General features: G+C 37.1%; 1 protein-coding gene across 1 annotated transcript; it reads right to left on the reverse strand.

The window, feature by feature from the left end:
• Nucleotides 1-3,206: 3,206 nt before the first annotated feature.
• LOC146005517 (histone-lysine N-methyltransferase PRDM9-like) lies at nucleotides 3,207-39,195 on the reverse strand. Its single transcript, XM_083144762.1, has 12 exons — nucleotides 39,173-39,195; nucleotides 34,257-34,393; nucleotides 32,601-32,839; nucleotides 29,304-29,401; nucleotides 26,987-27,072; nucleotides 25,908-25,997; nucleotides 24,177-24,253; nucleotides 18,305-18,496; nucleotides 14,999-15,269; nucleotides 14,140-14,355; nucleotides 9,550-10,314; nucleotides 3,207-3,274 (listed from the first exon to the last, which is right to left on the reverse strand). The coding sequence occupies exons 2-12, from the start codon at nucleotides 34,384-34,386 to the stop codon at nucleotides 3,207-3,209; spliced, it is 2,232 nt and encodes a 743-aa protein (XP_083000888.1). The 5' UTR covers nucleotides 34,387-34,393; nucleotides 39,173-39,195.
• Nucleotides 39,196-72,089: the final 32,894 nt, after the last annotated feature.

Consider the following 72,089-nt stretch of genomic DNA (forward strand, 5'->3'; position numbering starts at 1 on the left):
TCAAAGTTTTGAGTGATGATTTAGTTTTGCCAGAACTAAATTTCGTATATGCAGTCCGAAAACTTTTCTTTAAGCCTACTGGGTTCGAAACACATTCAAACACTGAACTACCATATAGAGACAGCCGAAAATTTTATGAATGTCGAGAAGAGAAAGGAAGAAGATGTTGCATATGTAGACATTTTCGGCGGAAATTGCAGGCTCTACCAGGACCCAAATCAGGGCTCTACCAACTGAGCCACCTAGCCATCCTTGACATCAACCGATTTTTCGTTAAAATGTCTACGTAATACATGTACTGTGTATATCAAATTGTAAGGTGTTGCCTGTATAGTGAACAAGCACAGAAAATATAGGAGAGAGAAGAAAACTGAGGAGCATTCCCACCGGTTGAGGAGAATTGTGGTCAACAAGAGCTACTACTTCGATTCAAGGTGACAATGACAGTGGCCTAATAAGGGAGATTTCACACCGTGTCACCTGAAGATTAGGTTTGTGCGGCCTTTTGTGTTACTACGGTGTGAAACGTTGCTGTTGATTGGCCCATTCCAATCGACATGTATTGCGTGTCCCTTCAGTCTGAAACCTTCCTAAGTCTTGAAAATCCAAGTCATAAGGATGGAAAATTAGGGCCTTGTTAAGGTTAGGCGTGAAGGCAGGCAGACGACAGCACCCTAAAGGATCATATCCAAACCCGCAGGAAGAACGCATCTTACTTCAATCTCCAATATGGAATGAAAAAAAACTTCTGGTGAGTTGATTTTATAAAATGTGTCCGAGATAAAGAGAGGCGTGCCCAGGATTTTCGGAAGGGAGAGGGGTTACGCATACTATTTTTGGTGGTCAGTCCTGATTTTGCCATTTTATCTCTGTCTTTTACGTACCTCTTTTTTTTTTAAAAAAAAGGAATACTGGGTCAAATGGGGTTATGACCTCACCAACCCTCCCTTGGCCACGTCACTGGAGATAAATGAGTAAGCATTTGATCATACTGGGAGACGAAACATTAGATGTGTTGGGAACGGAAGGGTTTTCACTGTGCATTAATTGTTTCGTTATCCACCTGTATTCGAGTAGACTTCCTTTGTTTTGTGCCGATATATGACAAGACAGCGGAAGCAGTGACAGGCACTTTTGAACACTTGTGAGTGCTAAGGCCTGAATCTGAACAATTTAGTGGGTTTTTGGGTTTTATACTAGCTGCAAACATAGATAAGACAAGATAAGTTAGTGGTGTTCAGGCTCGAATCAGAGAGAAATACTCGAGAACTGTCTGCGTCCAGTTCAAAACCCACAGTTTGAATATCGCGTTGTCGAGTGGATTGTCCATCCCGTGCATGTGTAACAGCTTCGTAAAAACACTCAAAGACACCATAGATGTTTTTATGCCAGATGAGAAGAAATGGACAAATACACATACTGAGATGGCACACATTGTTAATGCATGGAAACAGAGGAGTCGAGTGGTAAAAAATGTTCCGATTTCACGTTCTGATTAAAATGACAGCCTTACAGTGGCGAAGATTTAAGGGATAGTTGCTCCCCATTTTTTTATTTTCTTGCCTCAACATTGCGACCTCTTGTCTACCAAGAGAAAGTAAACTTTCCTTGCAACGTCCTCCCACCCCCTTCCATCTTGGAACCCAATTGCCACGACTGGTCTTGAACATACAATTGTGAGGTTCTTACTATACTCCTTAAAAAAATGGTGTTGAGCCCCCCCGAAAGGAATTCCTGGATACGTGCCTGGTAACAACCATTAATATCAGGGGCGGCTGCTCCTTAGGTGGCAACGTTGCGCAACCACCACATATTTTTGGACTTAGGAAGATAATTAATAAACTTATTTGATAGTGAATAACAGTTATACAATTTAATCTTAAAGCAAATTTCTTCCCGAGCATTCAAGAGGGCATTGGAGGCCTGACGCAACCGAACACGCATAGCACACGGAACGTATTTTTGTCTTCTGGTCCGTACATTTGCAATTAACTATTCGGTACGTATATGCATGGACGTCCGGAAGGACGTCCACGGCCCCTCCCTGGAAAACGAATGTCCACCTAAAATTATATATTTCACACATTATTTCATTCCAGTAGCTGTAATTTTTGTTATAATAAGTGCGTCAAAGGAACAGCAGTGTTTTTTGAGGGGGCATCACTATTTAAATAATAAATGTATCACTAGATGGCGTAAAGCGCTGCGAAACTGGAGATCCTAAGTTCGAACGCTGGTGGAAGCATTCATTTCGTCTGTTCATCGTTCAACTTCATCGTCGCAGTATTATCGAGCTTGAGCCCCAAAATATATACGTACATTCACAGTGTGATGTACGTACACTATTAATCTTTCAACTGATGCCAGAAAAATAAATTTAATATCGTGGAGTATGTTTCGTTATTTTCTGAACGCTTTGGTTTCTATGCTGAATGTTGCAGTTGATATTTCGTGTTTGTGTGCAAACCAACATTACTCTTAGCAATATTTCTATCATTATTAAACTTTTTCTTTAAGGAACTTCATTATTCGTTCGTAGACCCTCTGATTAGTGGGGGGAGGGGCAAACCCTTGATGAGACACTGTTTTATTGTTATATTCATGTGTATGAATCAGGGGTGTATATATAGTGTATACGGAAAATCCCATTAGCGTAATTTTATATTTATATATGTATTGTATATGCATAAAAGGGATTACATGAGGAAATTAGGAACACTCATACAATTAATCAAGCTAGTGGTCTTGTAAAAATGCTAACCAGCAACAGCTTTATATTTTGGCTCAGCATATTTGGTCAGATCATGCACCAAGTAGAAATGAGCCAAAATAAGGGCTGACTACTATAAAAGAATAAGTAAGCCCTCCCCACCCCCAACTTTCCAAATTCCTGGGCACGCTACTGACTGCAACCACCAGCATTTCGAACAGACGGTGGATGTCCCCCTGTCCATCGGTGCGCCTCCATACCAACTCCAGCAATCTAGAAAGACTTGAAAAGTAAATGTTCCACTATCTCAAGCAGTGTCGGCGATTAGGAGGACGTGTGGGACAATTGCCCCTCCCCCACTTTTTCCCCTTATCTACCAAGGGACAGTAACACCTCCCAGTTTTAGAATCCAATCGTCGCCACTAATCGCAAGTGTGCATTTTTTATGATTTGGTGTAACCGCTTCCCAGAAAATATTCCCAACCCCTTTCCATCTTTACTTATTCTCTTCAGGCGCTGCTACTGCTTCTTCACCGCTATTATTCAGAGCAGCAGACAAGATTTCTGAGCATCACACCAAATGGGATATAGACATTCTCCAGTAAGATATTCTAATTCAGTAATAACATTGATTTTTATAAACTGCATATTTGAATATTTAATTTGTTTGTTTCGTTTTTGTTATTTAGCGTCACTTTTCTGCAACTTCTGCATAGTCGCCACGATGAGTGATGATATGATGAAATTGATGAGGGGACACTCATAAAGAACATCCGTGCCCAAGTCTGGATTCGAACCCAGGACCTCTGGCGTCGTAGCGTGCTGTGCAAACCACTCCACCACAGAGATAGGCTAATTTATATACATATACACCAAGCATGTATCTAGAAATATGTTTTGGTGGGTCCGAACCAAGTGTGTCAGGAATAATAATAATAATAATAATGTTTAAATTAAAATAATTATATTAAATCAAATTTAAACTAATTACAATACATAAATCAATATTATATTGTTAATACACGATTAGGTAAAAGGACTGTAACTATAAAAATAGAGATATAACAGCGCATATTCATTACGTAGCTTACTTTTAGTTAAGATTGGAATAATTTACAAAAGAAACAAGTGCCCTGGCAATGAAGTTAATGTCAAATAGATGAATAACTGAATATTTATCGAATAACAGAAATGATGTCACATTTAGTTGGAGAAAAGTAAGTTTCTAATTATTTATTTATTTATTTATTTACTCAGAGTTTCATTTTACACAAAAAAAATTTTAGTAGAAACAAAGGTAACAAAATATAAAAACATTAACAAGATGGGATAGATTTACATGTTCTTGGTCAGTAATGTACAAAAAATACTTTCTGGAAGGAAAATATCTACCTACGTACATCCAGGGGAAGTTTGTTGTAGATTTCTGGCAGCCTGTAAAACAAGGAGCGTTGTAGAAGGGATAGCCTAGTGGTTGGGTTGTGGAAGAGTTGCAGGTTGCGCGTTTGATTTTGGGGTACCCTAAGTGTAAGTTCAGAGGAAATTAATAACCATCGATTATGCAACAAATGCTAATATTTTCATCACTTAATTTTAAAACTTGGTAAGTCTTTCGTGGGGTCCGGCCCCTGGATCCCTCCTAAATACGTCCTTCGTGTCCCTCAAAGCCGTATGATCCCAATATAATCCTTGTCTTCCAATAAGTTCAGAGGAAATTATACAACAACGGCAAAACGAATATATTTTTCATTATTTAATTTTAGTACTTGATAAGTCTTTCGGGGGGCGGATCCCCTGGACCCCCCTAAATACGTCCTTGATACAAAATGCATAGAGTGTATATGTAAACACCGGCTCTCGGTGTGTTACAGCAGATGCTTCTCCCAATGGAAGGTTTAATTTATAAATAGTAATAGATAAGAATTACAGTTAAAAACAAAAGAGTTGGTGTACTTACTGATGAAACAATTCCTCTTATTGTTACTGCAAGCCAAACGATAGACTGCTACGTCGCTTTCGACTCGACACTTAGTTCATATGCTTCTTAACTCCTTGGTTTGTATAAAGCGTAAGAGCAACGTGGATATTCGGTGAAGCGCCAGAGTTAAAACCTCACTCACATCTCCTCCCTAAATCCAAACAGCGGAAGGATTTGGAGTGTAATCTGCAAAAGGTTGAAAGCGCTGCTGTGTTTGTAATTGTGTGCAAGCAGCTCAGACAACAGAGTTACTGAATTAAATAGATCAACATAGAGAATTCGAGACTAAATGCTACAAATAGTTAATGATATACGAAGGTGGTTCAATAATAAAGGTGATCTGAGTTCTGATTGTGCGTTGACTTATACAAGTTATAGCCGGGTTTAGTTGAGGAAAGGAACGACTTCTAACCAAACCACTTGAATTTGTTTACATTGATTTTGTTCGTCAAACAGACACAGAATAGTTTGATCTAGGTATGTACTACTTGACATTGGGCGTGTTTGAAATAACAATTGTGGTACTATTCGGGTCATTTCATATAAAATTTAACAAGGTAAGTTGTATGAAGCATCTACAGATTTTTTTCACTTATGTCAACTTACTATTTTTAACGTTATTACTGTTAAGATAATGCTTCGATTTTATTTCATACTAGGTGATTACCCGGCGTTGCCCGAGTATTTATTTATCCCCATCTTCCATTATACAGGAAAATAATGAATTCTAACTGTGGTGTAAAATGTAACTATACAGGTATTGAGAAAAGTATAAGTATAGTATACAAATTGTAATCAAAGTCTCGAACGCCTGGAGCAATTTCAACTTAACTTGGTACACATATGAAAATTGCAATCGTGAATCTCACCAATTATCTTAGCGACTCCAAAAACTATTCAGCACTAATGTAGGCCATTTTTGACATTTTTTTATTTTTCACCCCCTCTCACCCCGCATGCCGATGGGTGATGAACTTGGAGTCGAACGGCATTGGGAGTGTCACTTTTCATCTTAGAGACCCCGAAAACTATGGATACCACACAAATATCGGTCGTTTTCGATTATTTTTACATTCCACTCCCTTCCCACCCCAACTCCTGGGGGTGCCAGAGGTGTCTTACCCCAAAAGTATTTCTTCCCAGATTTTAAGTCATATGTGTACCATGTTTGTTTGAAATTGCTCCAGGCGTTCGAGAGTTATGCCGGAACAAACATACATAGTACATATATACACACATACATCCATTTATATATATATAGAAGATTGACAATTTAATATTGCATTTGTATTGTTAGTACATAAAATGGTTTAGTTTGAAATAAAACTTTAGTTATATGAAACTGTTTTTTAAAAATCCCGTTTGTTTGCGCTTTTTAACTTGGTATATCTCATTCCTCCACTGAGTCCACAATTCAAAATTCCTACTACTTAATTATAATTATGTACTGTTACATGCCTGGCACCCCCAAACTTTACCTCCGCACTCGAGGTTCGGTGCACTTCGTACTCGGCTCTGATTTGTCTAGGGGTATCTTTGTTTGTAAAACAATGCACATGGGTTGCAAGGGTAACAGTACGAACCAAATACACGTAACTTTATCTGATGTTCCGGCATCCATATGAGGCCTCAAGCTCTTCAGAAAATTTAAGACATTGTACACACCCATTATAGACTCATTTATGTCTCTCCAAGGTCAAAGCACCATAACTTTTACACTCCATTCAATTATCTTGAAAATCGAAATTCCAAATGATGTTGAAATTTCAGATTAGTGATACATAAATGAAATTCTAGATTGTACTTCACCCAAGAGAATCTTTTTTTTTCTTTATGTCTATTTGAAATAATCCAAAGCTCTAAAATAGCATAATTGGCACAACAGCTAGTCGTGTGAAAAATGTAATACAAATCAAAATACGTCTATTCTGAACTACCAGCTTATCAGTGTAATAACTAATAATACACTGATTACGACAGTTTATTTTAAAATAGTGAAGAAACCAGTGCTAGACCACTTCTCGACTTATTTATTTCCTCTTACTTCGTTGCGAAGCACAGGGTCTCAACGAAACACCACCAACAGATTCTGTTTCCAGTAGTCTTCCATATTTCCAGTTCTTTCCAGCTTCCCATATTTCTTGCTCAATTTAATATTTTAACATTCCAAAATACAATTGAACTGTTGCTCTGGAAACATATCTTACATACTCTCGAGGATACATATATTTTTATGCATTCCACCATTTCTTTTTTGCAATGCATTGGGGGATAGGGAGAGATGAAGCCCCTTTTGGTGTATTTGTAATAACTTTTCATATTTGGTTTTATTATTGTCTTTGTAAAAGTTTTCTTTTTCCACTCGTAGAAATTACAGATGGGAATCTGAATCAAGATACACTGCATGGTTTATATATCTCGAGACATAAAATATCATGTGTATGTGTGTACATACACTTGTATTCTTATCTTACGTCTCTATTTTGCTACATGTGTCTGATGGTGACAATGAAACATGTATTCATGCGCTTGGGTCATTTCACGTCAGATCGACCAGGGCCTCCAGGTCATGGTTTCTTGATTTGGATGAAATTTGACATGAAGGTTCAAATATTAGGTTCCTCCGAGAATTAGGTCTAGAGTTATAGCCTATGGAAGAAGGTGGTGCGCAACAGAAAATGTGACCCAAATTTGAGAAATGAGCCTCAGAGCTAACTTCAGGACTCAATAACTTTGGAACTATTGATCACAGCTTAGTGATATTTACACAACGGATCTGGCCCCTCCCTCAAAAAAAATCCTGGGTACAGGCCTGGAATGGGTGATATATATGGAGACGACATAATGTGTACATCCTTCTTACATCAGGCTTAGCAGGCACACAAAATATGAATATTTTGACACGTAAGGCTTTTTAATGCATATTTTGGGGTATTTTATTTGCTAACGTAAACAAGCTGAGGTATTTTGATGCAATACACGTGTTCCTTGGTGAGAGGTTTGTTTGGTGTGTAAATCACTAGGCAGTGAGTGATAAATAGTTCCAAAGTTATTGACGCTCATTTCTCAGATTTGGGTCACATTTTCTGTTGCGCACCACCTTCTTCCACAGGCTATAATTCTAGACCTATTTCTCAGAGGAACCTAATTTGGAATACATGCCTTCCAGACATGATTGAACCTTTATGCCAAATTTCATCCAAATAAAATAATAATAATAATAATAATAATAATAACAACAACCTGGAAACGTTTCTGAAATTGGTCGATTTGACATGGAATGACCCATTTTCAAATTAAGATATAATGTATTTAAGTATAGTTAACAAGAGGTGAATCGCACTTGTAAGTATAATACAATCAATTGTTTGAATCACTTTTAAACTAAAATAAGAAAATATCCCAATTATGGTCAAGGTACAAGTATGATTAGGGTATTTATTTCTTAATTAATCCAAAAACATAAAGTTACAATCTTTACATAAAGAACAAAATGAGCATATTGTATCATAATTTAACATAAATTATAATTCGCTTGTTAACAATTCCTTAATTTTTATAAACAAATGTTTCATATACAACTTTACGAATCCATTATATTTTTATGAAATTGATTAATAAACTTCTTGTACATGATTCTACATGCATTTTTGTTGAGTTCTTTAGTGAAATAATATTACATTTAATGTTATAAGGGAACATATGGAAATAAGTGGTTAATTTTGTACAGTCACTCGCAATAAAAACACCACTGAAATACTAATTTCATTGCATGGCGTTAAATATGTTGCCCAACTATGCGATGATGAGTGAACGTAAGTAGCAGAACTACAAAATAAAGTTAGCCAATTTCACATTTTTAATGCAGTGTACATTGAAAGCACCATGGGAATATTGCATCACTAGAAATAAGAAATATTAAGAGAAAAAAGATGAAAATTGCACACCATGTAGAAAATATGATACATGATTCTTATTTCATACTGTAAAGTAGATTTTTCTTTCATTGTTAGAGTTATTATCTTCCCCCTACAAGAGTAACGGAAGAATATTGAATTTTCAATCAACGTTTTGACTATTCATATATTTCCATTAATATGTTGTATTCCTTCGTGGTATTATGCAATTTTTGTGACATAATTTGTTATTAACGAATTTATAATCAGAAAATGTCAGCGGTTTACAAAAATGTTCAAGAACTATTTAATGTAAACTTGTGTTAAATTGGAATAAGATTTATAAGATTATCAATTTTAATTTAAGTGTATTTGCGCTTGTACAGAGCTTAAATTCGAAGCTTCGGAAAGGCATACAGAGAGGACTACATGCAATGAAATTATATTCAGTGTTTTATGTTAAACAGTGTTGTCTATAGTGTGAATTAATATCTTTCTTAATCGCGGCTTTGAGTGAACCTATTCTCACACTTTTGACACTTCACCAGTGTGAATTAAGATATGTTTCCTTAGATTACTGTTTTGATTGAATTTTTTTCCACAATGTTGACACTTGTATGGTTTCTCACCAGTGTGAATTAAAAGATGTGTTCTTAGAGTACTGTTTACACTGAAGTTTTTCCCACAATGTTGACACTTGTATGGTTTCTCACCAGTGTGAATTAAAAGATGTGTTCTTAGAGTACTGTTTACACTGAAGTTTTTCCCACAATGTTGACACTTGTATGGTTTCTCACCAGTGTGAATTAAAAGATGTGTTCTTAGATGACTGTTTACACTGAAGTTTTTCCCACAATGTTGACACTTGTATGGTTTCTCACCAGTGTGAATTAACAGATGTCTTCTTAGACAACTGTCTCGACTGAAATTTTTCCCACAATGTTGACACTTGTATGGTTTCTCACCAGTGTGAATTAAAAGATGTGTTCTTAGAGTACTGTTTACACTGAAGTTTTTCCCACAATGTTGACACTTGTATGGTTTCTCACCAGTGTGAATTAACAGATGTCTTCTTAGATGACTGTTGTTACTGAATTTTTTCCCACAATGTTGACAATTATAAGTTTTCACTACGGAGTGGATACAGATACTATTTTGAGTGAAAAATTTTCCACAACCTTCACAATTAAACGATTTCCCTCCATTCTCAATTCGGCGATTACTTGAATAATAACTGTTTTTAACAGAAACCTGTTCCAGATATTCACATCCATGCGTCTTTTCCCCGCTGTGAATACTTAACTTAGATTCGAGACAAGTATTAACGCTTAAATCTTTGCCCTCCATGTTCTCTTTGTCATCCTTTTCACTGGTTCTAGTCATGACCTTGCTTTCCGATGGACAACTGACGTCTTCAATCAATTGATTCACTTGAGCAATGAAACAAACGTGATCACTAAAACTTAATTCATCTGCATATATAAGATTACACAGCCCACATTCAATGGAATTACCCTTAAGTTGTTCTACATATACCCAGTCTTCCTTCTTTTCACTCAGTTTTATGTATTCTTCGTAAACATTTCTTCTCTTCATCTCAGTACAGTAGTTTCCCTTCATTTCATCCGAAGATTTCTGCACATGTGCATGTCTGCAATACTTCAAATGCCGCTCCAAATATTCATATGCGCTGAACGTCATATAACAATGTAGACATGGATAAATGTCACCTGAAATATAATAAAAATACATTTACTTCAAGAATCAATACAACACACCACAAAATGTGGCCTTTTATAAATTGTGGCACCTGTTAGGCACTTAACTTGTTTCAAACGTTTGTTAGTCAGAACGATAATTATTTTATATCCAGTGAAGAAATATGTAGCTACTTTCAGTGTTTTAAAAATGAAGCGTCATTATTTACAGAGGCCTAATGCAAGAGTGACTTTATTTGCTTCTCATATTATCAGTCACCTAACTACAGAAGCTAAGGCAACCACAGTCACTGCAATTTTCTAAGTGTTGAAGACAAACTAATTCTGTGTAATTTCGTAATTCATATCAACCAAGCTCCATTGTATATTTTAAAATGTAAGATTATATTAGTACATTGTTTCGAAGCTTGATTCAAACCGGATGTAAAAACACGTAGTTATTCATCTCAATGAAAATTACTTATAATATTTACAAGTTGAAAAGGAACCGTCATTTCATCAAACTTTTAGCCATATCTACGTAAAACTGGCTATTTCTGACCCAAGACTTCTGAGTTGAGTTTTCAAGCCCGCTTTATGCACATATAGGTAATCGGGACACCGCCTACAGTATAAAGTAAGATTCGAATCACTATGTGCCTCCACCGGCTATCGAACCCGGGTTTCCTGGATTACGCTGATGACGTTACTTCTACATCATCAGGGAAGTTTATAAAGGACTTTTGTTGAAACAATTTACATAATCTACACTTTGCCACAATCTAATTGCTGCTAGTTAAAAATTCAGCACGATAGAAAACTGAAAACTTTTATCTGGAACCAGCGTACAATAGAACTATAATAAAGTTCATATGCTCCAGTTGTAGGATAGAAAACAGTAAAAACTACATTGCCCAATAATATCTTTAAATTCAATGAGCGAAAAGTTTACAGAGAAATTGTGGCTACCATTAATTGGAGAATAATATCTCATGTGTTGTATAATGAAATGCCACAATATTATATCAGGACAATCGACCCATATGCACGACTTTATTCTGTTTTGCATGGTGTTACTATGGCTCTTACAAGTTGCATATCACTTTGTTGGGTCAGACAGTATTTACTCGTATTACATAATTGGCCCGCGGTAGCTCAGTCATTAGGGCGTGTGACTGCCATGCGGTCTAGATCCCCGGCGGGAGAAAACCGCGATTTTTTCCCACCTGTTCAAGTGGGTACCTGGAGGAAACTGCGGAACGTAAAGGCAGACGGCCAGGGGCATGGTGCTGATCACATCAGCCCTCCTTCGGCCGAGATCAAGAAAGTGTGGGGTGCTAACTCCACACCCCTTTTACGCCTTCATGGCGTGGTTCAAAGCACAGGGGAACACTCTACTTTTAGTTTTAATTGGCTCGCGTCATTTTACTACGAAATAATGGCTCAAAACTTGAAAACTGGTATGGTTATCTTAAACCTGATTACGGACTTTAAATATAATTTACATGTGTTTATCCGCAATATTTATAGATCTCTCTTTGTTAGTTTGGTAACGGCAAGCGGGTAAGGATGTATAAGTGATAATTGTTTGTATTTTTGTTAGACTTATAGCAATATGTTAGCGTCGTCGCCTTATAATCAAGGGGTCTCGGGTTCGATACCCTGTAGAGACACATAGTGGTTCGGATCCAACTTCAAACTGTAGGCCAAATCCCAATTAGCCTTACTATGAATAAAGTGGACTTAAAACACCAAATCAATCAATTGTAGCAATATGTAAAACTTAATACATAGAGTAAAATAAACTACATTTAGTACAATCCCATTAACTTACACACAGTACCACCTATAGGCCCTGAGTTAATACCGTGTTAATTTATCTTCTTGAGTCAAAAAATCTTCGGAAAACTTCATTCTTAAAATCCTGTAAGCATGGAACCTCGCAGCACAGTTTGACGGTTGTGTCTGATGTTGATGCAAGGTTGATAAATAACGAATCGAACTGGTATTAAGATTGGCTGTACAGATTAATATTGAAAATGGTTTCTTAGTAGTTTCTAGATCTTTGACAGAAAATTCAATCAAAGGTAGTTTCTTTCTGATGTGACTCAAAAGAAGAGTTGGCTTCCAAAAATTATTCTTTAGAGCCATGTTTTTGCTACACATGAACGACTCGCGCAGTTTCGAGCACTCACATACGTGACTTTCGGCCACGTTGTGGGTGCTCTCATGTTATAGATCGGGTTTCTCAATGATCGCAATGACTTTGAAAATGTGTGCATTTTGTATTGCACGATGGGAAACAAGTTTGTACGTTCGCTTCTGAGGAAAATATAGAAAGAAACGTTATATGTGTACTTCGTGCTCTAATATTGTAGTGCAAAGTCTAAATATTGTCCGTTTCAAAATTGTTATTTAGATGTTTCATGTGAACGAATTCAATAGCGACACCAATCCGGAAAAGCAATACTTTCTTCTTTTGTCAACTTGCTTGTCTTGCAAACACAACATTACATCCCTAAAACATTACATTAAAACAGCAATGATGTAGCTATTTTTGTATTTTGAGTACTAAGTTGTATGTAACGGTTTATGTAATCTCTTGATTGATTGATTTTCTTATTTAGTTTATTTTACTTAGCTTTTCTGCCATTTTCGGCTTATTGCAAAGACAAGGAGGAGTAATGATATGATGAAAATGATGAAGGAACACTCACAAACATCCATGCCTAGGCTGGGATTCGAGCCAAGGACCCCTAGCGTCGTAGCGCGCTGTGATAACCATTGCGCCACGGAGGGCGGCATGCAATCTCTGGACTGGATCTTCTTATGTGGATATCATTCTTGTCTGATTCACGTTTTCTAGTTTCGAATTGAATCATCTATGTTGTTGTTGATCTCGAGAATATGAAGAAAAAAAACTATCTAAGGCATTTCAAAAAAGCACCGAGAAATACAAAACTAACACCAAAATTAATGAAAATAGTTATAATAATGTTATGTTAATGATGGCAACTTTTTTGTACTGTGTCAATATTTCTTAATTTATTTTTCTATCAGGAGGGCACCATGTGTTGTTCCAGTCGAATCTGACCGTGCACATACCTGTAATCTGGCATAGTAACATGAGCGCGCATATTAATCAGTACCATTCACAAAAATCGAATCATCTGTAAGAGATATGTGTTATTTTAGATATGAAAATTAACTTTATTGTAATTTCCTTTGGCATTTGAATACTATTTAATGAAGGTATGTTAATTACAAATTTAATTATTTTTTGTAGAAGTTGAAAAAACCATGAGGAAAAAAAATATCGGATTTCGCCGTGAAAAAGGACATTTTCACTCTTAAAAAAGAGGGTAAGTGAGTGACTTAAATTTTCATTGTGTTTACAGACAATTTAATGAGGGGCCGTAATGGAGCATTTTTTTGTCTCCGGAGTTTTCTGCATGGAGAATCTTTATGTTCACTGAGTGAGTGAGTGTTGGAATTGGGGCTTTACGGAAGCCCGAAAATCATGTAAATTTGTAGTGAAATCAAAATTTACTAATATCAAAGAATGGGGGAGATCCAGAACAGAACGTATTCACTTCTAAGAAAATATGCCAATTTCAAATTTTATTATTTTTGTAGAAATTGTAAAAGCAAATAAAGTGAGCGAATTTTGAATTTTATCTGTGTTTTCAGACAATTTCATACGGGGTAGTAACGGAGCTTTTTTTTTTGTTGCCTCCGGGGCTCCCTTCATGGAGAACATTTATGTCATTGAGTGAGTGTGTGAATGAACTAGTGAGTGGCGGGATTGGGGCTTTATGTATTGTGTTGGATTAAACAGTCCATATTCAATAGAATTACCTTTATGTTGCTCTGCATATGCACGGTCTTCCTCCTTTACACTCAGTTTTACGTATCCTTCGTGTACATTTCTTCTCTTGATTTCAGTACAATTGTTTCTCTTAGTTTCATTCGAAGATTTCTGCACTTGTGTATGTCTGCAACGCTTCAAATGCCGCTCCAAATATTCATATGAGCTGAACGCCATGCAACAATGGAGACAGGGATAAATGTCACCTGAAATGTAATAAAAATACATTTACTTCAAGAATCAAGAATAGGGTTTATAATTTTGTTAGACTTGTAGCAATCTGCAATACACAATACCTAGAATTACATAGGCTAAATTACATAGAATGCAATCTCCTTAATTAATTAGTATATCTGTGGTGCCACCTATAGGCACTGAGTTAATACCATGTCAATTTATCTCCTTCAGTCTACAACTCCTCGAGAAATTATTTTTTTTAAAATCCTGTGTGGATAGAACCAAACAACACAGCATGATGGTTGTGTCTGATGCTGATGCAATGTTGATAAACAATGAATCGAACTGGCATTAAGACTTCGTAAATATATATACAGATAAATATTGTATATGGTTTCATAGTTAACTAAGATCCTTGGGAGAAAATTCACTGTAATAATAAAATACAGTTTTTTTCTGATGTGACTCATATGAAGAGTGGTCTTCCCCAAGTTCACCTTTGGTGCCACATTTTTGCTTTATGTGGATGGTAAAGTGCAATAAATTAGGCATCAATATCTTATTGTATGCAGATGATACAAGCAAATGTTAATAAGTAAGTAATGTGGTAATTACATAAAGGAACTATGCAGATGTGGATAAATAAATACATATTGGTAGATTCTGACTCACCTATATCCTTGGAGGTTTTCTTGTACAAGGCTTTGCGGAATTCCACGGGGTCTATTCCCAGCTCTCTGCCGAACTGCTCGCCGTACCAGACCAGAAGCTCCACGTTGGGGGGAACGAAGCGAAAGGTCCTGTAGTAGATCTGTCCGTGGAACTGGAAGGCGATCACGTTCTGCTCCTCCTCGTGGCGGGCGCAGTTCACGTACCGCATCCAGTTGCTTCTGCTGGTGTCCCACGCATCCACAAAATGAAGGGGGCGTCGGTTTCTTGTGATCTGAAAGGATAAGTGGAGAACTTTAGTTACATGTACTCATATCTCCAAGTGACACTTCAAACACAGTGCACTAATATAAGTAAAGTACACAAACACAAGTACACTATCTGTTCATCGTTGATAAACTTTCACACAAACATAAATTTTCACATTGTCTGCCAACGATGGAAGCAATAAAGGAAATAGTGGAAAGATATACGGCATACGTAGTACAGCCTTGTAACTTAAGTTTTGTAGGCAAACAAGACTTTGCCGTCTGGATGCACGGCCAGTATAATCCTCTATAAGGTATGCGTTGAACGTGGGTAAGAAAATTTAGTCCTCATAGACAGATGTTCATTTTATATATACGGTAAGGGGCCTTGGGTTTACTGTACATGCAGATGATACAAGCAAATGTAATACAATTCAACATCGCAAGATTGTATTGCGGTATCTACAAACCTTGTTAGGTTCATCTTTTATGACACCCTCATAAGGGTCCAACCTCACCTTTTGGCAGGCCGACCTTCGTCCAGACTCCCTTTCCAGCTCCACAGAACATGGATATCCCGATTTCTAGCTCCGGGGACACCAGTCATACAATGTGACTGGTGCAAATAGCCTAATTTTTTATGCATCAACAATTTTAATTAACATTTAAATTTAAATGTGTGATGATCAAATTTTGGGTAAGCAAACGTTTCTGTGCTGCATTTCGTGTAATCTGAAATTTCATATGACTGGCGTTTAAAGTTTGGAAAAGGTGCATACGAGCATCACATGGACAACGAGATTAGTTTTTAGTGTACGAAGTGCTTGAGAAATCGGAATAGACTCTCTAATGTCACTCCAAATCTAGGGTAACAGAATAAAAGATACCTAAAATAGGCAGTTAATTTGATATTGAGGACCAGTCTGAAGTTGTGTTAAAAGAAAACCCTGAATCTGTTGAATTCAGGTCATCTGTGATAATTGTGTTGAATTTAAAGCAAACATGCTCAAACTATTATCGTTGCCTGATAAAGTGTGTGCTAAGGTGAAAGATTTTCTAACTCAGGGCATTCACCTTAATGCATTTAATATCGAAGAAAATGAGAAAATGAACTTTAAGAATGATTGCATTCGTTAGTGTAGTAGAAACAGAACTAGGTCTTCACAAGATTAACGTATCTGAATAGTTCTGTCTTCCCAACTGGTCAAATGAATGCAGTACACAAGGCAGATTTCACTTTGCGAATTAGGCTTTTTGGTTTGGGGAGACGTATTTGAGATTTCATTTCGGGAGCTAGCTGTATATGCAAATTTGTAAATGTTTCCAGTCAGTAAAGCAAACTATTGACATGAGGTTCTAAGCACCTTAATATTAGTTTTAACCTAGGTTATTAAATCTTATGATAACATTTAAACATTTAGAAACAGTATATTTATATGTTTTTCTAAGAAAACCCAACCCAAATTCAAACACAGAAGGAGCTATCGAAAACGTGACCAAATTTCTATTGACAAGTCCAAACGTAATGTCCATCTAACCTGCCTACAAGTTTCTTGTGAACACTTTAATACATATAAAATATAAACACTATGACATGAAAACTTATTAAGTGGAAAACAGCCTGCTGTTATCTCCGTTCGGAGGTTGGTCAGTTACAGAATGGTGTCCCTTTTTAATCCACAAAGCTGCATATTTTTCGGCAGAGAAATCTCTGATGACTGGACCATCAATGGACACGAATGATTTTTAATTGTGTTTTATTTACATACAAGGTTCGCCCATAAAAAAACCGAACTTTCTTTTTAGGAAAGGAAACAAGTAATTACCTTCAAATGATTTTATCACCTTCAAAATAATCACCAGAGGAGACAGTACACTTTGACCAGCGTTTGTACAGGTCTTGGAAACACTGTTGATAGCCATTGACAGTAGGTGTTCGCAAATTACGCGTAAGTAACATGTAAGTTAATATCCTCGACGTCGTGAAATCTTCGCCCTTTCATAGCCATCTTAACATTGGGAAAAAGGGAAAACGTCAGCAGGCGATAAGTCCGGAGAATATGGAGGGTCATTAATCACTGTCACTGAATGCTTAGCAAGGTATTATTGTACAGACGATGCGGTATGAGGGCGAGCATTATCGTATATTAGAAACCATTGGCCAGAATCACAGAGGTCCTTCCTAACCCGCTTCATCCTGTTTCTGAGTCGACGCAAGCACTTCCTTGTAATACCACTGATTGATTGTTTCGTTTTCAGGGACAAATTCATGGTGGATCAGTCCTTGGGAATCAAAAAACGAGCTTTCTTCACATTGTCGGCAATCCTTGACGTTGAAGGGCGTCCTGATCTTGGTTCATCCTCGACACTTTCACGTCCACTTTTGAAACGATTGTACCAGTCATACACCTGGGTTCTTGATAATGCTGCATCAACATACACGATGTTTACAATAAACAACATGGCCATTTTGTTTCAATAAATTACAATACAAACACAATAAGTACACGAGTAATTGTTCAAAATCCATGTTTTTTTAGTGAATCTGACTGAAAAACGAGCAACCAAACTCTCATGTGAACATGTTTGTCTTACATTTCTCTATAAAGATGATACCAACTCCTCCTGCTATAAGTTACAATCATCACACATAAAAATACAGCAAAGGGAAATTTCAAATAAATTAGGGACGTCTTTCGTCAAAATGAATGTAATCATGAATATGGTGCATAGAATCAGTTCCCTCAAGTAGTTATTCAGTTCTGGTACTTCTGAAGTATGTTGGTAGGTATATATTAAATATTAAAATGGCCCTTGAACACAGATTTAAAATTAAGTAGCAGTTACAAAGTTTACTGACAGCTTGCAAAGTATTTAAAAATAACATGTACAAATAAAAAATACCAAAAATATAACTACAAGGCTGTATAATTTAATAAATAGTTTAAAACATGTAACTTATATATATATACTATTATAGCTGATTGCCCGGCGTTTCCCGGGTATTTGAAATTTACACATAAGTAAGATTAGTGATGGTTCAAAACTTATGGATTGTTACCTGCCAACAATAGCCTTCCTTGTTAGGTTCGTCTTTTATGACGCCTTCATAAGGGCCCAACCTGATACCTTTTGGCAGGCCGACCTTCGTCCAGACTCCCTTTCCAGCTCCATAGATCATGGACATCCCGATTTCTAGCTCGGGAGGAACAGTCTTGTCCGCTCTCAGTGGGTCGCTGCCGTCGGCTGGAACCTTCAAGAAAGAAGTCGGTGATAATGCCAGTTCAATTAGACTGCAAACTTAAGAGAAAATAACACATTTTTCTAAATTCCAAACAATTCAGAACATTATTTGAGAGTTTTCGTTCCAAGTGTAGAAATATGCGGTAGTAAGGACCCAAAAGGTTTTTCAGCGTTGTTTTGAAAAGCTTCGCGTTGCTTTTCTCTATGTATAGATTCATCAACTGTATTAGGAGCGTCACCACTGATAAATAATAGACCTTGAGTTTCTCCGAGGATCATAAAAAAACAACTTTTTACTCAACAATATGTCCACTGTTTGTCATTGGTAGCAACAATCAATCGTGAATTCAGGTAATAAGGGCTTTATTCCCACCTCTTCACGTAGCATGTCGTAGTTCCACAGATTGACGTGCAGCGGAAGCACTGCGCTGACTATAGCCGTATTGTGTAGTGCGCTCTAAAAAAATATTCTCATGAAAAGAAAAAAAAACGTGTTAGAGTCATTCCATGCGAAATCAACACAGCCTTTGACCTGACCATCTCCGATTTTCATGAAATTTGGGGAATTGAAACTATGCATGGAACTTAGTAAGTATGACAATTTTTAGTTTCGTGCGTCTTGTAATTGTTAAATTATTCAAGGTCAAAGTTTGCAGAAATTGCCCTTTTTGAGCCCGCTTAGCTATACTAAATCTGCTGTAACTCCGCCCCTATTTTGCCTAGGAAGCTCAAATAAAGCTTATTGTACAGGGAATTGAACAAGCTTTCAAGCGATATATAACAAGCCTACCTTTGGATACAAATATAATTTTGTCACGTGACCTTGACATTTGACCTTGAATATCTCAAAACATGTCATCACCGAAAATCGTGAAAAAAATATATTTGGTGCCTCGTTCCATACTATAAAACATATCAAAAAATCATTCTGGGACTGCAATGGGATCAGAAGATACAAAATAATATGTGTAACTATGTGACTGATAATAGCCCTATTACATGAACTATGAAGAGTCAAATGTCCCTTAACACTCTCTACAAAATGTGAAGGAGTTATCCTGGGTATAATTGGTCATGAAAGAAATAGGTTAGGCACAGGGAGATCCCTAGCCGTGTGTGTCAATCGCAGATCCAGCATATTGTTAACCGCCATATTGAATTCAACGCAAAAATTTCAAAGGAAAGGGGGTGATGTGATATATCAAATGAGGCTAGAATTTCACGAGAAATGAAGTGACGAAGGATTTTCCAACATATATTTAACCAGCAACAATTTATTACTGCATGCTTGTACCATTTTCTCCTTTTCGAGGTGTTAAAAACAAAGCATTGGAATGCTCCTAACGTTGTAGGAACTCACCGAGATCACGCTGACATCTTGGGAGAGAAAGAAGTATACGCACCATTGCATATGATTTTAATCAGCTACATTCACCAAATAGTTGAATATTGAAGAATATTGGGAAAAGTATCTCAAACAATTACGTGACACTTCCTTTGGAATGAAAAATTCTTCAGTGACGAGGCAAATTTTTATGTTCCCGGTGAAGTTAGTAAAAATAATATGCAATACCTGTGATTTGCTCAGTCGAATGGTTGTTGCTGGTAAGCTAATTACGTGGTATAATGTATGGCGAACGGAAATGGTTGGTCCATATTCAACAACGGAACCTTAAATGGTGAGGGCTCTTGGATTTGTTAATTGAACAGGTTTTTCATCCTTGGTTACGGGATATGGCACTTTTCGAGAGTTTTGAAACAGGACAGAGTGTGACCACACTATGTAGACATTTTCGCAATTTCTTCATGGTAAGTTTCTAGGTAGATTGATGGGCACACGGGGATCTATTAAAAGGCCTGCACATTCCCCAGATCTAACATCTTAGGAGGACTTTTACCTACAGAAACATTTGAAGAGAATGGTCATGCACTAAAAATCCCTGATATTGACCATCTGAGAGAAGGCATAGTTGCTGCTTGCGATGTTGTTGCACATGCTACATTACCAAATGTTCTATGCGAGTGTGAGAGACGTCAACGAGTGTGCTCACAGGAACATTGACAACATTGTAATATGCATATATCATAAGTGAAAGATATGTGTATAACTTTTTGCTGGCTAAATATATGTTGGAAAATCCTTCGTCACTTCATTTCTCGTGAAATTCTAGCCTCATTTGATATATCACATCACCCCCTTTCCTTTGAAATTTTTGCGTTGAATTCAATATGGCGGTTAACAATATGCTGGATCTGCGATTGACACACACGGCTAGGGATCTCCCTGTGCCTAACCTATTTCTTTCATGACCAATTATACCCAGGATAACTCCTTCACATTTTGTAGAGAGTGTTAAGGGACATTTGACTCTTCATAGTTCATGTAATCGGGCTATTATCAGTCACATAGTTACACATATTATTTTGTATCTTCTGATCCCATTGCAGTCCCAGAATGATTTTTTGATATGTTTTATAGTATGGAACGAGGCACCAAATATATTTTTTTCACGATTTTCGGTGATGACATGTTTTGAGATATTCAAGGTCAAAGGTCAAGGTCACGTGACAAAATTATATTTTTATCCAAAGGTAGGCTTGTTATATATCGCTTGAAAGCTTGTTCAATTCCCTGTACAATAAGCTTTATTTGAGCTTCCTAGGCAAAATAGGGGCGGAGTTACAGCAGATTTAGTATAGCTAAGCGGGCTCAAAAAGGGCAATTTCTGCAAACTTTGACCTTGAATAATTTAACAATTACAAGACGCACGAAACTAAAAATTGTCATACTTACTAAGTTCCATGCATAGTTTCAATTCCCCAAATTTCATGAAAATCGGAGATGGTCAGGTTAAAAATTGCACATATCTGTGTTGATTTGGCATGGAATGACTCGTTAATCAAAATACAAGTTGCACGTGAAAGAAATAATTTTTAGTGCCACAGAGAACTTGTGGAAGCTTGTGGTGATGAGGCGCGTCAATATCCAACAGTGGTTAAGTTGGTTGCCATACTGATGTGCCAAGACAGCGAAACTTCCAACAAGGACCCAGCAACATTAAAGTGATGCTTTTTGTGCCTACGACCACGAAGTCGTTTTACTTTGTCGCACCGTACGGAAGGGAGTTACCGTGAATAGTAAGTATTACAGTAACTTTCTGGAGAATCACCTTCGTCCAGCTATTAGTTGGAAACGACATCCATTTGCGCTGCACTACAACGCAAGGTGCCACGTTGCAAATTCAGTGAGGCAACTGCTTCGAGCGATTGGATTGGGGAGTGCTAAACCAACTCTGCAAATTAAGCTTTTTGCTTTGGGGGGTTGCCCACTCAATGAGATATTTGTGATTTCATTTCGGTAGGTAGATATTAATATATTTACATTCTAAGAAAACCGAAACTCACTCGCAAAAAAGGATATCGAACTAGTAACACCGAAAATTTGACTAAATTTCTATTGGCAACTTCAAACTTAATGTCTACCTACAAGTTTCTTGTGAATACTTTAATACATGTATTAGCACTATGCCATGAGAAATTAAGTGCAAAACAGCCTGCTGTTCGCTCGGCACGGTGAAGTTGGTCACTTGCTGCAATGGTAATGGTATCCTTCTTTGACCCACAAGTCTGCATACATTTTGGCAGGGAAATCTTTGATGACTGGAGCATTAATGGACAAAAACAATTTTGTTTGTTTGTTCGTTACATAATTAAGAAATGGTATACTTTATGCTTTGAATCCCTATTTCTTGGAGGGGATAAAACATCCCTGGCAGGGATAAAAATAATCCTGTGTTGCCGGGGATAAAATTTTATGTGGGGGGAAAATCCCTGGCATCTCCCCCGTTATTTTGCACACAGGCTAAAGCACTCCTCCTGTAGTGTGGATATGAATTCGTACGGCTATGATTTCTCTCGGAAGCTACAAGACCTGTACGAGAACGTTGCTTCAAGACCATAGTGCAGGCAGGCCTTATAGCGGTCTTTCAGTAATACATACGGAAAAACTATTCCGATGACGGCGTGAGAAAAATTTCCAGAAATTTGGCAACATGTGCTTCACTCGGCCGGAGAGTATTATAAAGGAATACTGTAACCGCGTCTACTACGTACAATAATATTAATATATTAGAAGACAATCATGAGCAAGTAATCACTTTAAAAAATATATCCTCTTTATCCACTACACATTTGTGTGTGTGTGTGTGTGTAACATGCAGTGGTTGTTTCTGGAAAGCAAGGTTCCGGAACTCTCAAGTGGAATTATTCTTACATTCATCATAAGAACTACTTAAATTATTGTGTTATGTTCACAAATGATAAGCTACAAAAAAGTATTGGTACGCCGTGCCGTTAGGTACCGCCAGAAAAAGAGCACTATATTTTATGTGTGTATCTATGTGTAGAATATACATTGTATACACACACACACACGCACCCCCTCCCCCCACATATATATATTATTATATATATTACATCTTCTGGCGTACCCGTTGGAACAACCCTGGGGTCGTTCGAGCAATGTCACAGGAACCGAGACTGCAGAGGATTTCCTCGCAAGAATTCTCGCTGCCTGGGTACGCCAAAACTTTGTGCGACGATGTCATGCCTGCAGCGAAACCGGGGGACACCACTTTGAACAACTGTTGTGGGTCTAGCAGCTTGTGAAACGTGTGCAGGTAATAAAAGTATTACATCTTCATACACCGATTTTCGCCTATAACTTTCGACTAAGTCGTTTCCGGACCAGGGTTCCTTATCTCAAATTGATTCATGTGCCCTTCTCCATCATCCCTGAAAGTTTGTATCATCTCCCCGGAAACACCCTGTATATATATATATATATGCTATGTTTTGGTAAGTGGCAAAACGTTGCACGTCAGTATGTCACGTAACAGTTCATTGCAATAACAATGATGTTTATTATTATTATTATATTTAAACCGGAAGGAAGTTGTATTAACCATCACATGGCAGGCTGTTCTTACAGACTTTCTTAACAAATTATTGTCATTACAAAAATTGAATTTTTGGGTCCATAAAAATAAATAAACACGGACAAGTACAAGCAATTTCTGTAAAAATATAATCAAACACATAAATACAAACAAAATAAAACTTTAAAACATGAACTACTAGGAAACAGTAACGATGCCAAAGGAGGGTGACTAGCGACCCTCGGTCAATTGATCACCCCCCCCCCCCCAAAGACAAGTGAAAATACACATGTCAATGGTTCTTTGGCTCATATAAGGTATATAAAATGTAGAGATCTTGAGAAGATAGAAGGATTGGAACATAACGAAAAAAAGGGGGCTGAGGAGCAACAGAAGAAAATAAATTTTCAATAATTTTGTAATCTCTACTTCTTCCTGCTAGTCAGCCCACAAATTAAAACGTGCTACACTAGATGGCAGCTCCGAAAATAGTAACTTTGGCGCTCTAGGTAGGATTGTGGTTTGGCAACTCCACCACCGCATTCACCGAAATTTAATGTGCGTCCTTCGATGTTTTCTTCTGATGCCATGATTTGATACATTTACATCCTACCTACAAATTTTTGAATGAGGAAACAAAGAAAACCTCATATACATTGTACATTGAAATATAAAACAAGCATGTTTTTGTACTATTAAGAGATGCATTCGCGCTGTACATAAAAGCGAATGATCTAGTGATTATGTAATTACCTCAGTGTCCCGTATGATAAGCAAAGGCCCGTGGACTGGGCAGTCACCTTCCCATTCTCTATCACAATCATCACAATCTGCAAATAATAGTTGTAATGTTACTCTCAAATATAGAAATAGATACATCAAAATGTTTACATAGCAGACGTATAATACAAGAAAGTAGGACATAGCTCTGTTGCATATATTAATTGTGACTACAGTAGAAAACATGAAAGCGATGAAGGAAAAAGAGGAAAGCAAAAACTGCAGCCTTAAAACAGTTTCAAAAGTGAAATGAAATTACTAAAAATGTATTAGTGTGTTAATAATACATCACTTATTGACAAAAGAGTTCCACTCTCAATTAACTGGAAATTCTTCATCATCATTATCTTTCTTTCACTCCACAAGTTATTCTTTGCTTTTCTTTCTCTTGACATTAATTTATACCTCTTTTCTTCACTATTGGCGTTCTTGTATATTTTCAATTTGACTTTGCCATGACTGTATCTACTTAAGTGACCCATATTTTGCTATTTTATTATCTTTATTGGATACAAACATATCACAAATCAACTCCATAAAATTATAGTGAAGCATACATATTTCAGAAATATGCAGAAATATTATTTTAAACAACATTAATTAATTTTCAAAGGTTCTGGTTTTCCCTGATAAACGTAAATTTAGATATATCTCTAAAAGTAAAAAAAAGGAACCTTAATACAGAAAAACCTCGTTAAACCGTACTAATGGGGGGATAAGTTGACCGGTTTAACGAAAGCCTCGATTAACTGAAACAACCTAAAAGAACAGTACAAAGTGCATTAAAACTCCGTTGATAGCAACAAAACACGTTTATTATGGTGTACTCGTATTAAAGGGCATAGGCCTAAATACACTATGCAGTACAGTACAAAGTCTGGGGGAAACAGAATTTCATCAGTGGTTGACTGCCTTTTCTTTTTTTTCTTTGGGAAGTTCTCTTGTTAACTTCTAGCGACATTTAAAACCTTACATTCTGCTTTTTGTCTTTTGCATTTTGCCTGTCCGGATTAAGCGAAGTCCGGCTTATCGGGGTCCGGATTAACGAGGTTTTGCTGTATATTTTACAAGTAAAGAAACAAAATGTACTTTCAAATGTGTCTGTTAGTGGACACATGTCAGTACTTAGCTCACTTGCAACAAATTAACGTGTACCGGGTTCGATTCTTCAAGAAAGCATGCTAATATGGTAATAAAATGGATTATAAATAAATCGTTCAATTTTGACTTTAGATCTCAATAATAACGTTCAGTTTGTTAATGAAAAACCGTAAGTGAACAATTTTAAGATATTGGGACAAAAATAATTTGCACAAATAATTTATACTTCAGCAAGGCGTGTTAATACTTCCAATTTCGAATCAGAGCTGATAATAATTAATTTGCAATGATGAATAAGTGAACAAGTAGAAATCTCCTAATTTTTCTCCTTTGAAAATACTATAACAAGATTAAAAGTGCTACGTTAATGGGTTTTTGCTACATTAAATATTCATGATAACATTTAAATTTTTGATTGTTGAAAAATCCAGAAAGTAATTGCTTTTCTCCTTTTTAAGTGGGCTACTTTTACCGTGGACAAGACCTGAACCGTGTTTTTTTGTAGTTTGCTAAATAATTCCATTTCCCTTTAAAGGTTTTGATATCAAGATTTCTACAAAATCTGTTATTATTCTAAATAAAATGTTAAATATGTAAACTTACAAATATAATCATCGTCATCAGGAATTTTCCCTTCCTCATAATTTATTTTGGGTACGTTTCTCTTCGGATATCGCCTCTCTTGCTTACGCCCTGTAATGTATAACAGTTACTACAGTCTCCACTGCTAGAATGTGCTTATTAATGAATCTTCTAGGAAAAGTTCTTAGTAAGCGTGTTTCATGATATGTAATAGAAGTTAAGAATTTTAATTATATTAATGAATACTGAATACAGTCAATCAAATATGTATCTCATAAATTTATTATTACTGCCAATGTATTGCAAACTACATAAACCTTAAATTGTTTGAGAACTTCTACATTGCATGGTCTAGTGATTAGTTGAACTTTTTGGGATTTCGGTAGACCTGAGTTCTAATCCCACAAGTCACTCTATGTGTTCAAAAATTCATTTTTAACACTTAGTGTTTTACTCAGTAACATGAAGAGAATATTGGGTCACAATGATTTCCTGTTTTTCAGTGCTTTAAAATATAAGGAGAAGTATACATCAGTAGTTATTCCTGTTTCACTGTTTGGGCATCTACACTATTGATAAGCGATACAGGTTAAAATAATCAATCTCCTTTTCTAAAGTGACTATTAATCTAGAATAGAATAGTAAGTAATGATAACTAAAAACAAGATAAGAAGATTAGTAATTGCTATCAAGGATGATAATGGTAAGACGTATCTTAAGCTACATTAACAAGATAAAAATCAAAATCATAGATCAACATTTAAGATCATATACACTGAATCTACGATATTTCATTTCTTATTTCGCAGATTGAACCACTGAAGCAAGTTACACGCACGAAAAATAAAAATTCATTGATGGCAATTTGTCCTATAACCATAATTAATTCCGTCAAAATCCCAAATTATACTACAAAAATGATACTCTTATGTTCATTAAAGCTCTATCTGAATTAGTTTTTGTTATGTTAAAACCTCGCATACACTAGATGTTTATAATTGCAATACCAGATTCATAAACCGGTAGAGATGCTCAAGAATTGTAATTCAAATATGCAGCAATAAATTCAAGTGCATGATGTCATTTTAAAGTGTACTTACTTGGGTTTATAGTCTCTTCGATGCTCTCAATTTCTTTTTGTAGCTTATTTATCAATTCTCTCAGTCGTTCTAGTTTATCGGAAGTTCTGAAATGGCAAAGAAATATTAATATTCTACTTTCAGGGCAGTATTTCTCGCCACAGATGCAATACAAAACTAATCGCAAAATGTATTTCCTCACAAGCAGAAATCCTTCTAACTAAGGGATAATAAAGTAAATATTAATAAATACCACATCACGCAGAACAGACTATCATTCGAAACTATGGAGCACTGAATATGGCACGAGAGAGAAACGTGTTTGTGGGGTGTGGTTGATGCTTGACACAATTACTCCCATTTTACAAATATTTCCTAATAATAATAATAATAATAATAAAGTAGAAACACTAACCGAAGAGAGTAGAATATACCACGGAAATATAAGTTTAGGCTGTAAGCCATTTACTTTATTCGTGAACATCGTCGCGATTAGCCAAAAGTAACAGAAAAGTGACGTAAAATAAACAACAATCAACCAATCAATTCGTGAACATGCCATTGCAGAGATAATATTTTCTAATTCGAAACTGAAATGCAAATTTCTTTGTAGAATTACGTTTGAATATTTTCGGAAATACGTATCTCACAATGGATCTGTCCCAATCTGTTACTTCAAGACTTCCCCAATATGAAACATGTGTTCCCTTAGTCAACCGTCTGATAATTAAGGTAAGTAGCTCTGAACGAACAGTGTTAAACATACCTATATACAAGGTGATTCAGAATTTCTATTACACACTTCTAGGGGCTGAAGAGGGGACTTAGAAGATCAAGTTTTGATAAGGAACCCATGTCCGGAATCGTACCGTTTTGGTACTACACAGACGACAAGATCACATAATTTCACATATCCCGCTTTACCTGCGTCACTACAAGAGCTGCTCGATTGATTGATTGAGTTGGTGTATTAAGTCCACTTTATGCACAGTAAGGCTAATCGGGACTGGACGTACGGTTTAAAGTGTGATCCGAACCACTACGTGCCTCCAGCAAGAGCTGCTCGATGTGGCGACCCTGAAGTTCGTTGCAAACAGTGTATCTCCGAAGGATGTTTGCTGAATCGTGTCTGCTGCAGCCAGAACTCGTGCAACCAGGTCTTCCTCCGACACCACAGGAGTCTCATAAACGAGATTCTTCATGTGGTCCCATACGAAAAAGTCAAGTGGAGTTAGATCCGGCGATCGTGGTGGCCAAGGAGTTGGTCCACCGCGATATATCCACCTGTCCCCGTATGTTTAATAGAAATGTTGTCGGACGTCATGGGAAATGTGTGCTTGTGCGCCATCATGTTGGAGCCACATGTGCTGTGTAAACAGATTGTAAACGGAGGACGTTGGAAGCAGCACACATGACATCAGGTGACTGAAGACGTCGCCCTCCGTCAATATGGGATACCTACCGTGAAGCGGGAGATGTGAAACTATGTGATCTTGTCATCTGTGTAGTACCAAAACGGTACGTTTTCGGACATGGGTTCCTCATCAAAACTTGAATCTACTAAGTCCCCTTACGACCCCTAGAAGTGTGTAATAGGAATTCTGAATCACCCTGTATAAGAATATACTTTGGATACAAATTTATTCACGGCTAGATAAGGAGCTAAAAGATCTTTGAAGTTTTTCAATATTAAGGAACAAATCGACTTTGCAAAAGAGCCAGACCTGGCTCCAAAACAGCTAAATTGGCAACACGAAATCTTTAGCTTACAATAATCAATAACAAAGGAAGGGAAAATATTTGTTTCGCATTGTTTCGATCAGCATATTGCTATCTCCGTAAGTCCCGTAGCGGGAAAACAGAACAACAATGAATTCAAGCTGAAGCATACAGCTTGGCTAAAAACAGCAATCGGTGCAAGCATTGTTGTTCCAACAATTGCAAGAAATCGACATTGATAAATCCTCATAGTACGCTAAAAATGAATGACAAGAAAAATGTCCACTTACTGAAAACATATGGCCCTATGTATTAATACGGTCATGAACTTTAGTTGAGTTAGGAAATTAATGAGTAGTTATTACATGTATTCAGTGGCGGCGATTAGGGAGGGCGAGGGGGGCAGTTGCCACCCTCCACTTTTCGCCACTTTTGCCCCCGCACTATGCTAAATCTTATATACAAAGGGAAATATACTGTCTTTGCCCCCCTCACTTTTGGAACCTTACCCCCCAGTTTTGGAGCCCAATTGCCGCCACTGCATATAATAATGGTCATAGAACATTCACATTAATTGTTAGTACAACATATATATTTAATTTGTCAAAATTGAAATTACCTGCTAGGTTCGTCATCTGCGAATCCTAGAAATGGATCCAAAATTACTCTGGTCGAAGAATTCTTACTTTCCGTTTGATTCACTCCAAGGCCAGAGACCTATAACAGGAAGAAACACAATCTTAGCTGGAGCAATATTGGAAATAATTGAAACATTCCACCGAATAATGCTGTATGGCACATTTCAGTGAATGCGAGAAAAGCGGCGAGAACCTATAGTATGTTACTGGACTACAAGGAAAAAAATAAAACATTATGCAAGCACAGTGTCAATGTTTGAGCAATATCCGACCTTATGAGTGGCCAGTTTGTAGCCTGTAGCCGCATGGCAGGCTTCTAAAAATATATCCAGTGGAATAACGCTGTATGTGCAGAAGTACTATGGAAAATATACACCAGCAGGTACGATAACAGTACCGAAATCTAATTGTATTGAAAAAGAAACTGGATGTGTTACACCAAAACATGCACTGAACTTATCGTCACATGACAAGTTACTCTGATGCCAGTGGTTCAACCAAGAGAAAAAAAGAAATGGTTCGGTTACACCAAAACACACACTTCACTCATCTGCACATGGCAGGTCGATGTAAAACTGTCTGTATTCCTCGTCCATGTACTGCAGCATATTATAACCATGGAGCTAAGAAGGGGAAGGAGCAAGCATCGCGCAATGTTTCTTATGCCGTGTCACGTGACAGAACCGGAGAAGTCAGACCAGAACATTCGTAAACGCCGTAAGAAAGCATGTAATTTTGTGTACTTTTGAATAAGATTTAGGAAGCAATGGTGCCTGCTCAACACACGGCTGTACTAACAGAAGCGACAGGAAACCTGAAGGAATAATATTCCATATGCAAATAAAGCTAGTTATAGTTTGTTTTGTAGTATTTAAGAGTAAAGTAAACCTCGAGTTTGCGTTTGTAGTTGGAGCCTGCTTCCATGCTCCTTCCAGCCCGCGTGCGCTTGCAGCAGCCGATGCGATGTTCTTCTGTCTGTGAAGTCATTCGTTGAAGTAGATGCGGGCGGCAGCATGCGGCCATCTTACTCAGACCATAAGCTCCGCCCACTGGCTTCACAACGAAAGCAAGGAGTGATACGAGACTGCAGGCACCTGATTATAACCATCAGGCCTCCTTCTTCTTCTTGAGTGGTAGCGGGCCACGGTGCAAGACAGGTAGGTTCTCTGGAACAGTGTGTATTTTTTTCTGTGAAGAATGGCTACATGCTGATGGGACATAACATTATTTTTGTCTTTGCATACTACAAACCGGCATTATACTACATATAGGACATTCACATTACCCAGTATTGTATATATATGACAACAATCCAAATACTATACAAGCTGTGCTGCCAAAAAGCAAAGGTTTCATGTACCTTACCTTCCATTTGGCCATACAGGGTTGTTCCACTTATCTTCGTTGGCTCCCTCTTTACCATCACATCCTTGCCTTTCTACTTGTGTATGCTTCCCCTGCAACCATTAACTTCTTCCTTTTAACGTCCTTCCATTCAGAAACGTTTATATTGCGTTTTCTGCTTCTATTGATACGATGCACGTCGCTAGCAGATAACGTTATTTCTCTGCGGTCCGGCATCTTGCTTGCACATACAGCGTTGTGCCATTCAGAGACCAGTTTGTCAACATACTCGTGCCAACTCTTGGGCAATAGAGGAACTAGTCGTTCAGTATATGTCCGTCATGTTCGGTACAGCATGATTCCACTGGTAACTCAGAATATTCCAAAATGTGCCATACAGCGTTAATCGGTGGAATGCTTCAGTTTTCATTGATAGTAATAGTTTGAATAATTTAGGAGAAATATATGGGAAACTAATAAATCATGATCCTCGTCATTGTAGAGATTAAAGATGTTATCAAGACGAGACTATTGGCGTATCCAGAAAGGGAGGAAAATTAGTTGCCCAAGCTTTTTGTGTAATGACACAAGTTTTAATGATTTTAACCGCTCGTTTGAATACATTTTTGTTCAAACATGACAATTGTAGTTGAACATTTGTGCAGTGAGATGTAATGTTGTTTATACGGACTCGAGCCGAGACTGAGCCTTCCTTTCGAGACTGACACGAGAACAAGATGTGCTTATAAATCTGGAACGAGACACTGCAAAGTCTCGTTTCGTCAAGTCTCGATACGTTCCCTAGTAGAGGTTTTAGATATTATCTTCGGGAAGAGAAAATAAGTGGTGTTTTAAAATATGATAGTAAGGACACCACACTTACTGGTACGAGTGATATTACGTTGATGTTTAAATAAATTTGATCACAATATTGCGTGTTGCACATTCTATGTATATAGACAAATTTAACGACACAGAAGAGAAAGATGGAAAGAGTAAAGAGGAAAACATATAATTTAAGCAAAAATTGGAAGAAGGGAAGGTAGAATACATAGAAAAGAAGAGAGAGAGAGAGAGCGAGAGAAAGAAAGAGAAGCATCTCAAGAAAGATGGATAAGGGAATAGGAAAGAGAGAAAAAAGGAGAATAACGTGAAATGTAGTGAAAGAATGAATGGAACTGCAATCAAGAGGAATGAAGAAAGGGAAAAGAAGGAAATTCAAATTGAGCAAGAGACAAAGAAAGACAGGATAGAGAAGAAAGTAAGAAGAAAATATGCAATGAGGGAAACAGAGAGAAAGAAAGCATAAAGTGATAGATAGAAATAAGGATATGAGTAAAAGAGAAGATAGAGCAATAAATAAATAAAATATAAGGGCAAGGCAAGAGAAAAGAGCGAGAGAGAAAAAGTGTGGCAAAGAGAAAGAAAAACAATGAAATTATCTATATTGTGACACTCGTATAGATGACATTTAGAACTATAAAGCACATTAGGTAGTATTTATAGATGACATTTAGGACTACAAAGCACATTGAATATTTCTAAATCTTATGTGCCCTTAATGGATAATAACGTTTCTAGTAGGCTATATGGATGCCGCATCCAAAATAAAGTAAAATAATTAATTAGCAGGATATTAACTATAATATGTAAATATATATTATATATAATAAATATATATAATTAACTATACACTATTATTAATTTTCTGATGTAGTTAACTTGTATTTTTTATTATCGCACGTCGTTTTTTTCTATTTTTCTATGTAAATTTCAGTGAGTGATATTACGTTGATGTTTAAATAATGAAAGAGGCGAAAGAAGGAAAATGATGAAAATTATGATTAAAGTTAAAATTAATTATTAAATTTATAATTAATATTTAATTATGCTAAGAATTGGATGTTTGAATATTTGAGAATAATTACTCGTACCGTATATCTTGCCTGTATGGAGTTCTCTCTTTTCTTGCCCGCTTTTACTGACTGTTTCTGCGCAGATTTCACAATAGTGGATTCTGTCCTTTGGCGTTGTGCTAGAGGTGGACAAAATCTCGGTTTCTTCTGTGGCTTCTCCTTCTCAGGCGTCCATTCCTCGTCCTCAGAGTCTGAGCTGACAGAAGGTGCGAACCGTTTCTTAGGATCCATGAAGTCAGGTTTCTTTGGATTCAGGCCTGGAAATAAGGAACGAGCACCTTTTGTAGACTGGTTTTGGAGGGCAAGAGTGACAGTTTCGCCCCAGTTTTATTTTAATATCGTCGGAATGAGCACTTTTACTCAAAAAACCTCCGACTGAAGAAGAGAGTATGAATTTCTCTCCATGTTTTTAAAGTTTGATTATTAAGTTAGACACGATGTTTGAAAATTATGATGAATATATATGTATTCATAGCATTTCATGTATTCCTTATGGAGAACAAACTTCAACTTCAAGTTACAACCAATCCGTTTTCCACTTTTTCTATGACCAAGAAATGTTTGATATTCCCGAGAGAACAAATACAATTAATCTCACATAGATGTAATGCATTTATCCTTGCCTCCTAAGGCCATCCTGGTAGTGTTGGCAAACCTGATGCGCATAAAAGAAGTAAACTTCACCTTAAATAGAGCTAAAGTTGACTTTCAAGAAGCTAGATTTACGAAGGCTGCATGGATAAAGTACCTCCTAGGGTAATTTAGGTGTCAGCTGGGTGGGAGGCGCTGGTTTGAACTTTAATTTTAAAGTGATGACAATTTATGCTTGGTTTTCAATCTAGATCTGGCGTCATAACCTATCTCAAAAATCCACAGATGGTCGTATGAAATCGAAAATAAAGGACTCCCAGATGACATACGGTATTATATCATCTTCACGTCAGCTACCGCGCTATAAAAAAAGCTGGAGAGGTAAGAGTGGGTGTGGCGATGAAGCCAATATAACAATATCACTTCAAAAATGTATACTCATAGCAAAAGTTGGCCAATGTCCAGTGATGTCATCATTTACATATAAAACTAAATCATATTTCTATGTAACGTTTTTCAAATATTTAGATCATAATAATCAAGTTACACAGGTGATGAAAGTAATTCAATTATAACTGATGACATAAACAATGAAGATATAATAAAAGTTATGCTATTACAATTTTCAGAACAAGTAATTATAGGATTTATCTATCTGTAATATTTTAAAATAAAAATCAATAAATCAAACACATAGAAAAATTAGAAGAGTTTCCACTCATATGACGTTGTGGTAACACTCTCACCTTGCATTCAAACGATCCTGGGTTCGGTCACCGCATAAGCCACATTGTAATATGGTTCGGGTTCCACTTTCAACTGTAGATCCAGTCCCGATTAGCCTATCTGCACATAAAGTGAACTTGAAAACTAAGTTTGTACAACTGTTATTTAGAGCACCTCCCACCGCAAGTCCCTTCTCTGGAATCAAGGGAAGTTAAGCACGTACGACCTCCCACATCCGATAATGTTACAAAACTGGAACTCACCATTGCTTCAAGACAGGAAAAATAATTCAAAAATATTTAAGTAGTAAAAATACAGGAATACACTCTCTAACGTTCTGGGAGAACAACAACTTACCTAGCTGAATCATCATTTTGTAGTTCAGGAGAACATTGCGACAGCGCTCCTTCTCATAATCAGACATTTCTTCCCATTCTCGCTGCTCGAAATATTTCCTCAAATCAGCAAACGGTTCTGAACTAGCCATTGTCAAACTGGAAGGAAACAGCAGTGCTGTAGGAAATGAAATATGTAAGTTACTATTATATGTCATATTCTAAAAGATATATACGATAATTGGAAATATTGAAAATACTTCTGTTTTTTAGAATACGTTCAAAGTTAACATTTGTTGTTATTAGGACTAATCTGAAGTTATTATTACCTCATTTTAATTGCTTAATATATAATCAGTGCTACCAGTGAAAAAGAGCCAGATTTGAAGAGCTATGTAGTTAATTGACGTAGTCTATTTATGCTCTCAAGTTGTTCCAGGTACAACAATGCTATCAATAAATATTTGCCACTAATAATTTATTAAAACTATTTAGATTATAGAAGATGGATACAAAACTGTTCAATATTAAATTTAAATATATTTTGTTTCTTCGTTAATGCCTAGTTCTGGAGTCACGGCTAGACAGCAGCGGCGAGGGCCTCGGGCGGCTCCAGGATTAATCATCTGGGTGCTGAGCGGTACGATGTTGAAAATATGGAAAATATCAAACATGCATGGAAGGGCTCCGGCAGGAATTTTGCTCCTGGTGTGTGTGGGGGAAAAGGGGGAACAGTAAGATTTCGTATGTTTCAAGAAACTTATATTTTACCTTTATTATTGTTGCTGTTGTTATACAAATCATAAAATTGAAATTGAATTGAAAATACTTTGGCATTGGTGCCAACTTCAGATTTGAGCATACTAATTCACCTTATATATTTTTTATAAATATCTAATATTTTGTTGATAAACAGTTCTTTGTCTTTTGTACTTTTTCTCGATGCACAAATATCAGACAACTTCTGGGTGTTCAATTTGAGTGCGTTGGGTAAAAAAAATCGCTATGCAAACTGAAGTTCTTCTATTAGCAAATAAAATAACGCGCACAAAAGTACGAAATCATATAGTCACTTTCATGTAATTATTAGACTTCCCTAACATAGAAGTGTGCATAAACAACAACAACGGAAAAAACAACCATCTCGATACAACTCGCGTAAAATAATTAATTTCCGGGCACAACCCGATGATCTGCTGCAAGCACTAAAATTTTTGTTGCATTGTGATTTTGAGAATTGTGGAAGAATAAGCATTTTTTTCAATAATGCTATAAGAAAACATGAAACAACTCACACTGAGCTGTAGGCAATTATCGAAAACGCCACCAGATTAAACAAGAGTACAAACAATTCTTAACAACAATGGTGATGAAAGAAAGACAACAGACGCTGATTTTTGTATAGATCGCTGCCACTACAGGAAAGAAAATGCGATTTCTCTTTCAGGGCCAATTGATTGCATGTTTAATACAATAATAGCGGTATCACTTCAATACCTGACATTCTACGCTCAAAGTGACAACATTGTATTAATAACATAACAAATATAACATTTCATTAGGTTTAAAATTAGTTTTGAAAAGGGGTGCTGAAGGGTGTGCGGGAAGAAATTATGGAGTGTGCAAAAACCTCTTCGCACCTCCCCCCTGACGCCGCCCCTGCCGATTAGACATGGTCAATGATAACCCAATAAGCAGTTTATTCTCAGTTTCTTAATTATGATTCATGATTACACCTGCAATATGTAGGTTTTTTTTTGTAAAAATGGCTAAGTTAACCGAAAAGGGTTGGAACTTTTCTTTGTTGGTCACAGACATACAATACCATCAATTTTGTTCTTTTACATGTACACGAGTACTCTGGGGGAAAGAGGAAACATTACGTTTTGGATTAAGTTGTACATCGCCGTTTGTTTTGTCTTGGTTTAGCCTTCATAAAATGGAGCAAGTGTCGTTTTGTTGAAAAATATATGATATTCATTATTTATTTACCAACGTTAAAATGACAAATTTTACGGTCAGTTGGCAATACTGATCCTCTTATAAATTGTTATTTATCCTCCCCAAGAAGCATCACTTTAATTTAAACGCAATTTGCATGGTTGTACTACAACAGCTACACTTAGAGTTAGAAGGGACATTCACAAAGAAATACCCACGTTGGAATTCGAACCCGGGACCCCTGGAGTACTAACGCGCTCTGATAACCACTCCCCACGGAGGTTGGCATTATGCGCATTGGAACATGGCATGACGGCATGAAGAGGAGGATATGGGGGTAGTACCGTCACACGTTCTCCATCTTGGCCATTTATTCAGGTGATGTGATCAGCAGCACGCTCCGGCCACATCTACCCCATCCACCCCTGATAGCCATTCATTAGAGGTTGGGTGAACCCCAGAGATACTTCTTGCGGCGACATTGCTGAAAAAATTTCCTCTTGAAATCACTCACCACAGGAATCGATTTGTTGATTTGGTGTTTTAAGTCCACTTTATGCACAGTAAGGCTAATCGGGACTGGACCTACAGTTTAAAGTGTGATCCGAACCACTATGTGCCTCCACCAGGTATCGAACCCGGGACCCTTTGATTTCAAGGCGACGACGCTGCCACTGCGCCATCGGGGAGGCTCCACAGGAATCGAACCGGGGTCACCAGCGTGACCATTTACACGTCACACCGACTGGAATAATGATGGATATTCTCGGAGTAATGGGGCACTACAGTTTAATTTCTTTAAAACTACTAGGTCGAAGAACTTGGTTAATTTTAAGACCCTACCATAGTGTATCTGTATAATAATAAAAAATAATCGAAGTTGATTAAGATATTAAAAAGTCTTCACTTTGTTTATCATACGGTTTTCTTCAAAGATTTGGCAAAATTCGTGGCTAAATGGGTTATGAAATACATATTTTTACTTTATTATGTATCAATAATAAGAAATCGAGACTTCAGTCGAATATACGTATTTCATATGAGTCGAGTTCCATCCGTGCAACATACGATAAAAGATAAATCTATTTATACATTTGCGAAGCAAAAACGCTGAGATTACTCCTTGCACGTAATGCTTCAAATGAAACCCGAAAAAAAGCGAACTTAAGTACATGTATAAATTCAATGTTTCACGGAGCACAGATCACTAAATGGTGTTAGTTAAGTGGAGCGACATGTTATCTGAATATACAGTTAGCAGACACCAAACACAATTGCCAGATCGCATTTCTAGTGGAATATTTTACAAATTGCTTGTCAAGATATGTTGTATCCCATGGAAATACTTCGAAAAAAAACCCAACAAAAGTTGAATCTTGTATCACTAAGGTTAACATTCATCACGCTATTATAAATCCATGATCATGAAGGTTCTAAACATTGTTTTCCGAAATATGCTTTTTCGGGAGGGTCATGTAAGGTACTTTTCAAGAGGGGGCAAACTAGGCATATTGCCCGCTCAAAAACACTCCTTCAGTTTCATGTTTCTGTAACGGAAATTACTGTATTTGGGGTGTAAGGGGGTGACCTTTGCGGAGACACCCAAATGTCAACCTCCCTTCCACATAGTACACCCTGGACTGCATTTCAGACTAGCGAGGCTCTGGCGTCTGTTCCTTCATCTAAATCATCTTATCACCTTCATTCTTAACTTCGCAATTAGCAAAAAGTGGCAGAAACACGAAGTAAAATAAATCAATTCATTCATTTATTCATTCATAAATTACTGTGACTGAAATGAAATTATATATGTGCAATACTTTTAAGCTGACATTAATTTTTCTGAGGGACTATGGCCCCCCTTTCCCCCCACTACCGGAAGTCCATGCTTATAATATATTTCTGGTATCTTATTCTACCATGTAACCATTACTGTAAACGCAAACCAATATTACTACCTTAACGGTTCTTGTAACATGGGATAGTTGCTAACTTTATAGCCTCTATGTCAAAAGGTACTATATTCGACTTACGTTAAAGCACATTTCAATGGTTCAGATTCAATTCTCAAGTACAGTACCTGTCCACATCACGTTATCAATTATCAGTGCATAAGAAACAAAATTTACTAATATCGATTGCAAGGAACGGTGTGTTGCGAAAATAAATTCAATTGAAAATTACATTATTCCATAAAAGTAATGGGAAATACACATAAGGCAATATTTGAATTTCTACAACAAATCGAAATCCGTTCATGATTAAGAATAAACTCAAGTTTCCATTCAGTTATCAGTTACAGTGGAAATATTTCGAAAGTTGTCAGTATCTCAATTCTTTCTCCACGAAAGTGTTCGTATATTATTATATTACATAGTTGATTGTTTTATGTTTCAACATTAGCCTATTCCCCATTCCCGCCACCCTAATCCAATTCAATACAAGGCTAATTATTGCAGTTCATCTGATCGTACTTGTGCCCTCAATAATGTATCCTTACAAGCAACGAATTGGAATTATGAATTTAACTTGACTCACATTTTCCATCAAAAACTGGATTTTGTTTTACGAGAAGCGCATGTATTTATGTAAAACAAAAATGTATCTATTCCTTTACCTGTGTTCATCTAAGTAATTGAAATAGAAAATATTATGAAAGCTAAGGATTGGTAAATTTATAATTAAATACGAAAGATCGAGTCATGTTATTTGTTAAAATAATCCTGTCCAAATATTTCGAAAGGATGATATGACACTTTTACTGTTTAGTTGATCTGCGCAAATTTTATTCTTGTCTTTTTTATTTTAAAATCTGTAGCCATTAAGTTGAACCTTTATCAGCTCGCTTTGCTACCGTACGGTTGGAATATTGCAATACAAAGTTGCAATATTTCTATACATATCTTCACCTACGGTTACATAAACAAAAGAACACGAGTAAATGCAAAGGTTTTACAAAGAACATTCAGCTGCGATTATATAGGTCACCACATTTACAGAAACAAGGGAGAAATTTTGCTCTGTTGCTCGTTACAATAAGCTGCGAGATGTTGCTCTTCACTGGTAAAGACATGCTGTGTGCAAGATCATTCATGAAAATATCCTTCACCACATAAACACGATAGTGCGATTATATACGCAAATTGCCACATTTACAGGAAAAAGGGTGGGGGGAATGTTGCTTCGTTTTTCGTTACAATGAGCTGCTAAATGTTGCTATTCACTGGTAAAGATGTACTGTGTGCAAGGGCATTAATAGAATTATCGATGACACCAGTTAAAAATGATAATTTGTAGCATAAAAAGAATCCACTAGACTAAAATATGTATAAATGTAATGAATAAAAGTGACAGAAACAGAGACAAAACATAAAATACTGTATATAGCTGTACACACAAATTGTAATCTTGCAAAGAAAATAACACAACATATCCGTGGATATTTCTGTTCAATTTTTTTTCATTATGTCATCATGATTTTGCAAAAAAATCAGTCTATCTTAAGGATAAAATGTTTCTAGGCAGTTATTTATTTGTTTCTAATATTATTGTCATAATAGACTGAAGTAAACATTGTTCTTAAAATCTTAATTTCTAATACTGTTGTTGATCGACAATTTAAGAAATTTAACATGGCGGCGAAATCGATATTAAATATTAATCCAAATTCATCCGTAAATTGTAATGAAAAATGTTGACGATCCAATATTTATAGTTGTTTAAAATTTTCAAGTATAATCAAATTAATCAATATTTTCGTGGAAGAACATTAATTTGACGCAGAACGTCAACTTTTCTTCAGCAATGACAATTTTTATCTGTACATGAACAAATCCTGTATTCCAGTTCAGAACGAAGTTTAAGGTTGTCATCAATCAGGAAACCGTAACCGATTCAATCAGAGAATACCATATATTTTACAAGAATAGCAGAAAACAATTATATTAAACAAGTATTTATTATTATCACATATAACATTTTAAATGTACCTACCATCAAGTAAATTCCACAAAGTTATTAATTATGACAGCTGAACAGCTTCTTCGTCAAAACGGAGTGGAAAACTTCATGCAGTGTTGGCAGACTGTGACAAACAAGTGCACAGAACGTCTTCCAAAGAAAAGTACCGGTTGACATGAAAATATATCATACTTAAAACGTTCTTGCGAAATGTTGTGACATGACATATAGATAGAAAAGATATACTATGTTATTACAAATTACATAATGCATAATATAATGATAGAAATGTTGTTAAATATTGAATGAATATTGATAAAAGAAGATAAAACTCCTAACTCTTTATTATGAACAACTGAAGTAATCTTCTGTGACGCTAGTGACATCTATGAAGCTCTTTTACCGTCCAGATTTGTTCTGCGGGCATAGGCCTATCTTAAATCCAAGTTGCAAAGACAAAGGTAACTGATATAATTCTATATATTTAATTCTAGTCTTGGTTAACCATTATCTTAACCGTGGATAGTATTAACCGCGATCTTCAATTTATTATTGCTTACTTTTTGAGGTGAGATCTTGAAAAGGGATTATCTTTTCCATTTCATGTACTTTGTTGTAGAGCATGAAAATAATAGTTTTATGTTGTTATGTTGTTACGTACTTGATAAAAAAAATTGACACTTGCGTGGAAGGGAGATATGCTTTCCTACGTAAATGTGTTGGAATATTATATTTGTTAAGTGGAAGACGTGACTTTCTTTGTGCTCAGTCGACTTTGTAAAAAAAAGGGACAAGGCGAAGTTCGCAATGGGAACGAACGAGTTTTCAAAACTTACATGTATTTGCATTTACATTATTTTTGCGCGCTTATGGATGAATGGAACTTTTTGCAATGGCATAGGGGAGATTAGATAAGTATATCTGCACATTTGATTTCGTTCAATTATCTACTTTTTCACCATATTTTAGTCTCCTTAATGTCCGAGAAGGGACACAGACATAGGCGCCGATTTCGGGAAGGGGGGAGGCATATTCTTCCCCCAAAACTCACATAGAGAGACAGATAGTGTATATATTTACATACGTAAAATATTGTTTATGCACACACAAAGTTATTTTAAGTTCGCGGCTCTGGATACAGAACACCATTACACAAAGCAATATTTCTTGCTTTAACTTCTACGGGCTACTCAGAGACAGAGAAGACCTGCTGTTTCCTGCATGGAATGTGACCTTGATTTGAAAAGTATGCATGTTCCTGACTCCCTTATCAGTAGTCCATCTCAGGGAAATAAATTCCTTCCGAGCAGTTTTTTTTTCTGTTTCAATTTAAACCCTCCTTAGGTGAAGGTTATCTAAAACAAATGTTCGTATATTACAAAATTATTGTCAAAAGGTGGTATTGGTTGCAGTAACTATACCTCTTGTCCTGTGTTACCGCGGGCGCTCTATATTATGTCAAGAGAAGTGGGGAGTGGAGAAGCGACCAATCCAGTGCGATAAGAAACGCAGCAGCATGTAGAACGAGGTGCGCGTAGTACTTCCTCCCGCCACGTCGTATTTCTCAGAGCCACCGCTGTTGTCTGGTTGGTCTGCTCCGTATTCCCCATTTCCTTTGCCAGCAATGTAGGCCGCCCGCCGTAATAGTAGACAAGAGCTATAACATATGCAATTTTTATAATTACTTATACATTTTTTAAAAGGCTTTCTCACATATCAAATTGTACATAGAAATTAGCTAATTCCATGAATAAGACATAATAACATTCATCCTGTATCTGCTTTAGAAAAAAAATTGAGTAAATTATCTGACCGAAGCGACATATCGTTGATTACCACTGTGGACAAATCACAGGATGGTAAGATGTCAAAATTCTGACTATCTATAGAATCACAAAGTTTAAACGATGACATGGATTGCTTAATGGTTTTGCTTGAATTAGGTTATTTTCCGTCGCTTTCTTCCACTGTCTAATCTTGGCTAATCGCGACGATGGGATGAGTGATGCTGTGACGAATTGATGACGTCGTAGAGCGCTGTACTAACCACGGATGGAGGCGACTTACCAAGTGGAAAGAAAAAACGGCACTGCCAACCAACATTTCTTATACAATTTCATATAATATCAAGTGTTGGAGGAAGAGTGAAATCCAATACAGCGACATGTAGAAAGTTCTACAGATATACCGTGTTTCTTACAACCTGTCCGGTTTCCCGCGCAAGCCATCGCTCGGCAGTTTCTGTGCCAATGAGAAACAAGGAAAAAGTCGTCTGCTTGGCAGCGAGTAGCGAATGGAAGCCAGAAGAGGCGCTTACGTAGACGCTGTTGCCACGTTGTGGTCTAACTCCCATGTGTTTTGCTTGTATCTGCAAGAAACTTGCTTTGGAAGCGTGCTGCTGATTAATGTGGTGTTGAATTTGTGAATTCCCGCGTATCTTATGCTCAACCCGACCTCTGCTTCTCCCAACGCCGTGTTCACCCTGTCTACAGCGGCAACGCCGCGTGGGTTCTGCTAGAAAGGGCAACGACCGGCAAGCGCGGGAAACGTGACAGGATCTACCAAATCTACACCCACCCCCTCAACGTTTACAATATCTCATTAATACAATAAAGAGAAACTATACATAAACAAAATAAGTTGTTTTTAAGTTCACTTAAAACTCGGTTTATTCGGGAATGGACAGTCGCATTCCCCCCTCCACGCAATTCCGTTCCCTCTCACGTGTTCATTGGTGGATCCGCCTCACGTCACTACTTGCGCAGATATATGTTTTCGTTCGACTGCTTCAAAGATGGCTGGGACAGATATGGTCGTGTAACCTTTGCACGCCGATTGATGTCATCTGGGGAAAAAAGAAAAGAAAAAAAACACGCATTAACCCCCAAGAAAGAACTAAGGGATTTGTAGAGTTTGTTTCAAAATGTTTTGCACGGTCTTCCATTATGAAGCTATTCAGAAACACCTCATAATTGCATGTATGAATGGCGTACACATACACACAGAGTTAATGTCAAAATGAACAGGGAAATCATATACAGGGTATTTCTGTGACCGTGTTACAGACTTGAATGGATGCTGGAGGGGAACAAACGCAACAAAATGAGATAGGAAACCCTAGTCCGAAAATGCCCCAGTGAAAATTACAAGCCAAAACTTTCGAAGGGCAGGCAACCAAGCACAATGCGGAGGGGAACCATAAAATATGTCTGGGGAATGTGGAAAAGAAACACAGAAGAATCACTAATGGCTTTAATGAGTAGTAACTGCAGTCATCATTACAGCAGTTGTTCAAAGTGACGCCCCCTGCCTAGATACAGGCATGACCGCGTCGCAATAAGCTCTGTCGCATCCGCTCTAATATCCCAGGAGTCGTTCGGATCAGATCACAGGCTGTAAGAATTCTTGCCAAGACTTCCTCTATATTACTCACAGGTGTCTTGTAGACAACACTTTTGCCATGACTCCACAAAAAAAATCAAGTAGGGTCAGATCAGGTGAACGGGCATGTCCGCCTCTCCCTGTCCACCGCTGAGGGAAGGTCTGCGTCAGAATATCACGAGCACCAGCTACGAAGTGGGCTGGGGCCTCATCATGCTGAAACCACATGCGTTGACGAACGAGAGGTGAGACATGTTCTAATAACCCGGGAAGGATGTCTCTCAGAAACACAGTGTACACTGGTCTTGTTAATCGTGACGGTAAAAGATACGGACATATAAAATGTTCGCCGACAATGCATGTTTACAGCAAATCTGTCTTGATGGCTCTTCACGATTGTGGCACGGGGATTCTCATCGGCCCACACACGGGTATTGCGACTATTCAGCATCCCGTCTCTCGCGAAACATGCCTGATCAGTGAAAAGATCACAGGCATGGAACTGATGGTTTACCACACAGCGTTGCAGTAACCATTCACTAAACCCGACGCGGGACGCGAAATCAGCTGGACCCGAGGCATGGACACGCTGTGCATGGTAAGGGTGCAGCTGCTGCTCCCTCAGAACTTTCCAAACAGTACTATAGGTCACACTAATTTTACGTGCCATAGCCCGCATACTAATGGATGGTTGTCCTTCCACCCGATCCAGCACTGCTTCTTCAAAGTCTGGTGTCCCTGCAGTTCTTCGTCCTCCTTGCTCGTGGAATTGAGGTCGCACTTGCCCCGTAATCGTTGTAAAAGTCTGGGAAACATGGTGTGCGCTGGATGTCTGCGCCGTGGATACGTGATCCGATACAACCTTTCTGCTTCCCTACAGTTCCCATTTGCTCGTCCATACGCAAACACCATATCAGCCAGTTCCTCTACCGTATATTCCATTGCACTGATTGCAGCCGCGACACTCGTGCTTCTGGTCTACACACGTCGAGTTTGACGTAACGTCTTCTCGAGGGCATGCGCAGTGGATTCTTTCCCCTTTCTTTTATGGTTCCCCTCCGCGCTGTGCGTGGTTGCCTGCCCTTCGAAGGTTTTGGCTTGTAACGTTTGACTGGGGCATTTCCGGAACAGGGTTCTCAATCTAATTTTGTTGCGTTTGTTCCCTTCCATCATCCCTGCAAGTCTGTAACATGGTCACAGAAACACCCTGTATATTGCCATTCACATTTACAGGAACTTCATGCATATGTCATGCGCATGCAGATATATATGTCACATATATTTCAACTTCTGTTATAATACTAACAATGCCGGGGTGATGGGGTTCTACATTGCAGCGCAATCATCTGATTTGCCATTACACCATCACACTGGCGTATGCAGGACGTTTTTCAGAAGTGTCTGAAATCGTAAAGGTGAATATTACATAGCTGTGTTATGGGGTCAGGGCCGGTGTACACATTAAAACAGTTCTCAATTATAATTTTTCACCTTCGCTTTAAAAGCTGTTCAAAGTCCAAAATGGTCATCCGGGTTCTTTTTAAGGGGAGTTTGGATTTGCTACTTTGGTTTCTGCCAAGTTCTTTACTGCTTACATTTGAAAATTTTCAATTTCTCAAAATTTCTGGAGGGGCATCAACTCTCCTTTCCTGCGTACGCCAGTTCGCCATCATGCAGCAAAAGTAGCTCAAGCAAAACATTCTCAATTCTCAGACAAAACAGAATCACATGCTTACTCTATCTAACCCTGTCTATTTTACTTCGTGTTTCTTCCACTTTTGGCTAATTGCGAATATGAGGATGATTGGCACAAAAAACAAGACTCAAACTTGTCATGGGTTCAGACGTCAGAGCCTCGTTAGTCTGCAAAATGCAACCTAGAGTGTACAACGTGGAAGTGAGATTGACATTTGGGTATCTTGATATAGGGTCAGTCCCAACACTCCGGTCTAAGAGAAGATTATCGCATCTAAGTTAATACTCCTATGACGTCAAATAAGGTCGTTGTTCATTGGTAGACGTCGCATTTTAGGTTTTTAACCTCTTATTTCCTTTACAGCTATGTAAAAATAATAAGTTATGTCAGCGTTGAAGTTTTATAGTGCCTGAAGAAACTATTTCGCTTTTTAGAAACTATTTTAGGTTTATGCGCCTAAATCAAGCCATTTTTAGGTGTTTTATATATTTTTAAAGATTTTACAGGATTTTTATGTCACACAGAGGCATTTGCTTTGTTTGGTCACCAAAAAATTCAACGACGAACGTGTTTGAAATGTACTCTCTGTCGATTTCCCTTCCTCCAAGTCCATGGTGATTTTTCAAAGCACTAAACAAAGCACCTGTTACCTGTACAATTCAAAGTGGTCTGATCTGTGTTGTCCTGCTAATTTTCGCATCACTTCGGTGCTTTGTGGCATTCAAGCCTTGCAAACTAACATTTCAGCATTGAAGTTTGCACCACTGACTATGTCCTTGTTGAGAGATTATTTTCAGCATATACTATGATCCTCACAGACAAAATTGCGGAGTTTGACTGTGGATAACATGAAAAGAGATTGTTGCCTAACTATAAGCCGAAGAGTGGATTTTAATATAAAATTTCCAATGATAAGTTCTGCCATGGTCGTAGGGTTAGGCAACACCCAACGTTATGCAATATATTTCATTGAAGGTGACTATACTTAATCAGCATTTTTCAGGAATTTTGATTTTAAGTTTCTCTGAACTTACTTCAGGATTTTTCGAGCCTAACTTAAGATTTTTATTACCTGTTATAGCATTTTTAGAACCTATTTTAGAGTTTTTCAAACCTATTGTATGATTTTTAGAGCATATTTTAGGAATCTAAAAGTCCGAGGTCTAGTCATTAGCAACCTTTCCGTGGAATGTTCTTTGTAAAGGGTAATACGTATATTCTACGCAGAGAACGTTCAATATATTCCTGGAAATGTGGACTGAATTACCTTGGGTTGTTGCACCCATTCGTGTCCTCGACCCACACGCTCATATATGATTCAAACTTTCGCTGTTACTGGTACACAAATCATTATATCGATCCGCGAACTATATAATTCATTGTGTTGAGTCTCACTTAGGAACCTATAATTGATTGATTGATTTAGTTTATTTTACATTGCGTTTTGTGCCTCTTGGCTAATTTGCGAAGATGGGGATGAGCCTTATAACAACGCACGCACCAACGGAGGATGATAAATTGGAGAGTACTTATGATTCCTGTTCTCGATATGATATTAAAATAATTCTCGGAGATATTAATGCAAAGATAGGCCAGGAAATCTGTGCTAGACCAGTGATTCGAACGCAAAGCCTACACCACGAGAGTAATGATAACGGAATAAAATTGATTGATTTCGCAAATAGATATCAAATGATCATAGCAGGCACCTTTTATCCTCATAAAGCTATACATAAAGCATCATGGAGAACTCCGGATGGGGGATCAAGTAATCAGATAGACCATGTAACTTTAGATAGTAAACACAAATCTAACATTTTAGATGTACGTAGTTTTAGAGGAGCTAATGTGGATACAGACCACTACCTGGTTATTGCTGAGGTTAAGAATCGAGAATATCTTGTATAAAAGGGAGACAACGAAGTTAAATTACAAGATATGACATAAATAAATTAAAGGGAAAAGACGGATGGAAAAGGTATGCTCAAAAGATTGCTGACAGGTTGAGGAAATTGGAAGGTGGTATGAATAGTAGTGGTAGTGGGGGATAGACCAACATAAGAGACATAATAATAAAAGTAGCTGATGAAGAAATAGGGAAAATGAAGAAACAACACCGTAGTGAATGGTTTGATGAGGAGTGTACGGAGATAACCATGCAGAAAAATGATGCTTATCGAAATATGATAAATAGCTACTTTACAAGAACAAAGTTAGAACTATATAGGGAATTGAGGAAGAAAGTAAAGAAAATACATAAAAGGAAGAATAGGGAGCATGAAGATAATAAGATGAGGCAACTGGAGGGATTTAATGCAAAGCGAGAAAGTAGACGATTCTATAGAAATGTCAATGAAATGCGAGTAGGATTCCAAACAGGAGCATATATATGTAAGGATAAGGATGGGCGACTGCTAAGTAATGACCAGGATATTTTAACCAGATGGCAGGAACATTTTAATGAACTATTGAATGACCTGAAACAGAATGAAAGGGAGCAAGGTCAGAATCAGAATAGTGAAGAAAATCAGAATGCCATGAACCTCGAAATGAATGAACGGGAAAAAGATGGGCCTAGCCTTGAAGAAGTTAGCGGTGCCATTGCAAAGCTGAACAACAACAGAGCACCAGGATCTGACAAAATAACAGCTGAGATGATGAAACTTTATGAAAGGGATTTCTTGGGAAGCATGCAAAAGTTACTAGATAGAATATGGAAGGATAAAGAAATTCCATCACAATGGGAGGAAGGTATCATATACCCCATAAAGGAGACCGTCTACAAACAGGAAACTATAGAGGTATTAGTAAACTTAACAGTTTAAAACAGTTAATAAAATAAGGTGATTACCAATATGGCTTTAGAGAGGGAAAGTCAACCTCTTATCACATACATACAATCAAACAAATATCTGACAGAATTTTAACAATATTGAATTCTTGAAATTAATTCCAAACAGGCAAGGCCACCCGCAGGATTTTTCTTTCTCGGGGGCGGCCAGAAATACTCAGGGGGGGGGGAGTGTGATGTGATTATGCTCCCCTCCAGGTAAGAAAGTTCTCATAAATTTTCCCAACTAGGATAACTTACATATGCATCCCCTCACCTATTGCACTCTCCCAATGCTGATTTCCCCCACGTTTTTCCAAACGCATCCCCTTCAGCTAGGAATTTCCACTTCGAGCACTGGGGAGGGGGGAGGCAGAGTAAGATTTCATATCTTACTCTTCGGTCATAACAACTTACGTTTTACATTTTATTAAGAAGAAGAAAAAGACAAAAAATTGACAGATGTTTTAGGAAATGAAGCAAGTTAAATCCAGTTTGTATTTAAATAGAACAATTAAGTCTGAACTTCGCCACAACGCTATGTTATTTACAATTAAATTTCAATTGTATTATTTGTAAAACAATATTATTATTAGTATTAGTATTATTATTATTACTATTATTATATTATTTAACGAACCACAGATATCACAGACCACGAAATTTTCTCTTTTCATGTCACACTACAATTTCACCATTCGAATTATTGTTGTTTTTAGTTCACTTTATGCTCAGTTAGGCTAATCGAGTTACTTCTCTCTTCATAAACTTTTGTCTTCTCGTTTAATATCTAAGAAAATAAAAGTTAAAATATACAAAACAGTAATTTTACCTGTATTATTATATGGGTGTGAAACTTGGTCCCTTACATTGAAAGAGGAACATAAATTGAGAGTATTTGAAAATAAGACCCTTAGGAAAATATTTGGACCTAAAAGGGATGAGGAGACAGGTGAGTGGAGAAGGTTACATAATTTAGAACTACATAATTTGTATTCATGTCCAGATATTATTAGAATAATTAAATCAAGAAGACTTAGGTGGGCAGGCCATGTGGCACGAATGGGAGAGGAAAGAGGAGTTCACAGCATTCTTGTTGGGAAACCTGATGGTAAGAGACCTATAGGAAGGCCAAGACGAAGATGGAGGGACAATGTTGAGATGGACCTAAAGGAAATCGGTAGAGATGGAAAAGAGTATATAGATCTTGCTCAAGATACGGACAGATTGAAGGCCTGTGTTGCTGCAGCCATGAACCTTCGGGTTTAAGAAAACTAGAGAGTTAGTTTGTTAGTTAGGCTAATCGAGACTGAACCTACAGTTATAGTGAATCCGGACAACGGTGCAATGTGCCTCAATCGAGTACCGAATCTTGGACTCCTTTGATTAAAGGAGACGATATTACCACTACACCATAGGGGAGGCCCCAGAACGATTATGTCCCCCTAACTGGTGTCGAACTCGGGTTGAATTGTTGAATGACTGAATTGTTGATTTAAGTTCACTTTATGCACAGAAAGGCTAATTCGGGACTGAACCTACAGTTTAAAGTGGGATCCGAACAACTTTGTGCATCCACCGGGTATAGAACCGGTGACCCCTTGATTACAAGCGATGAAGCTACCACGACCAATGAAGGCGTGAGCAGGAACGGGATTGCATGGAGGGGGTGTGACTGCATCTACTAGCTGTGCACTGCTGCGATCTGCCTACTCGCTTTCTTCCCTTCCCTACCGTTGTGCGCGACCTTGCTTCAGAGATAGAGTATATGGCAGAAAAAACATTAGCATTAGATGTCTTTAACAAACATGTTCTTGCAGGATACAGAGTCGAACTTGGAAAGAAAAGATAGTTAATAGACACAGATTCCCAGGAAAAATCATTAAGGTACGCCAGTGGTTCATTAGTAGTGGTTGATTAGATCGATACGCTTTATGTATCCACGCAGGAAACTGAAAGCACTCACGAAACAGTATGAAACTTGAATAATTAATGCTGTTGTTAAATGCGATACGGTGAAGTGACATTCATTTGACTTTGCGTGTGTAGAATTCGACATGTATTATGTATTTTCGTTTCTGTGAATGTGGTGCAATGTAGGGCATAGCTTTACGTATATAACACGGTACTCCTTTATGGTATGGTGGTGATATGTTCTTCTTTAACTTATCGTGAGTATATAGAATTCTTCATCGTTTAATAAGACCTTGGCAAGAAGTAACAACTCAGTATTTTCTTAATAATATTCTTACAGAAATAATTGATTTTTTTTACTGAGGTGTAGGGCGATCCTTTCCGAAGACACTCAGTGTCAGCCTTTCTTCCACGTGGTAGAAACTACAGCCTTTGCAATAAATCTTAGTATTGTATTACCATATTAAAACACAAAACGTGAGAAAGTTTTTAAAATACCTCTTCATTGTAAGTTTAATTAATATTTTCATTTTTTTAATAGTTTGTTTGAAAAGTCGCCCAACCCTACGTTGAGCTGCTCGTAACACGAATATTATATTCACACTGGGATTTCAGCAATGAAGTTAATTTGGTTACCATTTACTTCATATGGGAAATTGTTGAAATTATTTAATAACTTAAGCCCCAAGTTGCAGTTTCAGGATGGAAAATGGTCAAGAAATTATGGTGCCATCCTAATGGGTGGTTTGCGATAAATATAAGTCATATGCAACGGTTAATGAGTTTAGGAATAGCTATATTTAAGTGGGATATAATCTGGGTCTGCAACACTAGTTGGCCAGAATTTTGTCACCACACGCAAGCAACATTTACCAAATAACATTTAACCATTAATTATTTAAACATTCTATTTCTATTTTAATTTAAGGTTAACAATAGTAAAGTATTTATATTATAAAATATATTCTACTGGCTGTAATCTTTATTTTCAATACAATACACGTCATGGTTGAACCAATTTGGTTACTGAGCACATTGAGTGATTGACTCACAATCTTGCTTAGGCCTTGTTTTGAGCAGGAGCGTTCCTTTATGAGTGTCTATTAATTTAATCATTATTCATCTCAAGTGGCAGAGAAAATGACAGAAAAGCGTACATTGCTTGGGCTTTCCAAAAATATACTGCTGGACAAAAAAAACCGGACACTTGCATTTTTTGTGATAACGCAATGGGTCGATAAAAGCTCCGGTACAAGGGCTAACTAAATGTTGCAGAAACTGAATTAAGTACGAATGCATAAACAAAGTCCGAGCCTATGAATGGTGCATATGGTACTACATGATCTGCCGAACATTCTGGAATATACGTGCGAGCTGTTATTGCAATTCAGATGTCAAATATTAAAGTGTCCGGTTTTCATTGTCCAGCAGTATATATAATTAAATATTTATCTTACGTAACCTATTACACACATGTGTACATTTATAAAAATATATTGTGCAGTTGATGTAAATAGCCATTTTATGTTATGTTTAGTGTACATTTTGCAGGTTTTATGATTTGTTCCTATCTGACTATCCTTAAGCTTACAGATTGTCTATGGATAGGTGTTGGCATTATTCAAAATAATCGGTTTTCCAATCAGATATTCTTATCAGGATCTGGCATTGGAATCGGATATTCTTATCCGGATCAGACATTCAAATTGGATATTCTCATCTGGATCAGGCATCAGAATCGGATATTCTCATCCGGATCAGACATTTGAATCGGATGTTCTACGGATCAGATATTCGAATCGGGCATCGGGAGGAACGTAGGAAATATTTTCTCCCTAGTTCAGAAGTGGACGGGAAAGTAAGGTATTTTGTGGATGTCGAAGAAATTAGAGACTGTCCCACATAAATAGGAACGTGAATCCGCCACTGGTTCACATGCATTTTATTAGTATAGGAATAACAGGGTTCGTTCGATATACTTTATCCCTTCTACCAAGAGAGCTGACTGCAATAATGTGACAAATACATGCATAATGAATATATTTAGGTAAAACTAAACATGCGAAACAATATTGATTGAGCTTATCGCGTATATAGAATGACGAATATGTTATTGCCTCTTACTAAATAGCAGTAACGCACGGTACCAATGTTTGAATATAACTTTCCAGTTATCTACTCAAATATCCACCAGGCTGACACAAGGGCAACATGTGCCTCTTCATCTTATCCTCACTATAGAGATTGTGTTACGTCAACATATTTTTTCAGCATGTAATGAAGGTAAGGTAAGGAAAAATATTTCAGTATTTTTTTATATTCTTTCAGATCTCTATAGGAAAAATATATTGTGCTGCGCACCTTTCATTCATGATTGTTATTAGTTATTGTATACTTTGTACAGTGCTTCAAAGACATTGATAAATATTAATGAAATAACTATTTATATTTGTGGCAATTCAGGACATACTAATTTTACCCCTTTTCCCACTCGAGTTCAATGCAAGGATACCTCCGCAAATATCGAACGAAAAGTTTTCAGCATGTGCAATTCTCCATTAAATGTTTTCGCCGAGTCGTACTGCCTTCGTTTTCTTTGTTACAAACAAGTATTCTTTGCACATTATATGTAGGAGGAGAGTTGCATCTACATTTCACATTGGTCAGCTCCTTCTACTTACTTTCAGGAGCAAAAGCTTGTAGGGTAGTGTTTACCGTTCATTACTGTCAATCTGATGGTCGTAGGTTCAAACCCTTCCGGTGGCAGAATATTTTCGTAAGTTTTAGACCTATCCCATTGTGTTCATTGTCCACGCCGTGTGAAACGGAATGATTCAGTTTGGAATTAACGATGGGGGGTAGGGGAAATATTAAATTACAAAATCTCCATTTCAACGAACCGAGAAGTGGACAAAAATTGGATAATTCTTATAAATATTCAAATTACATTCATGTTTTTAGTGGTATAATCGCAGGTAAAATCAAAGATCTTACATGGAAGATTTTTACCTTGCTCTGAACTAAGCCAAAAGGCATTTCGAACCGATCTAATACATTCTCCAGTACATTTCAAAATGTTATTGAATGTTTCATGTCGATAATTTGGCCAATGCATCAATTCTTGACGTTGAGACGATATTTTCTGCAACTACCTCTTCTCTTCAGTCCCTTCTGTTCTTCTCTTCTCCTTCTCCTTCTTTTCTCCCCTCCTTCTGCTCGCTCTGCTTTTATCTCATATCGCCTTCCCTACTTTTCTCGCATCTTATCTCCATCCCACTCATCTCCATTCCTCGTATCTCCTCTCCTGTCTTAGATTTCCGACCCCACTGCACTCTTCTCCTCTTCTTTTCGTTCTTCTCTTTTTCTCTCCTTTACTTTACTCTCCACTCCCCTCTTCTCGTCTCCTCTTCTCTCTTCTTTGCTTCATTTTCCTCATCTCTCCTAGAATCTTTTTCCATTCTCTTCACTACATCTTCTCTCCTCGTCTTTCCTCTCTGTCTTCTCTCTTCTACTTTTCCTCTTCTCCTTTCGCTTTCTCTTTCTCCTCTCCTTTGTCACCTTTCGTTTTCTCTCACCTCTTTTCCTTTCTGTAGACTCATCAGCGATGAAACACTAGAAAACCTATTTTTTTTTCTTTCAGAAAGAATTTTGTCACTTGCGATATAATAGTGATATTTTTTAATAATTTTATACAATATTACTTGTTTTTATTCCTTTCGCGTATTTTATAAATATCTATTGTGCATGTGGCAACCCTGAAATTGAGCCTGATTCTACACGCAACCCACCAACGCCTTGTGTAAATTAGGTTGCCTAGTTTAAACTGTCGTTGTCCTAAAACTTTTGAGAGCTACTGTACAGCCATATATCTACCACTTTCGAAATTGCCGCAGTAGGGATAAACCCTATCCTAGGTAACGAGGGGCAGGGGTCCGGTGTTCAAATCCCGACCTTGCATGGGTGTTTGTGAGTGTCCATTCATCATTTTCATCATGTCATCCCAATTTTCGCAAATTAGCCAAAAGTGGCACAAAAGCGAAGTAAAATAAAGCAAATAATAATAGAAAAAGATCCCGAGGGATACCATTTCTGTAGCAATGGAGCGTTGGACACCTCAACACCCTGGTTTTTGTGGGAGATGCATATTTTAAAAGTAATGTATGGTACGTTCTATAGTAGCTTCACAGCACACACTGACTGCTTGCGTTTTGTTTCTCTGGGGTTACCCCAAGAGCTGAGTTTTTGAACGCGTATCCTTAACTTAGGGACCCTGAAGAGAAGAATTAGGGAAGATGTCCAGCCAATTCCACCCGCAATGCTGGTGTCTGTAATGGGTAATTTTGTCCGTCGACTCCGTTAGTGTACAACACGGAATGATGACTATCTACCTGATGTGATTTAAAAATAATAATATTAATTCAAAGTAAACAAACAAACCGTATTGTGATATTGTTTTACAAATGTCATTATGTTATCTATCAATTACCACTAACTTGCTTTTACCTTAGCTACAGAAATACATGCAAACAGTGGATATATATATATATTGCCTGACCCTACATATTTTCTTCTCCCGTTAGCAAGCAAATCATTCTTTTCAAAATCGCTCGGCCGTTTCTTGAATTCTTGCGCACCAGAAGATTCCCCAACTCTTGTATACCAGCGACATATCCAATGTTATCGAACCCCCAAAACACTTTATAGGTTAAGACTAACCTAATTTGACCCTTATCATAGTATAAATCATTCATCCTTTGCATATTGAAGGTACGATAGAACGGTATCAACATTAAAGCAGGGCATCAGAATTCTAAGATAAATAAAAAATGCAAGTTTATTAATTTATTTGAAAAACTCTGAATACAAAACAAAAAGTAATGATTGTAGGAATCACCATCAGCTTGAGATGCTTATGCTCGACATTTCTTAACAGTGTCCACGGAAGAGAGAAAATATTTGTCAATCATTTTTTAATACTTGTTGTGTAATACCAATTTTAAACACCATACGATATGATGAAATGTAAAATTCAAGGTCGCGAATATAATATGCATCTTAACTCTTCACAGTTGATATTTGGATAAAGAGCACGACTTATTTTGGGGGCCCGTATAGTAGAACTACAATTTTGTATTTCACTACTGAATTTTTTTATGCTGTCTCAACTGCTAGTATGTACAGGGTGATCTAAAAGTGCGGAACGGACCGAATAAAACTGGTTATTGAAATTTTATATGTGTATATGTAGTTTGGGGATGGGGGAAACCTACCAAACCGCTTTTCATCTTGGATCGAAATCACTTTTTTTTTTCAATGGGAACCTAGGCTTCTGACATGAAATTACACTGGAAAAAGCTCACAAACACGATGGTAGCATTCTTGCAAAACTTTATTCATGTTCAAGCTACAGGGTGTTAAGGAGTGTTTTCAACGGTTTCTCTCATTGTTGTAGGATGTTAGAGGATATGCTCAATGTGTCCACCATTGTTGGCCAGTGTTATATTGAGTCGATTCACCCATTCCTGATAAACTTTAGATAAGATGTCGGGTGTGATACTTGCACAACAATCGACAATTCTGTATTTCAAATGTACCATGTCACGAATTTTTACGGAATAGACCAGTGATTTCACGTGGCCCCACAGATAAAAATCGTGGGGGTCAGATCCGGCGAGCGTGGTGGCCATTCCACAGGCCCCCTGTGACCTTTCCACCGATTGGGAAACTGGATGTTCAGATAGTCCCTAACATTGTGACCAAAATGCGGGGGAGCGCCGTCATGTTGAAAGAACCCAGGGAAAATGCCATTCTCGATCATGAGAGATAGAAACACTTGTGTATCCAGTAAGTTCAAATAATCCTTGGCATCCACCCAATGAGGATTCGATTCAGACCAGTATCTCATGTTTTGTCTGCTCACATTGAGATAAAAGTTTGTTTCATCACTGAACAACACCTTGTGAGGAAAGGTAGGGTCTTGAAACACCTTACGGGACATTTCTTCTGCAAATTCAACCCTGCGGTCAGTATCGGCGTTACTCAGGTGTTGAAGCAACTGGATCTTGTATGGATGCCATTTGTGCCTTTCAGAATCCTCATAATGGAAGCACGACTCACATCAGCAACAGCAGCATGACTACTGGTACTACGGTGCGGACTCGACGTAACTGCCGCCAACACAGCTGTTGATGTCGCTTCATCTGTGGCTACCTTAGGCCTACCTGATTTGGGCCTGTTTGCAACACATCGAGTCTCTCTGAACTTAGCGATCAGTTTGCGCACAGTGCTGTCAACAATGAGAGCTCGTTCTGGATGGCGCTGAATGAACTCATAGGCGATGACTTTCGAGATTCTTTCCCCCATACATCAGGATGATTTCCAAGCGTTCTGCTTGTGTGAGGTTCATTTTCTTAGTGCACCAGCAACAATGAGAGAAATCGTTGAAAACACTTCTTTAACATCCTGTAGCATGAACATGAAAAAAGTCTTGCAAAAATGAATGCTATCATCGTGTTTGTGAGCTTCTTTCAGTGTACTTTCATGTGTCACATGACTAGGTTCCCATTTAAAAAAAAAGTATCTCGATCCAAGATGGCGGCTTTCAAGATGGCGATCATATTCCAAAGCGGTTCGGTAGGTTTTCCACCATCCCAAACTACATGAACACATATACAATTTCAATAACCGCATGCATGCATTTTAGTTTTATTTGGCTCGTTCTGCACTTTTGGACCACCCTGTATATTAGTAAACGAAGAATGGAATACGTTTTAAAAAGGTTCGATAGCCGGTTGAGGCACATAGTGGTTCGGATCCCATTTTAAAATGGATGTGAGTCGCGTCCCAATTAGGGTGTCTGTCCATGAAATGGACTTATAACAAAAATTCAAAGATAATTAACGTTTTGAAAAGCCAAAATGAAATTTTAAATGTGGTCTCAGCTTCTGGTTCTTTGGTGAGAAATCCTAGGGGGGGGGGGAACGGGGGATTTCCCCCCACCAACAATCTTGGCATCAAAAATCCACCACCAAAAAATTGGGTGGGGGAGAGTTTTTGTTATAACAAGCAAAATAAAAGCAATTACTTTTATTTTTGAATATACTTTACTAAGAATAATATCGAAAACACACACAAAGTAGTATGCTTGTGAGTGTTGAATGCTCTTTCTCTCTCAAGGGATCATTAAGAAATCTACATCAATACACACAACAAAAGTAAAACAAGAATTCAAAACAATAATGACTATGAAATCTAATTGATTTATATTAATATAAAGGAATAACTAAATGAAAACATTAATTAATAAAACCATTTCAGCTATTTCATAATCTATTAACATCTTTAACCAGTAAGTAAAGGATTTAATTTGCTACTTCATGATATCTGATATACATACATAAAAGTTACATATTATTTTCTTTCTATGTAATTATTATTAATAATATTATTTTAATTTAGTAATTTATTTTCACTTTTAATAACATTATAAATGTGTATATCATGTAATTTATGAATATGTTTGTGAGGGGAGCTTGTAGATTACGATCTTTCTCCCCCCACCAGTCTTCAGTGATATCGTACCCTGGTCTTCAATCCCTAGATTCACAAATGTCCGTGACCGTACGTCCAGTTTGAGATTCTTTATTATTTCACTCACTCATATTTCTTAATATAAATTTTCTGAAAACATATAACTAAATAAGAATTATTTATTAACGAACAAGATAGTTTCATTCTTCATTAATTATTATAATCTCTGTTTAGGTATCTTGAACGATGAAACAGTTTTTGGAAGAAATATGTTTGGAGACATCCTTTCACGGATTGGGGGAAATAGCAAGGAAGAAGAGATGGTTTGTGGAAAGGTTAGTGAAATGTTTCATCAATCACTATTTTTTTTAATGCTAGGTTTACAACGATTATACGTAATATGGAATTCAGGGCTGCAAGGAAGCAATATAGTACTCCGAAAGGTGATGCAATTATGAAAGTAAATAGAAATCTACCATTATATAATTCTAGGTAATTACATATTATTTTCTTTGTATGTAGGAAAGTGTCGGCAAATTACGTTGTTAGGAACCATACATGTGAATTTCATGTTACATATTTTTATGTGTTTTGAGGTTTTGTATGTATTTCGGGTCTACATTTCATTTTTACATAAAATGCGGTATTTGTGCATCTTTGTGTTTTTTTATTGAGTTAAGAATTATTATTATGGTACAAATTTTGATTTCTTCAATAATAGAAAATAAAATTAAAGAAGGATCTATCAATATGTATTTAGTGGATCGCAGTGCATCACATTAACATGGTAAGTTATTTATTTTTTTACGAAATAATGTATTGTGCTCTTTATGTTTTGCCTGACAAACCATTTTGATCACTCAATGAGAATATTCTTCACTATTGTAGAAATTTGAATGCATCTCTTGCGATGGAAAATATTTATCCGTACTGTACTGAAAACTGTTGCCATTCACGCTATCAGTTTACAAAATTACCAATTTTCCTCCAATATAATTTAGCAAATTTTCATTTTATTACTTCAAGAAAACTCCTTAAAATATAATAATTTTGAGAAATTAATTTAGTTACATTTTTTTCTGCAAGGAACCTAAGAAACAGCATAGAAGTGAGAGAGATATTAGATATTTTAATATAACGTCACTCCATGTTAAGTGGTTTAAGGGTCTCTCCTCGACTCTCTTCAATTTGGCGAAACTTCTACAGGTTGTGTATACGTATTCCACATGAAGACATGCAAAGTTTCAGATTCAGAAGTAATTTGGTTTGGGCGCCAGAGCTGCTTCTGTGAAGGTAACGTTTTCAATACCGTGTGAAATACAAACGTCGCAATGAATCCCGCTCAACTTTTAGCAAGCTGTAACTACTAAATAAATTACTTTGAGAGATTGACATTTCTCCAGTTCATTGGCCATGGACATATCGTAAAGCTGCGTACATTGTGTTCTGCATACTCAAATACTTAGTGAGTCATCCATCATTAACCCCATTCCCTCCAAATTTGGTTCATTCTCAGAAGTCTATATCTCAAAACTGACACTTCTAATTTGGTCATTGTTAGCATCATTGGAGAGAGCACATCCAAGTTGTGTAGAAACCTTGAGTTTCATTTTGGAGCTTAGCCGCCATATTGGATTCAAAATGGCGAAATTCATACTTTTATACACTTTTTGTGTTTCTAGGCTATTTATCAACCTATTTTAAATTTCTCTTTAAAGTTTAATACTCTAAATATGATCTTCAATTGTTGTAAATATAATATTTTGGCTACTGTCAACAGTACTGCTAGAAATTTTAAAAAAATAAAATTATGTATAAAATGTATAGTAACATGAACAATTTATGCTTTATTGGAGAATTTCACCTGTAATGTAGGGATATCTGATTTCTCAGATCAGGTAAATCGTATTTGTCCGACTTTACGCCGGGGAGGGCATTTATGGTGCAGGATGTTCAGAAAGTAGCGCGTTCTGATTCCGGATTTTGGCCGCCTCGGTGCAAAAGATGACGAAATCGGCTGCTTCGAGCTTGTACCGAACGGATGTATAGTTGGAACATATATGGTATATGAGGGCCGTACACGAAGTGCCATAACTTAAGAAGCAACGGTGTGCCCGATATGATAGAATTATCCTAGTAATGGATGCGGATGTCAGAGTTTCGATATCCTGCAAAAATTCAGTCTCACTCAGATTTTATTCTGAAGACACGCCATGTACAAAACTACAGGGATTATTGCGTTATTTGCCGAAGAGAATGATCTGAAGTATGAGGTAAGGTATGGGAGGTCACTGATTTAAGTTAACCTACGAAATAATGTATTTTTTACTCATCGGAGACCCAACTGGCATCTGTCCACTAATCGTATTCGGGGGTGTGAGACTTGATGAGTGTCAACAACCTCAGTTGCGAAGGAAAAGTTGTAGGGGTAACATAGCTCTCTCGCTGCAACGTTTCCAAGCTTACGTGTATTTTTTTAAAGTTGTTTTTATTAGCTTGTTTGTATAGTCACGGACACTTCTGGGTTGTAGCGATATCATTCAAAGCCAATGTGATCATTACAAGCCAGAAGTGTCCATGACTGTACAGTGTTTGAATGTTTTGTGTACTAATTCTCCGTGCATCGTGTACTATTGTACAAATTTTATCCAGTAACAGCGCTAATTAACGCTCCCCCCCGACGCACGCTTGTTTCGTCTGTCAACATGCTGTGTATCGGACGCTCATTTGTTTCGTCTGTCAACATGCTGTGTATCCGACGCTCATTTGTTTCGTCTGTCAACATGCTGTGAATTCGACGCTCATTTGTTTCGTCTGGCAATATGCTGTTTATCAGATGCTCGTTTGTTTCGTCTGTCAACATGCTGTGTATCCGACGCTCATTTGTTTCGTCTGTCAACATGCTGTGTATCCGACGCTCATTTGTTTCGTCTGGCAACATGTTGTGTATCCGACACTAATTTGTTTCGTCTGGCAACAGGCTGTGTAACCGACGCTCGTTTGTTTCGTCCATCCAGCAACTTTCGTTGCCTTGTGACACGAAAATGGCCGATGTCATTCGAAGAGAATTCAACTGATCGCTGGTTCGTTGTTTCCCAGCCGCCAGCTTGAAATGCGACTAGTTTTACTATAACACCTCTTGACTTTCACCACCATTTTGAAACAAGACTTGATGAAAAAAAACGTTAAGTGATGGGACAGGTGATGTCGTCAAAGTGATGCTTTCATCATTAAAACTTGATGAAATGAGAATGTGCTGATAGTAACAGTGCTGAGGAACGGCTGCAGCTCTTGTCTGGTCTTACGGCAGGCGGCCTACATGTTGGCAAGGGAAGTGGGGGGGCAACCAATCCAGCGCGATGAGAAATCCAGCACATTGTAGAACGAGGTGCGTGCAGCACCTCCTCCCGCGATGTCTTAACTCTAGGTGCTACCGCTGTTATCTGGTTGGTCTCCGGCGTATTCCCAGCTCCTCACTTCTCTTGCCAGCATATAGGCCGCCCGCTCAGATATAGTGACTTGTGTGTGGCTGCATGAACGACAACGCGTGGATGAAATGGTGTAAAATAAATAATGCAAAGTTCCCAAATGTCTGATAATGTAAAATAAGTAGGTATCTATGATAAGAAAATATGTCATATATGTATATAGTATATATATGGGTAAAATGTACCACGTAATATAATGCAGGGGTTAGGGTACTTCTTGGACAGTCTATGTATACGAACATATGTTCTTTTCCAGGTTACTGTGGAGTATTGTGGTAGTTTCTTTTCTTCTCATAACAATCTACCTTATTTTGGAGTCCTGGCAGAAGTTTCAGAAGAACCCTGTTGTCATGGTGATAGAAAAAAATTTCAACGAATGGAAAATCCCGTTACCAAGCGTAACTGTTTGTCCCAAGAAAGCAACACGTAGATTACAGAAGACATTTTACACGAAGTAAGTGATAGAAATAGAAATGCTGCGATATGGTATAATAACAATCAATCTTGGTAAAATATCTAGCAAAACAATATAATAAAATATTTTTCCCTGCAACAAAAAGGATAAAAGAAAATAATCTTATAGAGGAGAACATACTACCGGGTGGTCCATAAAGATTGAAACATCCATTTAAAACAGATACCAAAGATGAAACACGAATAAAACATACCCATTCATGATACAGTAAGGAGTGGAAGAGTAGTGGGGAGAGGGGGGAGTTTGCGAAGATCGGAGAGGGCCAAAGAAGGAGCAAGAGTTTCCTCAATCAGCGATGCCAACCCCAGCAAAATGGTAGTAAATCAGGCACAGTTCGATCTTTGTTGGCACTTAGCACCCTGCATTTGACATAATGGTAAAATCTAGCATAATCTGCAAAGGCCAGTCCCTAGGAGAGGGAAATGGAATTCAAAGGAATATACAGGGTGGTCCAAAAGTGTGGAGACATTCGAATAGAATTTTTTTTTAATTGATTTAGTTTATTTTACTTCGCGTTTTGTGCCTCTTGGCTAATTTGCGAAGATGGGGATAAGTGATGAAATGATGAAATTGATGAATGAAAATTCACAAACAACCAAGCCCGAAACGGGATTCGAACCCGGGACCCTTGCCGTCGTAGCGTGAGAATGCTATGTGAACGTTGTGAGAAAGTTATTGTCCAAAGTGGGTTTCAGACAAAAAGCACCGAAAATTTTGTTTATTAACTTCCAAACTTCCATATGAACATAAAACAGTTATCAGAACGCTACATTTTAAAAGTAGCTTCGCTACAGCTACAACTACTCTTCCAAGAATGTAGCTTAGCTACAGCTACAACTACATTTTCCAAAAGGTAGCTCGCTACGCTAAACCTGTTCGCTACTCGCTACTTTGCTACTTTTCCGCTACTTTTGCATAAAAAAAATTAACAACCACATGGATATTCCAAAGAAGACTCTAGCATGATAGTTGTACTTACTGGAAAAAATATTATGTTATTGAAGACTAAAATTGGTAAAGGCTGTAAGTGCCACAATAATTCAAACACCGTTTTCCACGTTAAACTGTGAAATGTGCCATCCTTTATAATGTGGCAAACGTGAAAGTGGCTGGTATCCCTCTAAGTAGTTCAAAGGGCGTGTAAAGAGGTCACGAGTGTGCACGTTCTTACGGGCTGATGTGCGGAACGATACGATTTCCCAACACTTTCGCTTTTGAAACTTACAACGTTTACCACTTTTAGTCCTCTATTTATAATCATGATTCCCGTCTTTCGGTAATTTTCATAGCAGTGTTACTTCAGTTATTTATTTTCAATATAGTGTTTGAGAATAACGTACCTTTGTAAGCGGCAGATCAATTCAAATTTGATATACGAGTATTGCAATTAGGATGACACAAAATTAATGATTACAACTATACACAAATAAAATTGGGTAGAATTATTTACATAACTATATATATCAACATATTTTCCTTGAGAATAAATATTGAGTTAAGTCACATAGTGGATCGAAACCAGTCTCGATTTGCTTATCTGTGCATAAAGTGGACTCCAAATAAAAACTAGGAAAGACGCCTGGATGATGGGATCCTCCTGCTCCTCCATTCCCCACACTGCTCATCATCATTCATCATTCTTCCTCATTCTCACAATCAGCCAAAAGTGGCAGAAAGCGACTCTAGATAAGATTGATTGATTGACATTTTGTTTTAATTCCACTTTATGCACAGTAAGGCTAATTGGTTTGGTTTGATTTGGTTTGAGTTGCTGTTTTAAGTCCACTTTATGCACAGTAAGGCTAATCGGGACTAGACCTACAGTTTAAAGTGGAATCCGAACCACTTGTGCCTCCACCGGGTATCGAACCCGGAACCCCTCGATTACAAGGCAAGGACGCTACCACTGCGCCATGGGGGAGGCCCAGTAAGGCTAATTGGGACTGGACCTACAGTTTAAAGTGGGATCCGAACCACTGTGTGCCTCCACCGGGTATCGAACCCGGGACCCCTTCACTTTAGATAAGATATTTACTAAATAAAAGATTGATCTTCATTGTCATGATTAGCTAAAGTAACAGAAAAGCTAAAGGAAAATATATTGAGAAAACTGATGTGTAAATCTGACAGTTCTGTTAACATACTCAGCCATTGCTGGCACTATTGCTGTCATTCTAGTGGAAAATGGATCGCTCCTTTTTTACTGCAAGTTGTGTTTTGCACAGTAATTAATGACATTTTGCTGCCTCTTATACTTGAGATATTTACAATATATGTTCCGGGGTGGCGCAAATGATGTATTCTTTTTCAGGGGTGCCACAAATGAAGCATTTTCCCAAAATCTAAAAAAAAAGTAGCTGTTAGCTGGAATATATTCATATATATCAGTTAGTTATCTGGATATTAGAATTATTAAGATACTAATGAAATAAATTACGCGGATACCTATATTGTGACATCAAAATATTTATAATCTATATTATCCGTATTTCCATGTAATAGACATTGTATTTATGAATCTCCTGCAAAGTAAGCGTTATTGTAGATTCTTTTAAAGCTGTTGCCACATTCAAAATTACCTCAAAATGCTGAGAAGAAATGTAGCTGTAGCGAAATTTTCGCTACAAACATAGGAATTTTGTAGCTTCGCTATCGCTACAACTACAATTTTCAAAATGTACCGCCGCTACAGCTACAGCTACAAATTTTGTATGTAGCTACAGTAGCGCCGCTACAATTAGCGCGCTACTTTCGACCACTGCATAAAAATTAGCCTCGTCACAGTGAAGGACTTTTCATTCTAGTCGAAAAACACACTGTAATTGTTCCAAACAACCAGTCACAAAATTCAACCGTTCGGGAATATCCGTAATCAAAATCATGTGTAATAACATGCGAACTTCTCTCCGAGACGTCAGTTTGATCTCGATGTGTTACTGATGCGTTAGAGCAGTGGTTCCCAACCTTTTAAAGTCCGGGATCCACCTTGAAGGATATTACACTTCATGGGTGCATGAGCATGAGGCGCCGGCAGAATTACATGTAAGGGTGTGCACCCAGTTTATAATCATATTTTTGCTAACATGCGAATAACAGAAATGTAGAGTTTAGACTTTGTACGACACGGGTTTAATTTAAAATGTTAAAACAACATAGGTTGAGAAACGATGCGTTAGAGCCATTTTAATGTTTTTTTCTGACACCTCGAAAAGGAGCAAATTGGTACAATGATTCCTTCATAACGTTTCACTGGTTAAGGATACGTCGAAATAACCTTCACCACTGCATTTCTCGTGAAATTCTGGCCTGATTTGATATATCACATCACCCCATTCCCATTTAGAACTCAATTCAAGCTCAAGGTTTCACAGTAAAATCTATTGAATATTTCAAATAAACTCCCATTATATCATGCGATATTGAACGAAGTTAAGGTCAATCCAAATCTGTCATTACAACAGAAGGAGATTCGCGTTTCAGTGCTTAAAATAATGATTGGTAATATATTGTTTTCTTAAAAAGTAAAACACATTTTCTATTTGAATTTCCATTGATTCTACTAGTTTGGTAATCTATTGTTTTGGTAACAGAAAACAAAACCAATTTTATATATCAATTTTGAATTACAACTAATGTCATATAAGCCTAATTCATTTTATTTAACTACGTCAGCCACTAGTTTCATGAAAATTGCATGTTTTAGTCCATATTTTGATTAAAATAACTAAATATATATATTTTGTAAGATCCGCCCTGGATCGTAGTTGGTTTTATGGGTCTATTGAGCCTCGGCTTCACGCTCAGTATCTCTTCGGGGCTTGAGTCTCCTCGGCTCAAAGTTCGGGTTAATCCGGCTGCTTCAGTCCCCGATGTAAGGTCCCCCGTAATTCTGGGTCAAAGGTTCTCAAGCTACTTATAGATCTTGACCAAGATTCTACAAGCGATCGACAATGCTTCTTTCCACTAGGTTCTGTGGATATCCAGTTAAGTGTCCAACTTCCTTTTCTCTCTCCTGCCTCTGACCAGAGAACCGAAAATTAATCCGTGACCACAGAATAAGAAAAGGTGTACCCTGACCAGGGTTACAAACGTTGACTACCAATAGTATATCGGCCGATCCCGAATTCCGGTATATCTCAAGACAATCACAACCCTCTCAATTATATCTCCTGACCAGGAGCATAGAAGAGAGAGAATATAAGCCTTCTGACCAGAAGAGCTAAGTAACTGTCCTGTTGAGTTGGTGTTTTAAGTCCACTTTATGCACAGTAAGGCTAATCGGGACTGGACCTACAGTTTAAAGTGGGATCCGAACCACTTGTGCCTCCACCGGGTATCGAACCCGGGACCCCTTGATTACAAGGCGGCGACGCTACCACTGCGCCATCGGGGAGGCCTGAGTAACTGTCCTAAGGTAATCCCAGAATGAACTAATTTCTAATATCGAAGTGGATGTAAACGCAGAAGGTCGACGGTGAAAGAAAAGACGGTTATACAAGTTCCGCATTTATCAGAAGTTCGAATACAAAGGACACGGGCCAGTTGAAGTTGAAGTTGAAATTTCTTGAAGTTTTCTTGTAGAAGTACCGTTTCCTTGACTCCCATATGTTTTAAAGTTGTGGTAATGGCGTAATGTGATGAATTGGCTTCTGTTACCTCTGCAACTGTCGCTCGAGGTTCGGTCTGTGATGGTAGTTCAATTACGAACTGAGTGTTTTGGTCCTTACAAGGGCCGACAGGATTTTGGTCCTAATAAGGGCCTATCTTAATTTTTGGTCCTAAAAGGGCCGTTTTGCTATGACATTTCGTGTTATATCTGAGTTGTTGTTGGTTGTCTGTTTAGAACATTTCTGTGACGGGCCACCGAGCTTCGCTGCCTATATAGGATTTCTCGGTGCCGTGAAGGATTTACCAACTTTTATCTTAACATCAATTTTACATTACAATAAAATACAAATTAATTAAATATCAATGAGGAGCATAATTAGCTACATGCAAAAATTACTATTTTTACCCTTTTGTGAATAATAAATATGCAATATAATTTTTATTGTTACACTCAGTATTTAATTTGACCAGGGAGTATGGTTTCTTCCAACTCCCCTCTCTCCCTGCAACAGCCGCGCGATATGACAACAAAGAAAAAGAAAGAAAATTTACATCGTCAAAATGTTAAGCAAAAAATATTTATACGTATACAGGTTTTGTCTTGCGCGGGCATAACTTTCTTTTACGTTAACGTAACTAAATTCTGAATACACTGTCTTGCAGTAAAAGAATCATGGATTATTATGATATAAGTTTAATTATTGTCCGCCAAGGGACACGACAGATATACCGTGGGAAAGACAGCCTAATCTTTCGTCTTTTCCACGTGACAACGTTTTCATAAGGTTGAGTCTGCCTGGCTCTTACACAATAGCGTTAGCTTTCTTGCATTGTAATAAACTTCCAGCTCATCTTGCTGGCAGAAAGAAACAAACTCATGTGTCCGGTTCGCTCAACGCGCGTTAAATTTTAAAGAAGCGTTAAATCAAGTTAACGCTACATTAGCACATTGAGGCATTTCTCCAACCTTCGTTAAGGCTAACAGACCTCTAATGTCGTCGTTAAATCTAAAGGCACTCTTTTCCTTCATTAAAGTGCTTAACAGCGCGTTGTGTTGTGTCGGAAATAAGATGGCGAAATTGCGTATGCCAGCTGTTGTGTTGAAAGGTTATCCCAAACCGATTTGAACACATTATTTGCATACCATCGCAAAACATACACTAGTTCGATTTCTTTCTACAGCAAAAATAATTTTTCCATTTCGTATTTCACATTATAAATTCGTACTGCAAATCAGAAATCACATGTAAGTTAAATGAGAAATATTGTATCAATGTACTTTTTAAAGTTTTGTCAATAATGGCATCGTGATCATCACACATTATTCAAATTTTATTAATTTTGCCTGTCGAGCCAAAAATGTATGCTTATAGTTAATTATACGAACTTGATGTTTTTAAAATGCATATTGGGCTTCCACCTTCAATGCACTGTAACCATAAACACAAAATATCGCATGACTTTTTAAAATAATGTAACCTCCTTTTACATACTTCAATTTGTATAAGGTGAAGTTATTCACCAAAATATTCGGTGTCGTCGTCTAGCCGTTTTCCAGTGGATCACATAGAAACTGGAGAAAGTCGTGGTTTCTTGTGTTTATGCTTATGTCTGCTTATAACTACCATTCCAATTTTATGTTGTTTTTTAAACTGAAAAATTTCGGAAAACGTTAGAGATAAAATTAAAATGAAGCAACTGTCCTAGAAATTGGCAATACACGTCCTGTACTCTCATTTAATGTAAAATAAATTTGTGCACAATGTAGCCTGCAATCTTTCAAAGTAGTAGGGAATTGTTCTTTCGAACTTTTCAAATTATTATCCACCTACTCCAATTAACATAATTGAAAAAAAAATGCAGTGACGAGAATGCTCGACACAAAAGTTCATCATTCTATATTCTGAATCACAAGCGGCTATTGACAGCTGTAGAAAACTGGAGATGCTAAAAGCACCAAACCTGACCTGCCTAACCTAACCAAGTACAGAAATAAAGAAAACATGCCTAACCTATTTACTTATTTAGCTCGTAGCTGTACGTAAGTACTGTAGAATAAAACATGTTGTTTAATATAACGTGAGTCTTAATATAATCACAAAATCAAAATAATTATTAGGCAGTATATTGAAAATGGGCTGAAATATAACGGTGCAAATGGAAATTAAATCGTATTCATAACAAACTAAAAGAGCACTTAAAAATTGAAAAAAATAATCAACTGTTACATGTACAAGGTACATTTACGAACGACTACCATCTCATCACGTAATATAGCTTACATATGTTGTTTCATTAAGAAAAAAGCTTGAGGTCCTAAGCAGTTTCAGGTGTATAGTTTCGTGCATGGACATTCGGAAATTATTCCTTGTACATACGTACAAGTGGTAATGATATTGTCTGAGTGCACTTGTTATATTTTTTACCAGTTATGATAAATTAAATGTAAAATATCATATTAATCAACCGTTCCATGTACAAGGTACATTTTCTGAATGACTACAATTTCATCACATAATGAATAACCAAACATATTGTAAAGAACCGTACTACACATGTATGTTTCATTAAAAAGCTTCAGGTCCTAAGCAGTTTAAAGGTGGTGTCGTTTCGTGCATGGACATTGTAAGAGTATACATATTTGTTTGAAAAACACACTACCATCCATTCGGAAATTTTTCCTTGTACATACGTACAAGTGGTAATGGTACTGTCTAACAGTGCACTTGTTTTTTTGTTTTTTTTTACCAGTTATGATAAATCAAATGTAAAATATCATATTAATCAACCGTTGCATATACAAGGTACATTTTCTGAATGACTACAATTTCATCACATAATGAATAACCAAACATAATGTAAAGTACCGTACTACACATGTATGTTTCATTAAGAAAAAAGCTTAATCCTAAGCTGTTTCTGGTAATATAGTTTCGTGCATGGACATTATAAAAGTATGCATATTTGTTTGTAAAACACACTACCACGCATTCGGAAATTATTCTTTGCACGGTACGTTCGTACAAGTGGTGAGGATACTGTCTAACAGTGTACATGTCATTTTTACCATTTATGATAAATCAAATATAAAATATCGTATTGTATTATATATATTTTTTCTTTGAAAAATATTTGCACGAAACAAAAACACAACCATTCAGAAACGTCCCTTGTACATATGCATGAACGGTAATCATACTGGTAAACATTTTACGTGCCTTCTTTTTTTGTCTGTGATTATTTGGAAACAGTAGATTTCTTGTTTGCAATGCCACATTCACATCAATGCCAATAGAAGTGACTTGCAATATTTACATATTATTTAATTGCCATGGCACAGTAAGTTAAGTTATGCATGGTGAACATTTAGTGAAATGTTCTCTTTTGTTGAGGAAAATTATTATAGCAAACACACGTTCATTTCCACCTTTAGGCCTCTTTTGCAATGCCATTTTAATATAATTAAATTTATCAAACTTCAAACAGATTACCCTAACCTAGAACAGTAATTTTTATTTATATATTTATGATCTTGTATTGGCAGTCGGTAGACACGCATTTAAATCTAACTTACGAAATTACAATGTAACTGTTAATCCTAATACATAACATTTTCGGTGTGCGGACGTAAATACCTAACTAACATTCATTTCTTAAACATATATTTGTGTGTTACACATTACATTATTTATTTTTGTTCCTGGGATTTCATACAAAAAAGCCCAAATCCGCTTACGCACAGTCTACTGTCCACGGTGCAACCAATGAAAATGTTTCATTTCTCGTATCAAAGTATGAGAATAGCAAGGCATCAAAGCAAAACGTCCCTAACATGTCGTTAGTTAACGGGCCTATAAAATCGCTTGAGCGAACATTAAAAGTTTAACAGGCTGCTAAGATTTTAGTGATGCGTTAACTATCAACTCGTTAAGAACGTTTTAAAGATGGTTGAGCGAACCGGGCATTGGAACTTATATTTAACATCAGGATGTATAGTTTATATACGAGGTGTGTTCCACATTCCTTGGTAATTAACCATTAACATATAAAATTATAAGTACAAAACAAAGAAAAATATTAAGTTTATATATATATTTGTAACGTGGACACTGCTACACCTTACAATTTACATATCTAACACTTATTTGGTACACATTAATTAGTTCCCAGCTTATCACTATGAACGTACCTAAAGCGTAAACTTTCTCTTTATAGGATATTTGGAGACTTATATAAGAACAATCAGAAGTATTACAAAGAGTTTGTGTCTGATTTAGCACACATGAATGTTTCTACAATCCAGAACCTCATCAAATACGAAGCAGATGAATCTATTAGCAAACTTAACTTAAGTGAAATTTACAACCAGGTATGTGTCATTGCTTCTTACTGTGTATTATAAATTCTAGTATTGCTGTTCAAGAAGAATTATCAGAATTCAGGCAATCCTACTTAACAAACCGCAAACAGTACATCATGTTTGTTTCATGAAAATACTTCTGATGTATTTGAGGCTACATCCGGAGTTCCCCAAGGCTCTAACCTTGGTCCCTTATTCATTCTCATGAATGTAAACGTTCTTCATGAATATTTGAATCAATCGGGTAGTTTACTTTCTGCGGATGACTTAAAAATATACAAAAGAGTATGCAGTTACAGTGACTGCAGCGAGTTAAAAGCGGACATAAACAGTCTTGTGGGATGGTGCGAGAGCAACAAACTAATCTTATCTAGCCAAAAATGTTACCAAATGTCATATACTCGAAAAACTATATCAATAAAATACGAATATTGCATAAAAGAAAATTAAAACAGGTAGAAACAATCAAAGATCTAGTAGTTCTGTTTCATTCCTACACTTCACGCGCACGTTAACATCATAACAAAGGAGACTTACAGACTTCTGGGATTTATAATGCGTACATGCAAGGAGTTTAAAAGTGTCGGAAGCTTAATGATGCTTTATAATGCTTACGTTAGAGCGAAGATTGAATACGCAAGCATAGTGCGGCACCCTCAAACCCAGCAAGACGTATACAAAATAGAACAAATTCAAATTAAATTCTTAAGACACGTAAAAGTACAAACTAGATACTATTTACCCTCAAATAGAATCCCGTGAGATCCTTCTCAGATATTTCAACCTAACAACTCTTGTCAACAGAAGCATCATGCACTAGCTCACTTTCCTCCACAAAATCCTAAATAATCGCATTCGTCCTGTCACAGCTCGATTTCTACGTCCCCTCAACCAAGATACGACCACGAGAGCAACTTTTCAGCCTCCAACGAAGTAGAACCAACGCACTGACAATATCCCCAATTTGGAACATGTGCAAAACATTTAACGATATCATTAAAAGTGAAAGAAGTGTGGACCTACGTATTTTGCCCAACCCCCAATATTGAAAAGGAAAATATTAAAATTACATAAATTACGATAGAACCTAAGACCTGTATGTTCGTTAAATGTTTTTTTCTGTTTAATATATTATATTATATTACATTGATTCTGTGAAATTAATAAATAATGTTATCTCAACTATTGTATAATGAATGCAATAACTGGGTAATATACCTGTTGCGTTCAATTTCTGAAATAAATAAATAATTTTCTTCTGGGTCGCGCCACTTTACATCACCCGCTCGTATTGATAAATGAGAATTGGCAGATATAGCAATGATTACATGGGCTGTTTCATTAGTTATTATAATATACATACTTATTCTCTCTGGATCTTTCTCAGTCATGATTTATTCGTATTTTTGTTTTCCTTTTATCTTTCTCTGTATTCTTTTCCGTTTACATCTCATTATTTATTTACTTCTGGTATGCTTTCTTCACCGTTACTCTCATCCCCCACCCCCGGTCCATTCTGTAAATATTATTTTCTATCCATTTATTTTCTAATTATATCGCGCTGCGACGGCAGAGGTCCCGGGTTCTAATCCAGCTCGGGCTTGGTTGTTTGTGAATGTCCATTCATCAATTTCATTATTTTATCACTATCTTCGCAAATTAGCCAAGAGGC

Source organism: Lepisma saccharinum, chromosome 23, assembly GCF_977018435.1.
Source record: "Lepisma saccharinum chromosome 23, izLepSacc3.1, whole genome shotgun sequence".
In the NCBI taxonomy this organism is placed as follows: domain Eukaryota; kingdom Metazoa; phylum Arthropoda; class Insecta; order Zygentoma; family Lepismatidae; genus Lepisma; species Lepisma saccharinum.

What these genes read in the sequence shown, in the direction of transcription:
- LOC146005517 (XM_083144762.1), bottom strand. Translation starts at nt 34,386, where the DNA reads ATGGCTAGTTCAGAACCGTTTGCTGATTTGAGGAAATATTTCGAGCAG. An exon ending in GCAGATGACGAACCTAGCAG is followed by an intron (nt 27,073 to 29,303) that starts GTAATTTCAATT and finishes TTGCCATTTCAG; the next exon opens with AACTTCCGATAAACTAGAAC. An exon ending in ACATCTTTTAATTCACACTG is followed by an intron (nt 3,275 to 9,549) that starts GTGAGAAACCAT and finishes TGTGATGCTCAG; the next exon opens with AAATCTTGTCTGCTGCTCTG.